This window comes from Lepeophtheirus salmonis, chromosome 4 (genome assembly GCF_016086655.4).
Source record: "Lepeophtheirus salmonis chromosome 4, UVic_Lsal_1.4, whole genome shotgun sequence".
NCBI classification, from domain to species: Eukaryota; Metazoa; Arthropoda; class Copepoda; order Siphonostomatoida; family Caligidae; genus Lepeophtheirus; species Lepeophtheirus salmonis.
In genome coordinates this window covers 32,237,458-32,309,546 of record NC_052134.2, presented here as the reverse complement: position 1 = coordinate 32,309,546, position 72,089 = coordinate 32,237,458, and the positions used below count along the sequence as shown (strand labels likewise).

Sequence of the window (72,089 nt, the reverse complement as noted above, 5' to 3'; positions counted from 1 at the left end):
GACCTTTTATTTGACCTTGACCTTTTATTTGACCTTAAAATTGTACTTTATAAATTTGAAAATGTTTTATAACCTTTGCTTTAAACATAAAAAGGATTGAATGATGACGGCATTTGTCAGTTTCTTCTTATTCCTTTGAAAATAGATTTAAAAAATTCGGATAGATGGGTGAAAAGTTATTTCGTGGGTAGTGGGCAGGATTTTTGTATCTAAATCCCCCCTCCCCTAAACAAAACAATTTGCTCGTTTTCATGAATTAAAATACTGGTAGTTCATAAATATTATAAACATAAGTACCTCCGCCAATGAAGTTCAACGAAGGTTATTGTTTTGCCTCTATTTGTTTGTTAGTCACCAGGATTATGCCAATAGTTATTAATCAATTTTGATCAAACTAGGTGCACAGATTATATATGGTCACAGTAAGAGGCCATTAAGTTTTGAGAGATCAAGTCAAGGTAACATAAAACTTAAAAATGCATAATCGACCATAACTTGGGAAAAAATTATGAATCACAACTCAATTTGATTTTTTGAAGAGGTTTGTTTTGCACTCTACCAAGCGCCATTTCTAGTTTATAGTGCTTTCAAACTATTGACTTGGCAGTAGGCATGTGTAGCTACTTCCACTTTTAGATTTATTTATGAGTTTTATAATTTTTTGACAGAAGTTTCATGTCAACAAATCACTAATCCATAATATTAAGTTGGAAGAAAAGTATATCCTAGAAAGAAAATTAGGTTGGAAATGAACCTAAATAACTAATTTACAATTATTCTTGAAATAGTCTCATTTTCCATTATTCATTAAAATTATATTCCAATTACCAATACATTTCATTTTAAATTGTGAAAACGATTAAATTGAAAGATAAAGATAAAAAGGATTGTTTAGGGGGGCTTGAATAAAAGTATTAAATCTTTGTTTTTTCCTTGTAGGTATTTTTTATAGGCAAGTATGCATACCTAAGCCTGTATCTAGTTTACATTTAGTATGATATTTAAAGAATGAATAAAATACATATGTCTTTCTGTACACAAATTAAATTACAAAACCTATCTTTAACATCTTTTGTGAACATTTACATAATTTCCTACTTTTTTGGATACATAGAAGCATCTGGATAAACTATTCACTTTTAAAATCACAAAATCTCTGTATAATATCCATGACTGTTTTGATTTAATATGATGTATTATTTTATCGTCAATTATTTAAAAATAAATATAGGTAGTACAATTTGCATTGAAAGTGATTATTCTTCCTAGACGTAAAATATGCTTTCAACTTGTGAGGTTTCTTTATTGCCATACAAGTAAAACATCTGGTTAAAAGCTCAAATATAATGAAATAGGATCTTCTTTGCATAAATTTATAACATCAGACATGGAATTCATAATAAATGGAAATCAGCGATACCCATTTATTAGATACTTCGTAAAAATACTATATATTTATTCTAGTAATGCCTGCTGAGTGCTTATATACATACAATTACTAGTAAAAGGATACCCGTCGTTGTTTGGGTCAAGGACGGAGCGGGAAATCACATTGACAAAGGTCAATATTATTTCTCCTAAATGTTTAAAAACATTTATTGACATAGGGAAAAAGAAACACAAATCTACCAATATTTTTTTGTACTTGCAAAAACAAAACAAAATTATGGAGAATAATGTTCTCAACACGTGATAACTGTTTCATTTTTGAAAAAAAAAAGAAAAAAGATACACTAAATTATTCAGGAAATTAAAAATTACATCTTCTACGTTTTTTTGTACACAATGCAGTGGTTTGTGGCATTTATTTTTACAAATTGAAAATTGATGTTTGATGAATAAAAGATAAAAAATTGAAAAGTTATTCTGAAAATGACAAATATTTCAGTTAAAAATCAATTTTTATATGTCAAATCTCTACAAACTTTATTTGATCTACGAATCCAATATTCTATTAAAAATTCATTTTCTTTTGCACCTGAAAAAAGCAAAAGTGCAATTTTTACCGATTTCTTGTTTTGTCCATAACTTTTTTGATTTTGAATAAATTTAGAAATATGTTGTTATTCTTACAGTTCCTTTTTTGGGACTTCTTGATTTTTTTACAAGTCTCCTTTAGCTCCAAAAAATAACTCTTGTGTTTTGTATTAATAAAATAAAAAACATGTTTATGTTAAAGAACATGCAAAATTTCAATTATTACAATTTGGGCATAAGAAAATAATTAAACATTTATATACATAGATTACTCAACACTGATGTTTGAAACTTGAAAAAGTACTCCAAAAACAATTAACAAGTATAAGTAAATTCTGTCGAAGAAAGAGCTAATTTTTATAAATCGGAAGAGTGACCCTTATGCCCCTACTTGTTGCGTGCCCTGCTGAATTCATCATCAAGATAAAAACAAAAATTTATTATTTTATTCGGCAAAGTTTCAATCTGTTAAAACTGTTTTGTTACTATTTTTTTAAATTTTAACATTCAAGTCAATATATTTGACTGATACGATACTCGCTATTTCGATTTAAAAATAATCTTGATAAGAGAGTTATAAGTCAATAAATAATTTCGAATAACTCCTAGATTTCTCGAGAAAATGTAAAGAGAGACAAGATATTAAATAGTTGAGATAAGTTTGGAATTTATCTTATTTTAGTGTTTCAATTCTAAGTCTTGAAGCTTTCCTATGTTCCATATCGTATTTTAAGTTTTTGAAACATATTAGAGTATTAAGTCTAATGTTACCAAATTAACAACTTGATCCCAATGTGTAAGACTCGTGATGACAAAATCATCTATAAATTGTGTCTGAGTTATTGAGTTAATGAGAGTTGCCTTTTACAATGATTTTCTTTAAATATTCTCTAGTCAACAACTTCTCTAAATCTTATTTCAAGTATAATTACTATTTCAGGGAAATTTTGCATTTTGAGATAGTACTAAAATTTGGCCTCTTGTATAAGTTGTATTGTTTAATACTAATATTTCAATATTTCATTTGTTTATTCATATTGTAAGCTACAAAATCACATTTAAAAAGATTTTTAAAGAAATTATGTATTATTTTGTATTTCAAAGATGTTTCTAACAAATTTACCTTACGTTTATGACAATTTTTTTTTCTACTCAGAGTCCAACAACGGCTTTCACTTATAATTCTCCAACATTTTTTAAATTCGTATAGGTGTTTTTTTTTCATGACAATTATGACGACAAGAATAACTAATACTGCACTAATGTATAAGATTTAGAAAAGGTTCTAGGACATGAGAAAATATTTGCCAAAAGCCACTTTGCCGAAAGATATTTTGCCGAACGGACACTTTGCCGAATAAAATAATAAATTTGTTTGATGATGATTCATGCTCCAACACTATTTAATTATGATTCCCATTCATGTTACTTCAAAATTAAATGATAAAATGTTTAATTATTCGTCCCAAATTGTAATAATTAAGTGTTCATTAATTAATAACTAATTGATTTATTCATCTATAAAGATGCTTCAAAATTTAATATTCATTATATGGCCACAACACAGTAGCATGTAGTTCGAATCTTTTACCGTTCTAGTACTTAAATAAATTAAATAATGGACAAACACAACGGTGACTCGATCATCTCTGGATTTGATCGTAAAATATCGGGTTGTAGAAGAGCACGAGGAAATGAGTGACGTAAGCGAGGAAAACTGTTAAACTCAGTACAGCTGGAGTAATCTGGAATCTTAATAGAAAGATGAGAACGACGGTGCTTTGTCTCTTCTCTGTCTTTGCAAAACACATTACGTTCTCTAGGTAAATCCTCGGAATTGTGTATCTAGGACTGTGACTGTATACCTCCATTGGATATCAAGCAAGTTATGAGAACCCTACCAAGTGGCTTATAAGTTCTAAGGCCTTTCAACAAATTTATGTGCGTATTTTTTTAATATTGGCATTTGAATATATAATTTTATTTCTAATAATTGTCCTTTGTGAGTGTCAAATTCCATCAGTTCACTAATTTATTGAATAATTGTACATATATACATATTTAATTACTATAGAAACGTCTTTAAAAAAATATATTATACACTTCTTGTAAATATCTAATATGGTAAATTTCAACAGATTCCATCCAAATAATTATTCCTTCACATTGCCCATTGAATCTCAATAGAAACTCATTCAATCATTGATTAATCTTAATCTACACTTGACTCCCTCTCTTCTTTAAACATGTTTTTTCCTTCGAATTCATTTATTTATTTCATAGGAAGTTGTCATAATTTTTGATAAAACGGTTCTAAGTGAAGTTCAAACCAACTTTTGAAGCATCCTCATAATTAAGGGAATCAAATAATGAACACTTAATTATTTCAATTTGTGACAAATATTTTAATATTGTATCTTTTAATTTTGGAGTAATATAAAGTATTGGAGCATGAATCATTATCAAACATATTTATTCGGCAAGCTTTCGGCAAAGTGTCTGTTCAGCAAAATAGTTTTCGATAATGTGTCCGAGAACGCACTAATCAGTAATAAATAAATATATATTTTGTTTATACTTTCCAATAAATATTTAATGTTATTATCAATTTATCATGAGCAGAAACATGACTACTTTATGTTCAGATGTATTCTCCTCGAGAATGAAAAAAATGAGCTCATCCTCTTAGCAGTAACTAAAAATACTGATAAGATTGTAAAAAATTCACGTGCAGGTAAGATAATATTGTTTCCTATCTAAAGATGAATATCTAGAGTACCAAAACCATGCCCTTTTCTTTATGTAAAAATAGGTATTCAAAAATGTACATGATTTTTTATTACTTTGATTCAAATATTAAACTGATTTAATTCTAATGTTTTATTATTTTATGAAATACAATTGTCAATGATTAAATAACTTATTAAAAGTAATCATTTACATACATTTTTATGAAATATACGTAAAAGGAAGAAGAAATACGTGATAACTCTAACAATTTGAAGAATGTTTGGATGATGATAAATTTAAGGGTATGACGTACCTAGATATAGATTACTTACATGCAGCTCCGTATCCAGCAAAGAAATGATCCGATCTCGATCTTCAATTCTACTCTGACTCCAACAATGACTTACTCTTATAAGCAAAGATGCTAATTTAGAGAATTTTGGGCATTATAAAAAAAAGAAATCAAAAATCAACATCGTAACCTTTTCAATTACTTTGAAGGCGATCCTCAATTCTACTCAAAGTCCAACAAGGACTTACAATTAAAGCTCCATAACCAATCCTTAGGGTTACTTTTTCCCATTATGAGCACATGCAAAAATGTTTAATCCGGTTTGGCTAATATAATAAATATGTTGTATGGAATTGAAAATAAAGTTCACTCTATGGGTATTAAATAATAATGAAAACAGCTTAAGAAAAGAAAATTCACTCCTTTGTTTGACAATTACAAAAAGACGGACGGACGAGCTAAAAAATGTACCCAATTCATAACTCTACAACACAAATCCTTAGTATTTCATGGACACATGCACTGTATACTTAGATGTTCATTCTTCAAGTATTAAAAAAAATCATAGCAGATTTGTATAATAATTAAGAACACTCCTTAATATGACAACTTCCAAAAGACTCCCTAGCTAGAATATGCTTAGAATTTACAAGTATGTGAATCACTGTTTGAGTTTTGTAAATGCAATTTCAAACCATTATTAATTTTTGTTCATATGTTTGAGCATTAAATAAATAAACACCACCCAATGGGTGAATTTTTAGTGAAATGTACGAGTACACAGTTATATTTCTCTAATGAAAATATGAATAGAAAATTGTGACATAAAGTGTAGAATATAATGTAAATATAATTGAACAATGTACATTAAGGTGTCCATTGTTTCCTTTTTTGTGAAAAATAAAGATAGTAAAGTTTTATACAAAAATATGAGTAATAAATATTCAAGGGATGCTCCATAGCCCTAAAGTTAACTTTAAATCATTAAATCTAATGCAATCTCCTACATATTACTGATTTATTATTAGGTAAAATATTTATTTGTATTAAAATCGTAGTATTTGGTTTATTTTCAATTTTTTAAGTTTATTTTTGAGGTATTTTTCTCAAAAATAAAATTTAACGTTTTTACTAAAAAAAAATAGAAATCCCAAACGTTGTTAGGAGTATTTAAAAAAAAAAGAACTTATTCTTTCTCGATATTGTCTTTTCATACAAGTATTGTGGTTGATATTTATGATTTCAAAATGGATGGAATAGTAAAAAGATGAATTACAGTTTAAAAGACGTAATTATATAAATCGTTCACCTGTGCATCATGTAATAAAATACGTCTTATTTTTGGGGTTTCTTTTTACCCAGTTCACTAACCAAGTTTTTTTTTTTTTTTTTTGTATACATTTATCAGTCAAATTAGGCGAAAGGGTAAATTTCATTTAAATACTTTTATCGATCTTTGACACAAATAAATACTGATTTTTCATAATGTTTATAAATAATTTTTGATAGAAATTTAGCAAGTTTTTTTTCTCTTTAAAAAAGTAGAATTTCAAAAATTTGGACGTTTCTTTAAATACTTATATCAATGATTCAAACTTTGACGACCGTATTTTTTTATCAAAAAGAACCCTTTGAAACCCCCATATCCTTAATTCTCCCAAAAAATAAAATAATTGACACCCTAATGTGGATTTACTTTTCTTTTTTTTACAAATTGATAGCATTAAAGTAAGTATGCATAAGCATACATTCTGCATGTAGGTATAATTCTTATATATAGATGTGGCATACGACATTGACAAATGATGTATTGTGGGAAGGAGAAGGGGATGAGATGGAAGTATTGTTAATATGGAATAGGGTATACTGGTTCTATGTATAATGGTAACGGGGTACTGCCACTTTGTAAACGGAACTATACGAAATTGGAAATTGGCCTTACAGCGCCATTAAATCATAAAAAAAAATGGACCGGCCAAATATTTAATCCTTCAATTTCTTAGCTGAAGATTTGTACTTAATAAAATAAAGGAAGAATGGTAATTTTCTTCAAATTTGAGTTGCATCTCACTAACCAAAGCAAAAACCCTGTGGACCCCCTTGTAATTGCAGGTTCATTTTATTTAACAAAATTTCTTTTGTTTGATGGTTTTAGTCGAATAAGTATCAATACCAATATACTTTGGTACTTGTACAAAATTATTGATATCGTGACAAAAACTCCAAAATAAACCTTGAGCCCATGGGTTGATTAAGACTATGGCAGGACCATCAAGCAGGTTAAGAACTACCTCTGTCACTTCACCAAGCATTAAGGGAACTCTGTAAATTCAAAATAAATCCCAAGCTCATGGATTGTTAAAGACTACGGTAGGAAAACCATTCCCTTTAAAAAACCCCGCCACCTCTTCACAAAGCATACTTCCAAATGAACCTATGGGGTGATAAAGGCTACGGCAAAGATATAAAGCAGGTTAAAACCTACACCCAACACTTCAGAAATCATTTAAGCTCCCTTCAAATACCCTAGTACCATGGGTTTAACCTGCTTGGTGACTTTGCCGTATCTTTTATCAATCCAAGGTCCATGGCAAGTACATTGAAGTACTTGAGGGAGCCCTAAATGCTCTATGATTTTTTGGAATGGGGTTTTTAACCTGCTATGTGTCTTTGCCATAGTCTTTATTAATCCATGGGCCTGGGGTCTATTTTGAAGTATTTTTAGGGGGCTTAAATGCTTTATGAAGTGGTGTTTTTTAACCTTCTTGATGTCCCTGTAGTAGTCCTAAACAACGTTTATTTCGCTATAGAAGTAAGGATATAACTTTAGCAAAAAATTACATATCGTGCAATATATCTTTTTTATAAATATCCTTAAAAAAAGTTTATTTCGTAATATTTTTGTTTACTTCATACAGAAACCTTTCCGGACAAAAAGGGGGGAGGAGGTACATTTTTTTCCCTCAGATTTTTTTAATTAGTAAAATGGATTTTTATTTACCATTCGCAACTTTTGAGGGGTCAGAATGCGTGATAGCTTAATTTTTGGTTCCAGTGATACCCCCTACTGCATAGGTAAAGTGCTAAAAAGTGCAATTTATAGACCAACATGGCCTTAAAGACTAATTTTTTTTTTTTTTGCAGAACTGATTCTGGAGCCATAAGAAGCTACATAATAAAATAAAGCAAAATCCATCCATAGCTTTGGCCATGATTTAGATAGAAACACACACACATACATTCATATTTAATATATAGATAATATTTGTGTTTGTAATATTAATGAAACAAACTACTCTTTGAGGAGCCAGAAAAAAAAAAAAAAAAAAGATTTTCAATATAATTAGAACTTAAACTTTGTTCAAAACGCTTAAAATTTTTTTTTTTTTATATCATATAAGTTTTTTAATCTTTTTATCATTATTTAATTTGTTAAAAAATAAACCATTTATTAGAAACATAAACAAGATTGGAAATAATAAAAAGATATTGAAATACATTGTGTCGATGACATATGATCAATTAAGATTTAATTACAAATTAATACTAATGATTTCTTATACTAATGGCTTCTTATTGGATACTCTTAATTGATATAACTACTTAAAAGTTATAAGGAATGGGTGAATAAATATACATATGAAACATAAATACAAAGATTGTAAAGTTTATTTCCCGGGATTTGAGATTTAATCTGGTGTGTCCAGCATCAAAATATGAGGCCTAATAAAGTAAGTGAAATATTTAATAAATGAATATTTAATTTTATTGTATGTATGAGTATAGGTAACTTTTTTGTAAAGTGCGAGGAGAAGATGGAGCGAGACATATGGTATTATCCTTGTAACATCAGTTGCCCGTTATATGATTTTGGGTAAGAAAATAAATTACTGCTATGGAGAGGAGAACCTTTTACATTTAAAGTAGTATTCGTGCAGGGAAAATATTATAATCGTTTAATTTAATACACATAAAAAAAAATTGTTTTGCATTTTAAAAAATTTCACGAAAGAAAAACAAAACGAGAATAGATAACTTTCCTTATAGACACCCCTAAAGATTGAAAAAACAACAAAAACAAAAATCACGCACCTTTCTTCTTTTCTGATTGCTAAACTATTTTGTTCCTCTACACAAATTTGATCTATACATAAGATTAGCTGGAAATGTATATTTTCTACTTTTCACTACTATTCCCTTTATTGTTATTTGCTATATGTTTGAGGAATTTCCTGAAATTTAAAAATTGATTGTGTGGGAAATGAGATACTCTCACTCAAGTTTCAGAGTATTGTAGATTACCCAATACAAAAAATTGGAAAGGTTTTTTTTTTCCTGACTTTGATTTCAATGGTTATTCGAAAACCTATGTGTAACGAGGTACACGTCATTTCTGACATCTGTGATATTAAATATAATAAAAAATCCTTAATTAAAAGATACTTGGAGCTGTTTAAAGATTATTTTTTTTAGAGACCGACCTTACAAATGAACCCACCAATGTAGTAAAAAGTAGTATTGAGATCGGTATTTTCATTGGTAAATCCGATTTTGGTGTTACATATGTTAAGCACCAAATCTGAGTCTCTTTCACATTCCAATTCATTGGTGTCTTCAAATATTCCAGACAACTTGTTTATTGAAACTTTGGCATACTTTCAAAAAGCTCTAAAGCAAAGTTTTTTTTCTGCCTGAAGAAGCTGTCTAATTGAGATGAAATAGTTACACATGGTTACCATCTCTGTTTTTTGCTTAAAAATCCCTTCATGATACAAGAACGGTCTAGTTAAAGGCCACGGTTTATTTTTCTTCATTTCAGAAGGGAACAAATCTCTACCCAGTGGATTTCAAGTTCTTCAAATGAAACCCAAAAATATAGATATTCTCCAATTTTGTCAGAGTGAAAATTGACTCCCTGTGGTAGAAAGATAAATCATAATAAAAGAAAATTGGTGTGCTATTATTTTTTATTAGGCTTTATATCAATTTTTAAAGGGCGAAAAAACCTGCGAACATTTTCTGACTTTGAGAGCCAAATTCCATTGTACCTAGTCATCGTCTTCAGCACCTAGTGAAGAAAGATGGAATACTTAGAGAGGCTTAGCAAATTCCAAATATTTTGTCTCTTTTGAAAAACATTGAACTACAAAAAGAAGAATTTCTTATTAAAGATGCATTGAATAACTTAGAAGAAAAAGTCAAAGTGGGCGTTTTTTCTGATGATAAAAATGTGAAGTTGGAATTTGCGATGGAACAATACAATTTGGCTCTCAAAGTCAGAAAATGTTCGCCAGGTTCATTAGGTTTATCGGCAGTTCTAAAAACAACCTATTTTGCGTACTACATAGCTCTAATTAATGAGCTATTTTTGAGTTTCCCATCTCCCAGAAAGGACACTTGAACGATGGATGCAACCTTTAAAGGTTATAGCTAGATTTCATCCATATACGAAGGCTTACTTGTAGCTTAGAGGGTAATACCTTAATCGTCAAGAGTCTGTAGTGATCCTGCTTCTGCATGAAGTTTATTGCGCTCAAAGAGTAAAGTTTTTTTGGAGGAAAAGTTACCAGTTTGAGCTAAAATAAAGTGACATATACAGTTTTCTGTGGTATGATAAGCTCTCTTGGTGGTTCCTTTAATAATATTTACAATATTCAAGAGAGTAATACTTTGAACAGTGAAAAAAAATCAAAGGAATAGTTGATACACTGTCCTGTGAATTTGAAGCAATTGGATTTCATGTCGTGGCGTCTGGAATGGATAATCATTCGATAATTCGTAGTTATGTCAAAAAAGAGTATTCTTCTAAGGGAGTTTTCTCCCATGTGATCAATTTCAGAACCTGAATTATTTAGAACTTTTGACCCTACTCATGTCTTCAAATCCATCTATAACTATTGGATGCCCAACAGAAGTTTTCTTTTGCCGCAGTTTTGCTCGAAGGACATGGAAACACCGAATTTTTCTCAGATCTGAGAACTCAACAATATTGGAATTAGAAAAGGGACCAAAATTGTTCGACTACTAACACAACAATCTATCACACATACATTTTGGAGAAAACGTCTGTGCAATTGACAAATCCCGTATTCCATGAAAGTACATTTGCTGAGCTAGAATGGTATGCAAATAACGGCTACTCTCATTTTCAACAGACAACCCCTTTTCTGCACCTTATTAAGGAATGGTGGAACCGTTTGAATGTGAAAGATTTAAGTGCTACCAGAATACTTCAAGATCCTACAAGAGAAGCAATATATGGAAATATTTCTTCAACATCAATTTTTCTTAAAGATTGTTCCTGATTTCCAATTTAAGTGATTAGGAAGAATTAGCCCAGAAACAGGAGAACAAGAAGGATTAATATAAATTTTCTTTGACTTATTAAACTTTCTTCTCAGTGCACCATGCAAGCAAAGAAATTCCTTCCTTGGCGCTTTATTTGATTAATACCTGGGATTTGAGTTTTTTCTGACTGGGAAATTCCAATTTGGTCATATTGGTTGATGACATGTGTAACTATTTCATCTAAATTAGACAACTTCTTCAGACAGAAAAAACACTGGAGAGCTTTTTGAAAATATACCAAAGTTTCAATAACAACTGAGTTGTCTGGAATATTTGAAGACACCAATGAATTGGAATGTGAAGAAGACTTAGATTTGGTGTTTAACATATGTAACAAAGAAAATTCTTCCAAAAAAACTGTCTTGATAACCCCTTTCAAATCTTACAAAATACATTCCACATTTTGATTAAGATTGATATTTGTTATTCATTTTTTTATTATTGATAATGCAGAAGTATACTTTACGTTGTATTAAAAGGTCTCAATTTAAGGAAAAATACTCCTCAAATATATCCTATTTGTTCATCCATAAATTTTTGATGATATTTCAGCACTGTAGACTTTATTAATCTTTTTATTTTTGGTACTATACTTGATCAGGTAAAAAGTTGGTTCCTACCCCAGTCTATAGCTACCCTTGATTACTACATATTATTTTATCTATAAATATGGAAGATGTTTCTAACATCGAAACAAGAAAAATTCTGATACAATCAAGAAGGATTCAATACAACCCCCAAGCGTTATGAATCGAGAACGAGAGGGCCCGACTAATGAAACCCCTCTTTCAAAGAGTACTCATGTTCCTCAAATACCTACTGAGGACAACAGAGAATATAAAAAGAAACCAAGCACAAAAAGAAGTTTCCTTACTCCAACATTGCTAAGGAAGCAAACGAAATTGTAATTATAAGAAAGAACGGTGACCATATTTCAATCATTAAATGAAACAAAATTATTAAAATACTTAACATATATTACTTACGTCGTCTGTTTGCACCTCTCGGCAACCTAATTCCTAACTACGATGGGCGTCGCTATACGAATAAAAGAGCGGCCATTTACGTAAATGATTCCAAAAAAACCATAATGTCAAATACACCTCTCCTGCGACCTCATGGGATGAAGCAGAGCAAATAAGTAACTCAAAAAAGAGGAAAAATAACTCATGGGGCTCGTTCGTGGGTAGACTGGTAACATTGGAGACGAGGTTCTTGCTTGCATTACCATATAGTACACCAATGCAATACTCTTCATATTACAGGTAAGGGGGAACTTGCAAAATTGGAAATTACTAACTACATTTGTGTAGACCCACTGGTATTTGAAGGCCTACAATTGATAGATTTCACTATCAGAATAGCTTCAAAAGGAAAAGTACGTTTCCGAGACTCAAGGAAAGCACCCATTATCCAATAAGAGGAAGAAGAAGTAGAGGGGGACACCACAAAACCAAATCAAGGAGATGATAATAAATCAAAAACAACTTGTGACACAAACATAAAATATAATACTGAAGCTAGTAACAAACCGAGGTTGATAGTTGTGGCAACTACTATCAATGGATATTGATGGTGCCACTGATGCCAATTGTGGAGGGACTCAAGCTCTCAATGAAGATGACAGACCAAGAGAACAAGGAACGGTCCAGCCAAGTACGGAAAAAGTCAATCTAAGGAGACCATTAACATAAATTAAAAACCCAACTGAGAAGAGTCCAGAAAAGCAATCCAAAATAGACAAGTTCTTTAATATTATTCAACAGTAGAATGAATAAAGCTACAAAAACTACACAAAAAATAGTATTGAGTAGTTGCTCGTATATTAACACATAACATTCTAAAGCAACAAACTCGGAGCTCAAATTGAGAACATCACAAATATCCCTAATAATAACTTGTCCATATATCAGTAATGGCACAAAGAGGATGCTCTTAGAGGATCTGCAATTCACGACTCACGTAGGTCAAATCCAAGGGCTTGTATACAATCTGCTAACTATTTGCAAGCATGGTCAGTTAGTTATAGAATTTTTAGATATGTGCATATTCACGATATAAATAAAAATAGATGGGCTAGTTACTCTGTTGCTTACCTTGACCAATTATTACCTATTATTTTTTTCTTACTCATTGCTTTGATGATGGTTTGTTTACATTTCAAATCTTCTTTACTAGTAGTAAGTGGATTAAAGATTGTAGCAATGACTGATTGGGAGTTTAATCTGATTATTACATTGTTAGGGGTTTTTCGTACTTGAGAAGAGTTTCTACACCTTGTATTATGGCAAAAATCTCTGCTTGAAAATACATTCTGACATTACAAGAAATGAATTTCCAGACCATCTTGCGAAGAGGATTCCTGAGAGGCAAAACCCAGTATACAATTGTTTCAGTCTGGAGAAATGTGTGGTAAATGATCTCTCACGAATGGCTGTTCATGGACTTAGTGTCAACATTAACTTCACTTGCAACAACACATGGCACTGGTTTTCAGGATAGCATAATAAGAAAGCATTTTTTTTTTCGAGCACTCCATTCTTCAGGAGTTTTACTTTTTTCTCATCATTTAATAAAATGTCAATAGGACGGTGCCGTTTCCTCTCATCCTATGCCATAAAAGATGTAGGGTATATTTTTAGGTGAGAGTGTAAGATTTTATTAGCTTTAATGAAAAAGTACATAGCCCTTGGACGTCTGGCTAGTGACTTTGTGAGCCCTGAATCCATGCCTATATTTCACATAAATGAAAGCATGCAACATGGTATGGTTACCTCGGTATTTAGCTCTCAGCTACCATTTTGTTTGTACAAGTATCGACGAAATAATAAATCAAGCTTTACTTATTCATGTTATCAGCTCATTTATTAGAAATTAACTCAGCTTACGTTTTGTAAAGAAAGTTTCTCCCTAGATACTTTTACAGTCTAGCAATGCATAATATTTTCCAAGCATAAATATACAACACATACATCTGTAGCAATAGGTATAAATTAAATACAATAAAATGCATTTACATGGGTATAAATATAACTCTTTCGCTTTCATTTATATCAATAAATTCATTTCTTTGTGTAATTTAAATACAAAACTTATATTGGTTAATCTTATCCACATTATATATGTATATGTATACGGTATAGTGAGTTGACTTTTAGCCGCTGTTCTATCAGTGGGCAAGGTCAGACTAAGTTTTTTTCAACCCAAAATTCCAACAAAGATAAACTCGGTCATCCTTTAATTGGATTTTTTTTACACTTTTAATGTCAAATTTCTTACAGCAAAAATTGTCCCTATTCCACGCCTTTCAAGTCTTGCACAATAGGCTAAAATACCAAGCAATTACATTATTTGCCACATATTTTTTTGCGCAAAAGTAACCTTGAATTTGATATAAATACATAATTTTTCACATAACTAATATTGAAGGTAAGGATATTTTTATTTCTTTCTTCAGAGTTGAGATGCTGGTTTGCTTAATTTATCGAAAATAAAAATTGTTCGATCTGGGTTTGGTGTGAGGGAATCTTTTATATGAAGGAAAGTAGGACCATCGCCATTTAAAACCATTATAACAAGTCTTTTAAGCTCCACTGATGGATTTTTTGAATGTATAGTCTAAAAAGTGTAGAAGCAGTAATAATCCAATCTCGCATCTTACACTTTTCCAGGATGATTTAAAAAAAAAAGGTATATAATGTGGCCCCTTTTGGACAGTCTAACAAAATCTGGACAAAATACTATTGATCTCTGCTTAAACATTAACATAAATATTCATCTATGTCTGGTACACTTCCTTTGACTCCACAAATGTTATAGTGTACGTTTTACATGAACAGTTTGAAATTTGAGAGCTGTATAAAATTTTGGCCCTCTTGTATTCGTTTCATTTTTTCAAATATACTTTTAAAGTCAGTACATTCATTTGAAGTAAACAAATAAACAATATCAAAAACAAACGAATCCCAGAAAAAAAATGATCAAGAGAAAAGACACAAAAAAATTAATTGCTATAAATCACTCAAGATCAACATTGAATAAAAACTTTTCAAAAGTCTGATTTCATGAAGTAATTTTCTGATTATTCAAAGATTTAAAAACTATATATGTTTATGGACATTTGTATCTTGTTCATGAAAAATTTAATGATATAAATAGCTCAATACATAAAAAATCCAAGTTATTTATTTATATTTACATAGTTATTTCATGAGTTTTTACTTACAAAACTGACTACATTATAAAGTTAAAAAAATTGCTGCCAATTTCAAAAAAATAATTAAAAAAGTTTTTCCTTTTTTATGCCTTAATAAGATTTATTATTCTTGTTTTTTATTTGAATTACTTTTAAATCACTTCTGGAACGCTGAAACTTTTACCGGATGGAGGGCAACGGTTTTTGATGGCACAGGGAAAAAAAATTAGGAGGTAATTACCAACAACTAAACACATATCATGATCCATGATAATTTTGAATTTGGTCAACTTTAAAAATGTACACTATTAATGAAAGACATACTCTTTTTTCCACTTCTTAATAAATATTCTTGAAATATTTATTTTTTATTTGTACAATAGTTATGAAATGAGAGAGGAAAATTAATTTAAAATGATCGTTTAATGAATGTCTTAATTACATAAAAGAATTATTTTGTAAATTCTAATTCTTATAGTATAAAATAAATAGATCAACCAAAAAAAGGATATTATATCTCTTTCATTTTATAATATCCATATATTAAAATGTGTATGCTCTTCAATCACGCCATACCCAATGGATGGATTTTGCTGAAATTTTTTATGTAGGTTCATATAGCTCCAGAAACGGATCTATTGACAAGTTTTTGCCCTTCGGGCCATGACTGTTTCTAAATAGTATTTTCAGCTCTTCCCATGTACAACTTTAGGGCTGGCTGTATTTTGGATATTATTAGGGTTATTTGATGCTAAGGGAAGTGACAATGGAAGAATTAAACTTGATTAAAAATGACCTTAATCGGTAATTGTTATTCTTCTGAATGTGAATATGTACCTATACATGTATAATGGCAAATCAAGCCTTTGTTTGAAAAATCAAGCATTTTTATATTAATTTTTGACACTTTGAGAGGTCAAGTTTCCACTTTGGCACTTTGATCAATTTAAAATGATGTCATCTGCTTATTTCAAAACGAAGCGTGCGATATTTGTTTACTTAATCCAAGCACTTAATTATTTAAACGAATCTCTCCGCGTAAGGACCGTTTCATACTTTTCAATCAATTAAAAATCTCTATAACACCTACTCAATTAATGGATGGTCAAAGTAATCCAATTTTTTGAAGTTAGAATCTTTCTCCATTTTCATAATAACGGTAGTTATTATGAAATTAAGATTTAAAAAAAAATTGATACATTGATTATACTCATATATATTTTTAATTGTATCTATGAAGTTTTTGATATAAAAATATTCAAATACTTGTGACATTATTTGATTAAGTACTAATTTTTATATTCCTAACAAAACTCGCAGAGAACCTTGTTCATGTAGTCCAAAATATATATATATATATATTTTTTTTTTTTTTTTTTTGGGGGGGGGTCATGTATCAGTTTTCTATCAGTATCTATGAGTTTTGTTGAAGTGAATGAGATCAAATTCCTCTATTTATTCTATCAGCTACTTGATAATTAACAATAAAAAAATATACAATGCTGTTTTATTTTATTTTAAATAAACAAGGATCAAATGTATTTTTCTTTCTATTATTTTCATCAGTTGACTCTTATACGATTAGAAGCAGACAATTTAAAAGTATTCTGGAGTCAAAACGAATATTACATGTGCTTTTTACATAAATTTATAATTAATGTATTTTGATTCTCAGTCCTTGATTTTTATAAAGATCAAATTATCTATTCAATGGTAATTAATTTCTGAATAATAACTAACATTTGGCAACAAGAAAAATACAGAGGGATATAGCTAATATATATTATTTTTCGTTTCCTTCTGAGAGTCGAAGTTGAAAGTGGAGAATAATTTTTTGACATGGATAGAACTGATCAAAGTAGTCAAACATATCATTTGTCCTTTTTCGTGCTTTTTAAAATTCAATAACTAAATAACTCTCATTTATTATTATAAATTAGTGTATTTATTTTTTATAACCAGATTAAACATACAATAGCGAAAAGTAACTGTGAAAGGAAAATTATGAAAAATAGTATTTTATGTATATATTGATGTTCATTAGAGAGCTGTCATTAAAATCCCTTCTCCATCAACATGAGTATTTTGAGTCTGTTGAGTACCTGCCAATGTCTCTTCTTGTCGCCTTCGAGGAAGAAGGGCTGATATGAAATGAATTAGAGTATTCAGCTTGCTTCCAATATTACAGTGTGACGATAAAACATCTCTAAAGGAGCTGGACATACAACAATAGAGAAAGAAGTTCATTGAAGAGTTAAAGGTAAGAAAAATATGAGAGAAGGAACCAGTGAAGAGGATCCAAAGAGGAAGGCTCTGACAACCATTCAGGTAGTCCTCTTTGAATTGTTTCACACTAAAGGTTTCTTTCAGGGTCAAGAAGATACGTGGAGTATTACAAATGAGGAATAGAAAGATGATGAGAACAAGGAGTAGGGCTTGTCGATTCTCACTTTCATTCTCGGATCCAATATTTGAGTTTTCTATTCAAAAGGAAAAAATGAAAATATCTATAAGATTACTGAAATAAAAACAATTTAGAACATGAGAAATATAATAAAATCAGAAAATAATTTAGTGAACCCATAATGACTATTAATTAATTTTAATAGGGTTAATTTATGAATATTTTAAGGGTGATTATTCCATGTCTTTTAAAACGAATATTGTAGTATACACTTGAGTATAGAGAAAGTCATAGGATTCATATAATAAAACTTGTAATATTATCATCATTAGTCGATCCAGTAGAGATAGTTCTTTCGAGTCTATGATATATTTTTCTCGATTCACAAAATTTTGTTAACGTTGTAATAGTGCCAAAATTATTGATATGATATCTTATAGATTGTTTGAATACAATCAGATACTGATGTCAGACGTTTATATGGAATTCAATAAATGGAGCTAAAGACTGATCCAACAATAAATGTATAGAAATCACATGTGAGGCTCATTTTCGTTCCCACTTATTAAAAACACAATTTCGAGCATTTATTTTAGCTTTCGAGTAGTTACCGTCAAATTTCTAAAACAATGTAGCGAAAAGGACTGTTTGTTAGCTTGAAAATATTTCCTTAACTACGCAAAAACGTTTCCCTACAAGATGTCATTTTTGAGGTACCATAGATAACGTTACTTTATCATTGTCTCTCCTGACAATTTTAGCTTTGTAATTTTTCCCTTGGCAGAATATACAATGTTTATTCAATTAAAAGGGGAATTCATAGTTAGTTAGTGAGTAATATTAATGCATGGGATACACTAAAAACGAATGGAACAGGAATAATAAGCAAATACATTAGTCATGATAAAAAAGCCACGCCCACAAAATAAAAATATTTTTTTTTTTTCCGAAATTTGGATATTTTGATTTTTTCTAAAAATGAAAAGAATACTAAGTACTGATGGGACAATTAAAAAAATCCTAATGCCGAATCCGATTCTTTAATATTCTAAATAATATTAAAAAATATCATTTTGCTATCAGGGGTGTTCACTTGGTATTTGAAATTTTTCTGAAAATATCCAAAAATATAATTTTTTTGAAAACAATTTCAAATATACAATTTGATGGTTAAATTTTTTTCAAAAATCTACAATTATACACAAAAAAGTTAAATTTTTGGAAAAAAGTTTCGAAAATCCATAGTTGTTTAGAAAAAAAAATTTAGGAGAAAAATATCCAAAATCTACAGCTGTTAACAAAAAATAAAATATTTTGAAAAAAAAAAAATGTAAGGAAATTTCAAATATTAAATTTTCTAGTTAAAAGCAAAAGTGCATTAATTTTGGAGGGGCTAACTTTTTTATAACCTGGAAAAGTAATAAAAAGTTGAATACCGGTAATAAATAAGAATCGTAATTGCAAATTAAATATTATTTTCCGATGCCGATCCCTATTCCAGAAAAAAGACCCAATTCTTCGATTCCGAATAATCGTCCCATTACAAATAATAAGGTTGATAATGATTCGTAACAATTAAAATAATATAAATTAGTGAATAAATTGGAGAAAACAACATTAATTTAATATATTGTATCAAATAATAATATTGTACTTATTGTTAATAAACTAAAAAATATTTATAGTGCCAATTTTGAAATGTTTCTTAGATCATTAGTCAAATCTTCCTTGTTAAAGTTTTTTCGCATATAACATTGTTAAACATTACTTTTCTTTAACAAAATTTCTCATAAACCCCCATATATTACAGAAACTATTATATTTATTAAGTCTTCCACCTTCATTAACTAAGTAGTGTCATCAGCAAACAAAGATGAATTTTTTCCTGAATTTATAAATGAATTTCGGTGGATATGGTATTGAGAAATGTCTTCATTGATTTTTTTTACAAATAAAACTACTATAGATGTATAACATTTTTGATGGTGTAGAATGTACACCAACAATTATTATATATTCTCAGAAATCCAGAATGAAAGATTTTTTGGTATTTTAAGTTAAATATAATCGGTTCTGATTTTTTGATGGCGTTTAACTATTTCCTTCCTTTGGATTCTATGGTAACTTATGTGAACATAGTATATTTTCCTTTTTTCATAACTTAGAGGACTTTTTTTACATCCCAGTATTCTCAAATAAATTTAAAAAAATAAAGTTTAATAAATTTTACGAGTGAAACAGCTCTTAAAAATAATATATTAGCATACTCATGAATACTCTATTCAAGGAAGTAAGTATATTAAGTCATGTGTATTTTTTAACTGTCCCGTTATGTTTTTTTAGAATTGGTAATCCGAAGAAGGATTTTTTTATTCCTCAGCTGTTGTCCTTATTATTTAACTCCTCATTAGTGAACTTAACTTTTTACTACATTCAATTATGTTCACTACCTGATTGAACGTTCGAGTGTGCTCATAATAGAGGGTGTGTAACCTTGAGAATATGTTCCGGAGTTATAATTGTAAGTTTTTGTTAGGCTTTGAATACAACTGGGGATCGACATCAGAGTCATTCTTGCCAATTATGCTGTTAATTTCTTTCTCCCTTGTCCCAGCAGATTGGAGTTCATCCAATGAAATGTCATGACAGCTAAACAGCTCTCCTCCAAAGCATTCTTCAAATTGTCCTTGTGAATTTTGTGGGTTTTTTTTCACATGACCGAAATACACAGAATTTTCATCACTCGACATATTTTTTTAAATGGGAGACTGCAATTTTAAAAACCGAAAACAATATATCTAGCAATGTAGCAAAGTACCCCTTCTTTCTGATATAATCCCTATGATAATCGCATTGGAAAGTATTTTATAAAGATAATCCACATATTAGTTTTGTGATTATTTTTGTTTGTTTTTTTACGTTTCCCGTCTTGACTTTCCTAATCCAGAGTATTAAATGCATTTTGTATCATGCTCATTTTGTAAACCATATATTTGTGTCGTTGCATGATACACTTTTAATTCTACTGATGTTGTACCAGTACACATTTGAGTACATAATTACATTCGAATATATAAATAAAGAAAAATGAAATTATTCACAGCTTAACATCAACTAACATGAGCTCCACCAATAAACAATTAAAATACAATTAAGATAAAGATCAGTTGACCAAATATATAATAAATATTAATTTTAATGAAATAAACCGAGAATATCTTTTTGGGAACAGTACAATTTTTCCTGGGGTTAAGATGTCACTCATAGGATATTAGCTAACATGGAGGATGTCGCTGTGTTATATTCCCTCATCCAATATTGTCTTCCCTTCTTAGTTAACAAAATAAATTTATGGAATTTGTGTAGTTAGTGGTAATAGAGTAGTTAAGGTAGTCCAGATAACTCTTAACAGAATAAAAAGTTATCTTTTAGAGAGCAAAGTTGATACACAAATCATGAGGTAGACATTTATCAAATTCCTTGGTTTGAACAAACTTGCTAAATGTATCTCTTCATTTGTTTCCCTTTAAATGTTCGTACATAATCCTTCATATGTCGTCTACCATCGTCTAATCTCTATTTAAATTCATTAAAAATATGAACTACCCCTTATTTTGAAGATATTTAATCTGTTGAATAGGAATGATTCAATTTAGGGAAATAGTTTCTCTACTAGGTACTCCTGAGGATTATGGACTTCAAGCAACAACTATTTCTTAAACATATATTATCTTGCTTTATACTGTAAATTTTGTTTCAAGTTCATTTATAGTTAATTCTAAAAAGAATTTTGAAGAAAGATATCTCAGTCAACATGTTGGATGAAATTTTACGTTTGGAAAGAAAATATAAAATAAATATATTTTACACCAATTTATGGTTTTTAATGCCTTTCTGTATGTATTCTTCGTTCATTTTACTAAATTAATATTCTGTCGTCTATAAATATCAATGAAAATCAATATAATATTAATTTATTAAAATGAATTGGGTAAACATGCTCAGCTTATTAGCTAATTGATATTAAAAAAGACGACTAACTTTCAATCTCGACTTTCAAAAAGAAATATAAATTTTTGAAAAAAACAACCGGTGGTGCGTATTAGTGTTGAGACTCGTTACTAGACTGTATTTTATTATCCAACAATCATATTAATGGTCTTCAGAGTCACTAGCTATAGCGGAGGTAATTCTGCAGAGATATTCTCCAGTGTATGAATCGAGTTTCAGAGTAGACATCATCCACTTAAATTATAAAAAGAAGCACTTCTTCAAGTAACAGAAAGATTTAACGCTCTTGGAGTGGGAAGCAGTGGAGAAAAATATTTTATCTACATTAGACGAACCAATTAAGGTGGCTCAAGAATTTATGAGAGTAATAAAACTTCAAGAAATTTGGATCAAACGAATACTGAGATTCACATATAGAATCTTGGATACTTGTAATTTTACGACTTAGTTACAGATTTCAGAAGGATATATTTCCTTTTATAAACCGCGGGAAAATGAATAATTCGGTCATCCACGTATTTGTTTAGTTCCCCCACCTGGAAATACTCAGAGTATTTATATCTCTCAATATGAATGGTCCATAAATACAAAGTTAAGTTACTTATAGGCCATTATTCTTTGTGGATTACCTATGAGAAGGAATTCGCAAAAAAAAAAAAAAAAAAAATCAAGGCAATTTATTTTAGACTTTTAAAATCTAAGCCATGTATTGCCAAAAAAACTCACTTTGAGAGAGCCAATCAGGGTAGCCATTTTAATAGATGCTGCAGCTAGATAATGTTGCTTTTAGTATCAAAAAACGTAGAGTTTATAGACATTTATGAGACTTTGCCTCTGACATATTGGGGTTCATACCCTCTGAATCAGAACGATATCTGAAAAAAATAAAACATATTGTTATTATTTTTCGAAATCATCATCGTCCTTCAGAAAAGGCATTGCTGTAGAGGTTTTTGTTACTGTTTTTTTCATAACTTTTGATGGTTTCTGAGTATTTGTCTCAATTTGTAAAAGAAAAATATTTTTGTTAATGTTCTTTTTTTACAAATATATTGTCTTTTCTTTTTCATTTTTCTTTTTTCTTAAATGAATATTTCATACTTTTATAGAATTTCTGAAACAGAGATATAAAGAAAGAACGAAAAAATTTGTTGAGCTTTGGAGGTCTAATTTTAAACTAAAATATTTATTTATATTTTGATAACGTAATTTCGCCAGGTTTCTGATAGTGGACCAATTTCTTCGATATAAATTTTTAATTTTGTTTTCATCTTAATCTATTTTTCCCCAATCCTGATTTATGTGCTGTAAAAATGTTATTTATGCAACACATTTAACATCATATGACATTATTGTACTGATTTTTACAATTTGTATATAAACTTGAGGTCATAAACAATTCATTTATGAAATTGGTCTGGATCGAATTTTGAATGAGCACAATCTACATCATATTTTTCTTTGAGAGGTCGGTCCTAACCAAACGTTATTAAAGGTACATTAAAAATCATTTTGATTTTTAGATCGATCTAAACTTTTCAAATCAAAACTAAAAAAAAAAGTAGTTTGCATAGTTTTGACATGCCAAAGTACCTTTGAACATACAAAGAAGTATTAATGTTCTTTTGATAATATAATATAGAGTCAGCTTCTTTGATTAAAAGAGGAGTCAACTGATGAAAACAGCTAATTATAAAATACTGTGTATGTTTGTTTTCCACAAAAAGATTAAATATATAATTATATATAAAATTTCACAATGTCACAATTTAAAAAAAATTCCAAATCCATGGCTATTTACTGAAGATTAAATTTTATGGTTTTTAAAAAAAAATTAAATCACATTTTTAATAATCAATTTTTTAGAAAGAAATTTTGAGAATTAAAATGTTTTGGAAAAAAAAATTGACAAACCCATACTTATTCACAGAAAATTAAATTATTCATAATTTTTTTCAAAATCTATAGCTATTCAGAGAAAATTTAATTTTTTGGAAAATAATTAAAAAATTAAATACGCATATTACACTATTTAACATCATTTTGGCCCGCTAGCTGAAACCCAAATTTATTATTGTTATTTAAGCCATATAAAACGAATATTACCATTAAAACTTTCAATTTTAAAAGATTTACCCTTTAAAGCCTTTTTTTAAAATTCATGTTTTTAGGGTATAACTACGATTCAGGCCCATTTTTTGACATGAAAGTACAATATAGATGAAAATCAAAATAAATAAAAAAATGATACTAACGTTTGACGAATTGAATAATAACTAATTTTTTACTTTATCTTGATTACAATTAATAAAAAATGTATATAACCACTAAAAAATTGAATAAAATGAAAGACCTAACGTAGAAGCTAATATCTTTTTTATTTTTACTTTATATCCTAGCTGAAGTTAAATAATATTGCCTATACTTCAATTTCAAATAAAATCTTTTAAGAAATGTTTTTTTTTTTATTGATTTTTGATTAACTTAAATTTCATATCTATTAAGAAATTTAAATATAATATTCTGGTTAGGTTGCGTAAATATAGATTACAATAATATTTCGGATGAAAAAATTGAATCATTTATCAGTTTATAACTATCAATTAATAAATTATTTTATATATATGAAACATCTATGTTTTAATCCCCTTATATCTAAATTATAAATTATTTTAGTCTAAATTCTTAGAATAAATTCCTGGATCAATATTAAAAACTAAATTGACCAAAAATCAATCAAATTGTAATATTAAGTCTATAACTTCATCTAGGATATAAAGTACTCGAAGAAAAAAAAAAGAAGATAGTTTATCTCTTTTGTAAGGTCATTCATTTTAATCAATTTTTTGGTTGGTTATATAATTTTTATTATTATTTATAATCAAGATAAAGTATTAAATAAATAACTTTTTAAATGCTGAAATGTTAGTATTTACTTTGATTTTCATCTATATAGTTCTTTCATGTCGAAATATGTCACTGAATTGTAGTTATACCCTAAAAACGTGAATTTAAAAAAAAATGGAGTTAAAGGCCAAAACTTTTGAGTTATAAAGTTTTAATGGGTTAATTCGTGCTCTACAGGTTAAAGAACAATAATAAATGTTGGTTTCAGCCTGCGGGCTCTCCATGACCTTCATTTTGTTGCATAGTGTTAAATATATATTATAAGGCAGTGGTTCTTAACCTTATTGGAGGTACTGAATCCTGCATGCTTCATCAGTGCATTCACCAAACCCCTTCGTGATTGGAAAAATAAAATATGATTTCTTAAGAACATTATTATACTAATTAATGCGCAAAATGAACCATACATCTGTTGCAACCAAAAATCATTGTGCTCAAAAAACAAAAGCAATAAAACATGCATTTCACACAAATGCATAACTCAATGAATATTTGCTGCAAGTCAATGAGTCTTTTGCTGTTGCTTTTCAGACACAAGCTCAGAAATGCGTGGGTTTACCTTGGCAAGTGCCACTCTCATATCGTTTTTGCAACAGAGTCTGTTCCTTTTTTGCGTTTTTATGTCGACCATCCTCAAAAAGGATTTCTCAAAAACATCTGTTGTTACAAACGGTATGTCTGCTAAGGATGTCTGCAATAAGACGGTATTGTAAGATTTCCTGACACCAAAATGTTGACAGTGTTATTGTTCGGAAGAGTGGCTATTGAAGCTGTATCTATAGAAGTTCAATGTTTTTAACAAGATATTCCTCGTTCACGTCTGCTGTCGCAACACTAAACGTGAAATCATGTCTCACCCATGGTGGATATGATCCTGTGGCGTGGGTGTAACCTTTGAGCTACGTTGCAAGCTCTTTTAAGTGCAGGACCTTGTTTCAGCTCTCCAGGTACAGAAACGTCTCCGATTCCAGCCACGTCTTCGATCTTTCTAAAACTCTCTTCCTGCAGGGGAAAGTTTGCGAAGTTATACTTCTCTGTTCGTCGTTTCCATAAAGGTAGTTTTTTTAAAATGCCTCCAGATTTTCTTCTGCTACGATGATGTTGTCTCCACCGCCCTGCACTGTCGATTGAGATCATCGAAAATATCTGCCATGTACGCTAAAGTGAGAATGGACTCAGAATTTTCAAAGTAAACTACGTAGCAATGTTCTTACTCTCGCAATCACAGATCTTATTCCACACATGGTAAAAACACGATTCAGCACCTTTGGATAACCCTGGATGATCACTGAGCATTTGAATGGTACAGAAGTACATCGAATTCCGAACCCATGTCATTACACAACTTTTGAAGATGATGATTCATAGCACTATTTCTCACGTAGTTCACACATTTAACAACAGCTTTAATACGTGTGCCACTTTTGAAGTCAAGGTTTTTGTTGCCAACGAATGCTTGTGCAGAACCCAGTGCGTAACAGTGATGTGTGGTGCATCGGATTTCCCCAGGACTCCAAAACCAGAGCATTGTTCCAGCATTGATGTAGCTCCATCCGAAAAACTGCAAAAACCATATTCTATGAAAGATTGTCGTCTCTGAAGAAGTAATCAACGAGTATCTTGACATCGTCTACCTGGGTTGTTGTTGTAAAAGGCTTTAAAAAATAAGATATCTTCTTTATCACGTCTTCTTTCATATAGCGCACAAATCCAACAAGTTGGCTTAGATTGGAAATGTCAGTGGTCTCATCGAGTTGGAGGCTGAATTTTGCAGGGCTTCAAATCAGATCTGTAACTACTTTAGGCTGTATGTCATCGGCCATGTTGTTTATTCTGCTGCTGATAGTGTCATTTGAAAGAGGAATTTGTGATACGTTATCTTCAGCAGCTTTTCCCAGCATAATATTCTCCATCTTCAATGCAGTGTTTGGCCAACGGTGTGTAGTTTGCCATGTTTTGCAATGAGGTAGGCAACTCGTACGATGCTGTGATGTTTGCCTGTCGATGGTTATAATGCCGATAACTGACAGAGTAGCCTTTCCATCAAATCTGACTTTCTTCACCTTGAATTCAGCAAGTGTTGTGTTCTTGTTTTTCTCATCTCCATATAGCTTTAGGAAGTGTTCCTTCAGGTCACACGTGCTAGACTAGAATTGTTCAACTTCACAGTGCAAATCATGCATTGAGGACGCTGATTCCCATCACGTTCCTTTATACAAGTGAATCAATATTGTGCGTATTCGTCAAACTACATTGTTTTTTTGCTCGACATAGTCAGTAAGAAGGGATGGAAAGATTAAAAGAAAATAACAAATGACGTACATACACTACAGACAGAAGTTGACTACTGAGCGCACCAAATTCCCTGCAGCACAGATATCAAAGCTTAGCGATATTGCCTGATCCCTTGCAGCCAATGGTGTGGAAAGCGGATCATAGCGTCACAAATAATATAAATGGGTTGTATTTATTTTGTGTGTAGCATTTTTACTAAGCAACTAAATATTTGTTATCTAACAAGGAGAAAAAACTTTGTTGAATCTCAAAGCTGGTCCCCCCCGTTGTTTTTTCATGTTGGTGTTGGTAATTAAATGATTTATCACTAGTATCAGTAGCATTTATATTTAAGAATGTATATATGATTTGGAGACAAATTTGTTATTAAATTATTGGATTAAATCTCTAAAAAATAAAAATAACATACTTAAATATGATCATTTTTTTTTCAATTAACAAAATTTCAAGAAATAATATAAAAATTACAGGTATAAGTCTTATTATTTATGATAATTATAGATGTGAATGTTACCCAATATTACATCTGGAACACACAAATTTTGTGTTTTCCTTAGACGTTGGACCTTTGCAACGTCTTAACTGATGAGTACTGTTATATTTAGAAACGCTATCTCATGAACTTGTTTTCAACTTTACATATTCTACCAGAGGCCTTGAAAAACGGAATATCTTTGAAATTGCCTTGAAAAATTCATGAACAGTAATTAAAACAATTTATTCAAATAAATCACTATGCATACTCAAATAGTAAGATTTTAATTTGCCAACTACCTCATTTCAAAGTAAGATAAGAATGTAAAAAATAAATGGATATGAAAAAAAATCAATATTGAGAAATATCAAGGACCACAAAAATATTTCTAATTGAATTTTAATATGAAGACCTTTATTTTTTAAGAAATATTCACCATTTTCTGGAAGGCATAACTTTGAATTGAGCAGCATTCTCAATTACAGCTACTTAGTCTCTTGAGTATTGCAGCACCCCCTTAAATAATTTTTTTACTATCCTTTTTGTATAATATTAAGTAATTACGACATACATACGAGAATATATTCATAAATGTTGCATGTAGACTAAAAAATCATACTAACATGTGGTGGTAAATTAATTAACCTATCGCCTATAGTATATTAAATCAGCTGATTTTACGCATTTATGAATTCATAAGGGCTCACTTGTTCGAAGCTATTCCAAACATACCTAGGGTTACATAGTTACTCTAAGTTTGCCTTAATTTTTTCACTTTCTTTCGAAAGTTGAGTTTGCAAGTGCCCAAAAAATATAATATTGTAGGCTGGTGGAATTATTTAAATAATAAGGCTAGAAAATATTTCTCTTTTCCATGAATTAGAAACTTACTGAAGTTATTGAAAATAAATATCTATAAATAATCAATACTTTGTCTTACTACATCAGGGATTATAGATCATTTGAACAGGGAGGACCCTCATTTACAAGGCCAATAAAAAAGTTTATTATTATTTATTTGAAACTCCACTCATCATCGTTTTGACTTTTAACAATATTTTTACAATTTTATCCTTTTATTTCTTAATGTTAAGAAAGACATCTATAAAAGAAGAAAAAATTACCTAAAATCATTTACTATAAATATACTGAACTTTTTAAAAAAGAAGGCAAAATTGACCTTGTGAATGAGTAAATTTAAATTTAAACAAATTTTTTCTTTTTTTCTGGTTGTTGTAATGTAATATTTTTTAACTTGTCAAGAAGATAATATAGGTTTTCAAGTGTATTACTTCATTGTAAAAGATATGCACATCACTATGTAGATAAATTGTGAAAAATATCTAAGCATACAAATTCAAACAGAGGTACAATGCGCTGAGGACATGCACTCGGCATAAATTATTCCCTTGTACTCAATTTGTGGAGGTTTGAATCAGAGTCACTCCTAAGAAAAGGAATATACATTAAGTATATGAACTTCAAAGACAGTTACAAGATAAAATGGAATGGAGTATTTGTAATACTTACCTATACATAATCAATGCAACTCCATCTGATAATTAAAGTATGATTTAAAAACTAATATATAATTTAAGCAAAATAAAAACATATGATCCGCAACTCAAATACTGCTACTAAAATCCCGTATCGAACTTCATACTTTTTTTCCAGTTAATTAATATTATTTAATGATCCAATAAATTAGTTTAAAAAAGTAAAAATAATTAGGTTTTTTCTGTGCTTTCTTATTTCACGAATATAACTACAATTTTCATATAATTATAACTTATTTTCTTTTCTTCTTTTGCATTTATTTAAAATAAAACACAACTACATAAAGCATTATTAAAATAAAAGAAAACTTCTTTTTTTCATATATATGACAAAACTTTTCAATTTAATAATAAATAAAAAATGATATTGTACATTAAGTAATGAGTGAGTCACAGTAAGCAAAGAAAGGAAAAACAAAGATTTTTCTTTTTAGTATTGATCATGTTGGGAACTGGATTTTTTAATGCCTATTCACAGAATACTATTAAAGATATATAATTCAGTGAGCTCCATCGATAACGTTTGTTTAAATTTGTTTAAAAAAGTATTTTATAGGACTCCAGAGGAGTCTTGAAATAGGGGTTATTTACAAAAAAAAAATTAATAATCCACGATCTTGAGTCTCATCCTTTTTTTGTACCTGCTAAATGTCGAAATGTTTTGTCTTTCTCTTGTCAAAGCATATTTTTTAGCTCATTGTTGTCATCTATCTTGATATCTCAAAGTGAGCTGCTCTTAGCCTAGTTTTGTAGAGGCATCTAGCAATCTTACATTACTACGAACGCTCAGTTTTGAATATACTGTTAAAAATAAAATTCATTACTCAACTTGGAATTTTATACAACTTTTGTGGAAACTATGATACATTGTTTAGTACAATAATTATTCTCTGCTTCTAATTTTTCAGAAAATTTATTGACATCACTGTAATTTCAGTACAATGAAGGAAGTTATTACTGTTACAAGGATAACTTTGTTTCATAATCATCCCTATATATGTAGGTTTTAAAAGTTATTCATGTTTTTCCTTACATGTTGTGGTTCATTGTGTCTTCATTTTAATACTTCTGTATTGTGCTTCCATGAATTTATTTTAGTATTTATGCCATAAAGTAGTTTACCTCTAAGCTCAAATACACATTTATGTTTTTATATAGGAATTTTTATGGATATTGATAGCATGTTACAAATTATTACTTTATATAAAAGGTGTGTTCATTTGAATTTTTGAAACGAATGGTAAAGAAGAACAAAGAACTTACTTCCAACTTTCCTTCGATGTTTCACGGATTTGTAAATGTTAAAGTTGCAAAAAGCAAGAGAAGAGAAGGGAATGAGTCCTGTTACAAGAAGACGGGTATAGTGATGATAATAAATAATGTAGTTGGCGTCTAATCTAAGTTTAGTGGGTTTCAGAGCAACCTGTAAATACGATGAGTGTGTTTATATAATAATGAACACACACAAAAAAAGAAAAAAAACTTACGCCCTCAACATTGGGAAAAGCCTCGATTTCCAATTCCATAAACTTGGGAATGTTGATAATAATGCAAAATAATAATACAGGGATCATGTAATAAATTAGTGCTCGAAACCAAGAAGAATGTCCGTTTCTCATCATGTGATTATGGTAAACGACTGGTTTGCAAACGGCCATATATCTGTTTAGCAAAAAATAAAATAATTTTGTAATATTCCAACGTAACAATGAATTTCTGTTTTATAAAATTTTTTTCTACAAACAATTGTTAATTATCTTTATATTTTATGTTTAATGAAAACATAGATTAAAGCACTTCTTTTTTCTAATTCAAAAAAATCTTCAAGAAAATAAAGTGTAATGAAAATACATTAATTTCTGTTTAATAATTCTTTAACTAGGAATATTTAATATATTTCAGTATTTTATATTTCTTCAAAGGGTTTGATATTTGCTATTTCATCTATTTTTTTTATTTCAACAAGAATAACTTTCTTGTCATGTAAATAAGTTTCAAAACTAGTAACTTTTATGATTGTGTATAAGTAAAACAACTATAATAAAATCATGTTTAAAACAAAAAATGAATGATTTTCTCCATGTAAAAAACAAATTATATTTGTAATTTTTTGAAAAAAGTGAAGTTTTTTTTTTTTACGGGCCATTGGCTATATTTATTTTTAATGCATCGATGAAGTTTTTGCAGCAAAAATTTTTCAGTTTTAGTTACTTTTAAGATGAAAGTATGATGCCTTAAAACAATTTTGCTTATCAGTTAATAATTATTACTTTTAAATCATCCCTAATCTTTTTGCTGGAGTATCCCATGTCAAGTGTGTTATGTATATGTTACTCATCTCTTGGAATTTACCTTGAATATCAGAATAATAAAGTTTCAGATCTATAGGAAAAAATAATAAGAACAAATAAAAAGGAGCAAAAAAGTGGTCAAAAGTCGAAAAGTTTTACCTGTTAGTCATTCAACCTTACATTTTTTAAACTAATATTATAATATTAGTGCTGTAGAGACTTCAAATTAAAATTTTCAGATACTTCGGTACTTTTTCCATATTCTGAATAATAAATACATACCATGTGTCCACAAATATGCGGTACACTGTTTAATACAACTTCGTCAAGATCTATCACGATAATAAGAGGTATTTAGAAAGAAAAAAAAACTATGGTGACGGAAGTACTTGCAAGCGAAATTCAGGCTGCCGACAGAGATGTTGTTCCAGTGGCGGTGACCAGCTTTTTTAGAGACTCCACACTTAGGTGTTTGATAGCATAGGTCTTCTTCTCTACATACATCTACACAAAATTATCAGTGGAAGTTCAGTTTTGGGCTGGACGGCGGGCAGAAGTCCTTTGACCAGAATCACTTGGACCCCATTTTAATCTTCAAATAGCCTTGGATGAGTGAGAGGAACCCTATCTTTGGTACAGATTCATTCTTCCTCCCCAGTTTGCAAAAGGAGGTTCTAAGCATCTTCTCCACTTCAGTTTCGACACTTTCCACCAACATGTAGAGGGTGGTGCGAAGGAACTGAAACCTGTGGGAGGGAAAACAGCTGTTTTTAGAGACACAACACTTGGGTGTTGGATAAAACAGGTTTTCTGCTCCAAATGTATTCATACAAAATTGTCTGGGGGTTCAGGGTTGGGCATGACGGCGACTACAAGTCCTTTGACAAGAATAATTTTGACCCGCAACTTGCTCTTCAAGTAGCTTTGGATGAGTGAAAGATGGTTGTATCTTGAGTGCAGATCCACTCTTCCTCCTAAATTGGCAAAATGAAATTTTTGACTTCTTTTTGACTTTGGTTTTGCCATTTTACACCATCTAAGGACATTGGTGCAGGTGGCCCCAAAACTAAAGTAGACATGCATTTGCTTGCATTTAGCCAAAATCATTGAACTGTTTTTTTGACGAAACTCAGCCATAGTTGTTGATTTTTTCGTTATAAATAATCGTGTTTGTTTTTAATGTCCCTTTCATTGATATTAATATATTACAAAAGAATGAGTATATATAATTATAACTAGGATTAATTTCGCTGTTAATTCATAAATAAGCCTTATAGTTTAATATTAATTTTATCAAGTTAAATAACATCTCCTATAAATATATAAACAAAGCGAATGCATCACAAAATATAAAAGAATTATAATGAAACCATAAAAAAGATACTTTGTTCAGCATTCAATAAAATTCTTCATAATTCTATTTCACCTTAGTCAGACTGCATAATTTTACACTCCTAACAGATGGTATGGGCACAATTGTACTCGCATATATTTTGATTAAAATAATTGTTCTTTTTGTCAATATTTAGTTATATTTTTTGGTAAAAAATTCCTTTGATGTTCGATAGAAGATGAAAAAAAATATGACTCGGAGGAAAGTGTTGAACTTGGCAGAATCAAAGTGAAACTTGGATCCCGAATAATTAAACTGAGGGGCCTAAAAATCCAGTATCTAACGTGCAAACAAGATTACGTAAAATTCTTCGACAAAGAAGTGTGCCCCAGCTGACAGCAAGTTATTTATAGAAAAGAGTTCTTCATGTCTGTCATCAGAACAGATATGAGTGACATCATATTGAGAGAAACAAATCGAAAAGTTAAAACAATTTGTGAAGCTTTTTACAAGATCCTTACCCTAAGATATTCCAATACTTCTGAACGGGCAACACTAATACCATTCCAGCCATTTACAAATGTTGGCTCATTACAGTTTTTGGCTTTCTTATTGCTGCTGGTGTAATAATAATAAAGAGATTCTTGAACATATGTGGAAAATGGATGTTCTACCTCCTATACACGCCGCTATGTCTCATGACGGCTTCAAGATGATGCTCCGAGTGATTAAATTTGACAACGAAAACACCTGTACAGAGCGTGCTCAAAGGGATACAGCTACACCAATATGAGTTCTTTGGCTCCTGATAAACAAAAATTTGGAGAGAGTCTAACAACCACGATAATGTATCAAAATTGTAAAACAATTATTTCAATTTCGAGAGCATAAAAATTTAACTCAATATATACCATCTAAACCGGCTAGGGATGGTATTAAGATTTTCTGGGCTTTTGATCCATCCAATGCTTACCCGATATATCGTAAACTCTATACTGGAAAACCAGTAGATGGCCCCCAACAGGGAAATGTTGGCGGAAAAACAGTTTCGGATCAGTATATATGAATAAAGGCTCTGGAACCAGCAACAATTTATTTACTAGTACGGAGCTGGCTAAAGTATTGAACATGACAATAGTTGGAACAGCCAGAAAAAAAACAAAGATTCCTGCTAAGTAATTTGTAATCAAGAAACGAAAGAGAAGTTTACTCTACCAATTTTGTCCAATATAAAGAGGGAACTTTTTTTTCATAACAACATAGGATGAACAAATAAAAAAAAATAAAAAAATGTAGAGATGTCAAGAAATTTTAGAACTCTCAGATGTCTAGAAAAAAAGTTAGACATAATTTAATATTAGAATGGGTATAATTGTAAATGAATTTATATGTACAGGAATTTCACATATGATGTTCTTCTTTGTATATATGTATTCTATGTACTATGTTCTTGTATAATAAACTGCACTAATTAGTCCTTCCTTAGGAGAAATACAGAGATTACGTCTCCACTTATTGTACTTTACAATAATAGTGCTCGATTTTGGTTTTATTCGCTGCATGTTTCGCTTTGGACCTGTATCGTATTAAAATTTGGCCGACAAGAATATCGATCCAACAAACAAAAAGGTTTTTTTTTGTAGAAGGAACGAAGTTTCCCCAAAACAATGAATAAAATTTCGCACTACGATAAAAATGTATGTCTAGATGTGTATGTATCTTTAAGTCCTAATAACTTGATTTCGGATCAAATGTTCAATAATAGATCATAAATTTTACTTTATAATATTTTGTAGATATTGTAGAATGGAAAAATAATAAGAGTTAATATTAAAGCACATTTTGTGGATATTTACATTCCTTTCTATAAATTTACTGCCTTTAAGGTTCGGGACATATATGTAACCTTGGTAAATGTCATTAAAAATATTATCGATTAAAGGATTATCCAAAAATGTATTTTAAAATGAACTTCCATTAAAATATATAATATGTCAAGGGGATTTATAATGTAGTCTAAAACGGTAGTTGGGATTAAAATATCCACCATAGCGAATAATTATATACTTTTTTAGATGCATACATTTTTTTTAATGGTCAATGTGAATACATCACAAAGATATTAATTTTATTTTTTTCGTGCTTTTTTGTCAAATAGAATTAATTTTTTGCATAAGTACATTAAGAATACATTTACATAAATGCACTTAAAAAGGAATATCTTTTTTATCTTCTCCAATATATACAGTAGTATGTATACGAATGTTGTCTGAAAAGTTTCCGACCTTACAAAGTTCTACGAATTTTGGGGACAGTATTGAACCTCGGTTCAGTACCGATTTTTCCCCCCGTTTTGGTCACAAGTGATTTTTTCTAGAGTTTTTTTCGGTCTAGACCGCGATCTCAGATCGTAAACCGATATTATTCGATCTCACTTTATGGAAAGATTTGTTTAAGTCTCACTTTATTTATTTTTTATTTTTTGTATAGTCTCCGATACCGAATTTCTATTTTTTCTAGATCAAACGCCTCTGATGTTTTCATTCTTTTCAACAAAGATCTTCTAAAGATGATAAATCTTTGGAGAACCTTCAAAATCTAGTTTTAAATGAGAGATCAGTGAATTTATTTTATAATAACAAATAAGTTATTAAAAAAAAATATATAGAGATGTCAAGAAATCTTAGAGCTCTCAGATGTCTAGAAAAAAGTTAGACATACTTTAATGTTAGAAAAGCAATGCTAAATTATTTGTTCAGTGAAATAAATAAGGATAACAAAGGTGCGTTATACATCCTACATATTTATGTAATATTGTTTCTCCTTATAGGCAAAAATTAAATATTATCTTTAAGGCATGGAGTGACCTTCAAATGATCAAAAATATAACATACATAATTGTTTCGAAAGGTATGTAAGCTTTCAAGCTAGGGATTGATTACATCCGTTATATAAAAATTCCTCTCAGAAGCATCGAACAGGACAATTAGATGATATGCTTCACGTCCAAGTAGGCAAAAAACTATAATATTTTCCCCATTGAACAGCAACACTACAACCAAAGCAACAGTTGCTTTTTAAAATTAAAAAAATATGTATAAATAAGTGTCGACGAGGAGTGCTTGTGTCATTGGTGTGAATCGGAGATGGAGGTACCTTTCCATCTTCTCTTTTACTGGCCAAAAATAACTTCATTCATTGAAATGGTTGAGTGTATAACTTTTGGAGTCTATAATGTGGTGCTGAGTCCCTAATTTAAAAAATGCAAGTAATTCTGTATGCAGTGAAGCTTGGTGAAAGAAGAATTCCATCAGACCTGGAGGCTCTCGTGTCCCAGCAGAGATACGTCCTAATAATTTCAAGGATTTGGGGTTACCCTCGGAGAACTAGATGTGCGATATTTATTTCAAGTTTTACAAAAAAAACAAAAATCAAACAACAATAAGATTAAAATTATAAGCAAATGTCAGTCAACTTATAAAATTTGTTAGTATATGATTTGAGTCATGATTAAGATTTTAAAAAGTTATTTAAGATGACGACAATTTATTTGATATGCAATGTATAGTAAATGAGTAAAGCTATTAGATTAATCAAAATATTTATTTATTGTAAAATTATTTTAAATTGAATGTATCAAAAATTATATACTATTGCAAATGCTCCAAATTATTTTTTGGCAAATTTTCGTTCCTCCAAATTTCATATTACAATTTTATTGCTCCAAAATAGCTTACATAACCTTAGATACTGACAAATAAATATATTAATAACTTTTTCAATTAAGAAGATAGAGCAAATATACAATAATCCAAAAAGTTTAAAAAAAACAACAGTTAAACATTATAACTTTTTTTTCTTCAAATAAGTTAAAATATACTTTATATTAAAACTTTATTCAAACTAAAAATTGACTATATAGTATGAAAATATGTATTTAATTTCATACAATACTTTTTTCAATCATACAAATAGTATTAAAAAGAAAGAAAACTTTGTAGGTAATTAACAAAGTCAAAAATGGATGTCTTTATTTTATTATAACATATCATTACATAGGTGTGTACATAGATGTGATATGTTATAATAAAATAAAGACATTTAAAACAAGATAGACTACTTATAATATTTTTTGGATTGGTTGGATCTTAATTCTAAGAAATATTCTGTCAAACTTCATTGTATATACGTAAAACACTCCAGAGCTTGGATTTTTTAAAGTTTTTTTAAATGTTATCGGAATATTTAAGTCTGAAATACTCGCACCAATAATCTCTTATTATTAGTTATAAACTTCTTTCAATGGTTGATTTACCTAGTTTCATGAAATTAAACAAGTCTCTCAAGCATTTTTTTTAAACTTGAAAGAAAAAGTTTTGTATTTTAAAGATAATATGTGGTACGTCAACTTAAAAAAAAATTTGAACAAAAATCAAGAAAAATAGAAAATCTTAGTTGACTACTTTAATTCACAACTCCAATTTTTCACAGAAATGTTTGAGTCAATTATACACCTTGAAGTCAATTTTGTGGGATGGGTTAATATACCAAAGAATTTTAACTACATTTTAAAACCTTTACTTTATTTAAATGACTTATATTGCAATTTGTTATATAAATTGACAATAATTCGTCGTAGTAATTTGTTAAGTCATCCCCAGTTAATTAAAAAAAAAAAAAAAAAAATAATCTAGCTTGATTTTGGTTGACAGGAACATAGATGTATTTAAGTACCTTTTTAGGATTAATAAAATCTTCAAAGGTAGAAAGTTATTGATTGTGAGTATAATTTTTAATTAAATATTATTTTATATTTACCTTTCAAAAGCAATCGCTGCAGTGATATAAATGGAACAGCAAAGAACAATATTGTGAATAGGATAGATAGCATGTACATAAAGGATAGTATGGGTATCTATGTCCCAAGGAACATCCAAATGTGATCGAAACGATTCCAGTAAGGCGCAAATCAAGTATACATTATCAGATAATGCCAAACATACCAAGAGACGATAAAAAACGGAATCCAATTTCTGTAATAGAAAATTATTTATGAAAAATAGTATATGAACAAATATAATTAATTTGGCCCCTCAATAAAACGTTCTCCCTGCGTCATGTCATTTAAATGTTGACTTATATAGTCGAATTGTTGGTACCTCCAATGAATAAATTCTATCTAAGCTCATAACAGAAATATGTTTGAATGATATACTTAAAATTTTGAGCTTAGAAGACTTCCTGAATCGATCTGGCCCTTAGCTCTTCATCTATACAATCAACATTACTGAAAATGCGTTTTACTTTTATTTAAATATTATATAACTACTACTCATTTTTTTATGAATCTTTTAGTCAGTTTCTGGCTTTGTTTTGAATATTTATTTAATGTTGAATTTTTTATAAGGAACATTTTGCTTGAAGTGTATTGATTGATAACATCATATACAGAAATAGTTTTCAAGACTTTTGTTAAGAAATTTAATTTTAAAATATAATGTTTATATATATATATATATGTAATTATGGGTAACTTCTCTATATGAATAAAGTCATACAATATGAAAAAAATAGTATATTGGTTTTTAACCCTTTTAAAACTTTGTTAAACATGCTTCCAAGATGTCCGACTATCAAAATGATGATGTCAAATAAAATGCTGTATACTAATTGACTAATAGAATATATAATCTTTTTTCTCTTTCTTGTTTTGCCTTTGGTTGATCAAAATAAGGTAGATTTTTTAGAACAGAATAGTTATCAAATGAAAAATTGAATTTAAACAATCGTTTAATGAATCTTTTATATAATATAAATATATGTTTTTTGGGTGATATATTTATTATATTTCACCAAAATAATTCTTATATTTCCTTAATGTATTAATTCCACAATTTTGGAAGTCTATTATTTCTTCCATTTTACAACTAATAGAAAAAAGAAAAACAAATTGCCCTAAGCTCTAAAGAAAGATATAAATAAATAAGGTGTAAAAACATTTATAGAGTATTCACCATGTTCTATGTATATATATATAAATATCTATATTGTACCAAATTTTACATACTTTTGAGCAAAGAACCGGTATGGCAATACAATTTCCAATTATTCCGATGACACATAGAATAGCTTGGCCAAATCCATCGATGTAATGACTTGCCTTTTCAAAATAAGCAAATTCTTCTTTTGTGGCTCCAGAACAGACATATACAGAGTTATTGAGCGAACTTTGATTCAATCCAACAAATGAAGAATTATTCATATTAGCAAATTCTTAAAAACCTGGAAACGAGGTCATGGTATTATTTACATCTTTTTTTGTTATTATTTATTTAAAAATTTATTTCATCTATAATAATAATATAAAAAGTTGAATTTTAAAAACAATACAATTTATGTGAAAATGAATAATATTTTGACTTCGAAAAATCCCTATGCATCAGGGTATATCTCCGAAAAATACTTCTAAAAGTCCCGTGTGGTCCAAAAATTTGACATAAAATAAATTTATAGTTAGAAATTTTGCGACAGCGTTTATGTCAGAAAAAAATATTTCCATGCATGAATACCATTTGGAGAAATTTTGGCTTCCCAAATCAACTAATCAGAACCCTCTTGACTTTCAGGGACTTCCTCAGCATGAGGGCTAGAGGGGCTGTACCCCCATCCAATTATTAAGTAGTTTGTACTTTTTATTCAGAAATTTTTGTCCGATTGAAAAAAAAAACTACACGAAAATAAAGGTAAAAATAATTTTTTTTAAAGATTTCATAATTTAAATAGGTAATTCGGACAAATGATGCATCAGAGCAAATTATTGCACATTTGAAATTTTTTTCAAAAAATTTAATTTTTGATTTTTTTTTGTGAATTGCCGTAGATTTTTGTAATCTTGTTTTAAAAAAATTAAATTAAATTTTTGCATTTTTTTGTGAATAGCTATGGATTAATAAAAAAAATTTCTAAAAAATTTAACTTTTGAAATTATTTTGCCAATAATTTAATATTGGAATTTAAAAAAAAAAAAGAAATAACTTTGTAAATAGCTATGGGGGTTTGAAAAAAATGTATAAAAAATTTAATCATTGAAATTTACTCTTTAAAATTGATATTTGCTAAAATATCAAATTTTTTTTTTAATAGCTATTGATTTTAAAAAAAAAGTTCAAAAAATAAATATATATATATATATCTGCGGACGCTTCTTATTTTGCTATGTATGATATGTTCTAGAGGAGGTCAGTGCAGTTTCTCTGTCGGCAGTTGCGAAGACCATTTGAGGAAAAATTCAGAAAGGGGTTTTGCATACTACCTGCAAGTCATTGAGTAGCCCTATCAGTCAAATTATTCAAAACAAGAGCAAGAACATTGAATGAAATATTGGTATATTGTAAGTAATTCAGGAGCTTTCTTTATATTTGTATATATCTGTATAATTAGCTGATTACATTTAAAGTTGGATGTTTTATGGAGATTATATGACATCTTCTATTTTTGTACATGATGTAATTTAAGATGTAGAATAATTTATAATTCTTATTTATAAATCGTTACTAAAGCTAATGAAGTTAGATATATCATGTATATTTTTGTAATATACTTAATTTTATGTATTTTTTTGAGACATGATGGATAATTATATATCATTTTTATATTATGAATAATGATGTTCAAATTTATGAGCAATGAACTTTTGCTTTTCATTTGCTTTTCATTTTTTTCACTCTATATCAAAATTAAAATGTTTTGAATTGGTATATTATAAGAAAGTTATATTTCTAAGAGAAAGTCTGACTTAATTTGTGCAAAAGTGCTCAATCATCGTCATTTTAGGTTATAATTAATTTCCACATGAAAAAAATTGAGGTTCTACAAAGTTAGAGAAGCTTTGGTAAAAATAATTGTTGTTGACTTCAGAAAAACCTTTGATACCATATTACATGAATAACGGATGTATATTGAGAGCAATAAAAAATTATTACATAGAATCAATCACCTGGGGCGGGATAATATTTTTAATTTTTTTTCCCTCGATGAACCTATTTTTAGAAAAAAGTTCTTAAATATTTTTACTTCAGTGACCTTTTTTTCTTTTTAAAGTAATTCGTGCAATTAATGCAACAGAGTAAATAATTTAATATTATAAAATTTTTGTGAATACCTATGGATTTTTGATTTTGATTTTTCAAAAAGTCAAATATTTGAAATTCAATTCTAAAAGTTTTTTCCGAAAAATTACATTTTTATGGCACCTTTGGATTTTTAATTTTTTTTTTTCAAAAAAATATTTGTAATTATTAAAAGATTCCAAAATTCTCTCCCCCCACCAAAAAAAGAAGAAGAAGAAGTTGTTCCTGAAAGACATTAAGATGAGGTGAAGGAAGAGGCCAATATTATGAGGAAAAATAACCAGAAGAATACAATTGGCACATCTCTGACTACAACCGGCCTGGATGATTTTATACATTTAATTTAGAGTTTTAAAAGATTTTGAACCATTAATGCTATAATATTTTCTTTGTTAAAACTATTGAGGTTTTGGTTAACGTTCATTGTGTTTCTCCTTTTTTGTTTAAGTTCTATTTTATAAGCCATCATATTTTTTTTTTTTTTTTTGCTATCTGCGTCAAACTTTATATGCGGAATTTTTTATTATAATGAGAAGGTTAAATAAATGAGGATAAAATAAGGCGACCAAAAATGCTCTTGTTGTGTTAGCAACCTTCTTGTTCTTCGTTTGCAATATGGGCTACAGCTTAAACTGTATTATTTCTTTTGAGAAAACGCTCTAACAACATCTCAAAACACAATAATCCTAATTTAATCACGTGAAAATGAGTGGGACTCATTATTCTGGACCCCCCTATATGCAGGGTATGTGTAGATAATTACGGATGACTTGATTCTCTCATCTAATCAATAGTTCAAGTAATGAGATTAGCCTATTATTATTGTTTAGAAGTTTTATTTGTTATTATATTATTAATAATGAAGCTCACTTGGAGCTTAATGACGAACCAATAAATAAATTAATTAGATTTATTGGATCACATATCATATAATTATATGAGTAAACAAATACTTCCCAAGAAAGAAAAGATATTTACAAAAATACATTAAGGGCTCTGAGTTATATCATACTTACTTAATTATTTATTTGAAAAATTGAAAGAATAAATGAAATTTGACTACCTTTTTAAAAAATCCGATATTTCCCTTAGTAATATTAGGTATGTATTAGACGTGGGCTGAAATGTCAGGTAAAATATGCAAAATCGGCATTGTATCGGTACTCAAGAAAATTAAAAGAAATTCTGATATTTTAAATGATTCAATCAGTCAAAAAGGAGTGCATGGAAAAAAGTTGTCATACATTTTTGTACCCAGGGAATGCTTCCTAAACAGAGCACCCACAATCAATGAATGTATTTCTTATGATTATTACTTGAGTTGAAAGAATTGTACTTGTTAATATTACCTGCCTATTATATTATTTTGAGAGGAGAAAATAAAATACTGCTAAAAAGACTCTTTAAATTTAAAAGATTATTACCGCGCAAAGAATATTATTATTATATTTATTTTATTATGTGTTTTTAAAACAATTGATACCAAAGATAGGCTAGAATCCTTACTTCAGATAGAGAAGTTAAAACCACAACGGGCTCTTAAATAATAATAAAAGAGAAGAAAAATCACAACAACTGTTTTTCCTTTTGTAATTTATAAACGTAGTTTTTTAATACAAAAATGTCAACTCTACTTATAACTTATTTCATAACAAGCGTTATATGTGCGACACAAGTTTGCCTCCCTAGTAATTAGTAGTGTTTTGTTGGCCCTTATTAATTTGGTCTAGTCCAGTCTGAAGACCGGTTCTATGAGATCTTAAGTCATTAAGACCATCAGTACTTGGGACCCGTCCTTAGTACTGCCAGTCCTTAGATCCAGTTCATAATGGTCTGTCCTGGGAATTTTCCCTAAAAATGTTAATGTTTTATTAAGCCAGATAATATAGGTATATGAGATAGTTATTAAGAGCATTGCACATATCTTGCAAAAATATTCATGTTTTCATTATAATACAATATTAGAAAAACATATTTTATTTTTACTTGGTTATATCATTCATTATAATATATAATGGAATATTAAAAAAACACCCTCAATTACACCATGAGTGATCGATTTTACCTTCTTTAAAGACCGAAATATGGAAATTGACTGGACCACCGTCCTCAGTCCGGAATAAGAACCTACACAACTACATGTAACTTTCAGAAAAATTACTTTTTCATAATATACCTTTCAGTAAATATAAACATCACATTCGATACATGCACATTAGTAGTTGGAGCCAAATTTATAAATATGAATAGGTTGCAAAATAGACTAACTCATAAAAAATAATTATTATAGACGAATAAAAAGCGTTTTCCGATGTAAAAAAGTTATTTAATATATCTCTTGGTACAGTTTAAATCAGAGATAGTACTCAAAAAAACCTATAATGCCTCTGTAATATGGCTATATGTATAATGACAAGAAGTACTACAATCCATTTCTTCAAAATATAAACATTTTGAAAAATATGCCTATTTCAACCTTGAAACGCTTCTTGTAAATAAAAAAAAAAATACCCCCTATATTCATTTTTTATCAGAAGGAACATTTTTGGACCATGTTTCCCCACATTTCTAAAAAAATAATAATTATGAACCAGTCTAATATATACACACATGTATACATGGTTTGTCAACATAAAATAATCTTGAGCACAAATCAATAAAAAAATAAAATCCAAATTTATTTATTGACTGTGCAGTGTTATATCTTGAGTACAAGTTACGATTTTGTAAAAATTGAAGCTTGTACAAGTTGCAAAAAAGAAAAAAAAATGAAACGAATAATATTAAATTAAGGATAATGAGTACTTCTGATAAGAATAATGCAATAATTAAATATTCTGCGGATGATCGATAATTTATATTCATGGTGTAATTTTTGACTATTTTAATAAAAGTTACTAAAATATAAGAATTTTGTGGCACATTATAATGTTAAAATACCCACAGTTATACTAGTCACAAATACATAATAACCACGTAATTTTAATGAATCAAAATGAAATGATATTATCAATTAATATATGGTATTTAAAATGACCAAATTTGTAATTAAATAATAGATTTTATGAAAAATAAATTGCAACTTGTACAATGTGCTTATCCAAGTTGCAATTTGTACTGACTTTACAAGTATACAAAATACAGCTCAATATTGCATAGACATATTTGAGTCAATTATAGGCTTTGTATGCTAATTTGTGTTATGATTTATACACTCAAGAACTTAAGGAATAGTTTAGAACCTTTATTTGACTTAAGAGACATTTATTGTCCTCGATATGACTTTATGACAAATACAATCTCTCAATTTCTTATTATTTTACTGTAATAATAATTAATTTTGGCTACTTCAAAAACAATTTTTAGTGCCTCCAAAAGATTCGTAAAAATAATTTGTTGATAGAAATGTAATAGAAAATAGTTCGTCAAAGAATACAAATGTAATCCACACTAAATTTTTAGAAAAATCATTCTATGTTGTTTTTGTGTTGAGGGGCCACATATATAGTATACATCCTACTTACCTTAAGTTATGAGTTTATGTATACCTGGATGAGGTCTTACCTCCACATTATTCTCTACCTGTTGTTTCGATGCAGCGCTCAACAGAAGGAAGGTAATGTTTTTGACTATATTTCAAAACATAGTTTTTGTAATTGTATCATTAAAAATCAACGGAAATGTTTTAAGTACAACATCATGATATTCCGTGATTTTATCCATTTCTTGTCGCCTCTACTACTATCTTTACCAGGTAAGCCTCGAATTATGTTTATTTCATTTATACATAATTACTATTCACACAAATCCTAGTACTTGGATTCAAAACGGGATTGGAAAGTGGACAAATCTGCTATCAGTGCGTAGGAACCCAACCTGGCTGTGGACTCTACGACTTTGATGCCAAATGGCAATGGGGTAAAATTTGTAATCGCTATGATGACCGCTGTGTTAAAATTATTGAACGTCGAGGAGCAGATTTTATGGTCATAAGAGACTGTTTAAGTAATATAGAAGGACTTAGATTGGATATTCCTGCTGATAAATATGAGGGTTGTCGCTCAGCTTCAAGGGATGTGAAACTGGGGCAATATACGTTTAACCGCATCAAACAGTTGGATGTAAAGAGGTGACTTATATAATGTGGCTTTATCTATAGATTCACGTATTTATATAATTTTTCCTTTGTCAATAGGGATTATTATCAAAATGTCACCTGGTGCTTTTGTGACTTTGATCATTGGTGTAATAGTGCACTGCCCTCCTGTCAGAGCTTCTTTGGCCTTGTTTTCCTACCTCTCATTCTGGTAAAAATTGTGGGATTTTTATGATGCTATCGATAAAAATTCTTCAAATAATATTCTATAGCTATTATTATTATTTTGAAAAGAATGGAACATATATATATTTATATATGTATATTTTTATACAATACTATAAAGCTTTTAATGTTATTCAATTAATTAGACAATGAAAAATAAATATGATTTTAATATCTTAGATTGAATTGCCCATTGTTAGGTCTCTAGAAGAACTTTTTCAATTAAAGAGGCTTCTATGTATATGTTATTTGATAGAAAGTTTTATTTTTATAATTTTAGCACTAATTAATATTAGCGTACATAATTAATTAATTTTCAATTATGGATGACTTTTGTTTACTAATTTGTAATTTATAACGTAATAGAACAACAACATCCTGACAACCACCTCTTAAATATCTTCCACAACACGCCGCCCACTCTCTTTATATTATACTACAAAATAGACACATAAATTAGGAATATAAGCCTCTCTCATAGCATTATATCACGTTTTTGAAAAGATGCTAAAGAAAGAGACTCCATACGATTCTAGACTGAAGTTAGAATCTGGGGAAAGGAATACACTGGGAATGATATATTGAACAAATCCATATAACTGATATCAGATCAACACCTTGGATGCATTATATTCTTATCTTGGGCGGGGCTAGAAGTATGGCTAACAGATAATAATTTCGAAATTTGTGTTACCAGCTTATAAGGGAGATTTATTACTAACTGTTAGGATATTATTTTTTTTTAGTTACCTCAAGATCTATTGGACTTACTGAAAGAAATACGAGAGTAAACTAACAACACATTCATTTTTGCAAGATGGCGCTAAGGTCCTGAGTTATGGATAAAAAAGAAGTAAACTCATAAATATTATGTTTAAACTTCTCAATGACTCTTATATTTTGATTTATAGTAAAAAAACTCTTGTCAAGTTAACACGCGTCAAGTTCTGATGTTTATTTAGCCATTACTGATAGTAGTTGAACCATTCTATTGTTCGTAGGAAAGCATTTTACTCAAATCCATAGGAAAATATGAGGATTCATAGCTTTTAGCAATATTCATATTATTTGTAAACCCTATTTTTTTCTTCTTTGTTTGAGAATACCAAAATCTCTGAGCCCTTCCTTTTTAACCCATATTAATCTATAGTACCTCAGTGTACTAATTGAATTAGTTTGCCTTTATTCCTAATTCATTAAATATATCGTGAAAATATGAACATAGCAATTATCATAACACTTAAATCCTAACAGTTAATTTTTTTAACTGTAAGGACTTTGTCAAAATGTACAACACAGTTATTCATACGTTTGCAAGTTGCCTGACACTCCAAATTTTGATATATTTTATCAGACTGAACACTACCACTTCTTGTCAGATGAAAATTAAATTTTTTTGTAATTTTGTATACATAATTATAAGAAATTTAAAATTTTGTTTATGTATTTATTGTCAAATTTTATAGAAGGAACGTTTTTTTTGAAAATTGATTAATTACAAAAATAATATATAGCAATTTTTCAAAATGTTTGACCATGCCTTAGGAATTTTTATACTTTTATCGGAATAAATAAAGTAATTAAAAAAACAAAAAATAAATATGTATACAAAGTATTAATAAACAAAAGAAGGCACCACTATCCTCGGGTATGTCAAAACTATAAATAAGTAAGCAACCCTCCCTCATGGTCCATTTGACTATCCTAAAAAAAAACTTCAAAATAAACACCTTTAAAACTTTAAATAATAAATCATATTGTTATGTACTAGATATTTAAAAAAAAAAGTTTTTTATTCTGGTTCCTCTTACCCGTTTAGGTTCAACAATCTTTTCACTTTTGTTCTACAACCATTAGAAGTGATTTAGGTAAAATTCAGATATATAATATTTTACTTACAAATAAATACATTGGGAAGTATTTTTTTGCATCTATTACAAGTCAACAAAACAATGAGCTTATTTTACATATAAATTTCACGTCAGTTCTTGACTGATACTATAATGATTCAGCTATATTTTCTAGCTTGAACTGAATCATTTTCAAAAATGATCTTTAACAAAATAATAAAAAGTTATATATATGAAAGTTGAAGACTATTAATATTTGCTAGACAGGCATATTACAGAACTACCATAAAATCAGATACCATCAAATGGGGATGACTTGAGACGATATTTCTACATCATTTCACAGAAGATAGTGAGTACCAGGTATGAACTGCTTGCTCCCCAGTTAAAAGAGTTCTAGTCAACTAAATGTCATCTTTAAGATAAACGATGTGAAGAAAAATAATACTTTTCAAACGAAATTGTTACAACTTGTCGTATGGCGGGATTTACAGATATTAATAGTTATTATGAAAGGAAAGGGTATAAAAAAATAAAGTAATAAGTTTGCAGTCGAAGTGGATCAAACAACAAAAGTCACTAAAAGTTTAAATTTGAAACATTGATCATAAAAAAAACAAAAAACTTTTGGGTTTGATCTTCAAAAGCAATCCTTCAAAGTTAAGAATATTTTATTCAAATGTCTAACAAATAGTTTGAATTAGATGAGACTGCAATTCAACTCCAAGCACCATAAAAAAGATTATTAAATTCTATGAACACCTACGTTCAACAAGAAAAAATGTATATAGATAGACAAATTGATAAAATATATGAACATAGAATTCAAAGAATGGCAAAATTAGAACAAAAACTTTGAGACAAAGTTAAGGAGGATACATTAATGAAAAATGAATAGCATCAATATATTATATCCTATCTGACTTTAATTCTGTTATTTCCTCAGATGGATTTAATACTCAGAAATATGCATTTAATGAAGAAAAATTATGTAAAAACCCGGGATTTCCAATTTTATCTAAAGCACTTCAATCTTATAATTTTTCCAAAATCTCACAAAGAAATTACTTTAATTTTTATCGATGTAAATAATTTTATTTTTAAAAGTAGGGGAACTAATATCTTTCTTTTATTCTATTGAAAGAGGCATATTAATATTCTAATATGCAACCCCAAAAATAATTAAAAAAAACAATTTAATATGTATTTGCCGCCAAGGAACAAATTGCACTATTTTATTCTTGTATTGTTAGTAGATTTTTTTATGAAGCTCCTTAGATACAGTAAATTGTACATAACAAGTAACAGTTTACATTAACATTGGTGAACCAATTTTTACCATTGCATTGATACGGATGGATTTTACCTATATACGTGTCATGTATTTTATTTATTTGGCCTTACTTTACCAGTTTTATCCATCACAGTATTTTATATCTTAAAAAGAACTCTTTATTTTAGTAGCACGCGCGCCTTTCTTTTAACTAGACGTATAATTAATAAATGGCAACAAGTCTGCGATATTAATTAATGTTTACTAATAGGTAATTATACACAGCAATATACCTTTAGATTCCAAAATTTATGGGTTTGCTGCCTACATTGAGCAGCATTTAATTTAATATTTATCACCAGGAACGTTGCTGGCTTTCATCATTTCGAGGTTCTTTAGACCAAAAATTATCAACACCGTCATGTAAGTACTAATATAAATAATGCATATATATAAATACTAGCATAGGCTCACCATGTTGCAGAGTTGAATAGAGCGGAATATGAGAATGAAGTTATAAGAAAAGTGACAGAGAGAGGGATGTAGAAAGATATAGAGAAAGAAGAGAAGGGGAAAGATACAGAGAAAATGAGATATATATTTAAAGACAGAAGGAGATAGATACATATAGAAAGATAAAAGGGAGGTTTTATTTCGGTCAAAAACAGCGCTTAATGACCTTGTAGGCCCCAAAATAGATAATAGCAACATGCTTTGGCTATTTGATACGACTACTTGCTAAATTTCAGACTGATCTATTCAACCATTTTTGATAACACCAAAAACAGACTTACACATAAGAGTTAAGTGTAAGATATGATAATTTTTTATGCTCAAGGGTCTCAAGCCCCCCAAAAAAAAAAAGTAGGAGACTAGCGATGCTACTGTTTATTACTAAGCCTTGATAGATTAATAATTGTACTAAAATATTTAGTCAAACAACCTATCATAAATAACATCTAAAATATTGTTTTTTAATATACTCTTTCTTTTATTATAAATTTATATGTCTTCACTTTACCACAAACTGTGAATTATATCATTACGATCAAAATTGAGGAATACATAAGAATTTTGAAGCAAAGGTCCATTTTTCTTCATTTTAAACCAAAAAAAAAAAAAAAACTTTTCTGTTTGTTAGACGTAAAAGCAATCATTAACAAAACTATCTTAATTCAAGAGCCAAAAAGAAAAAAAATGGTTTGCTATTGTACATATAATCATGTATGTACTTGCCTATAGCCATTAAATAAATTGTAGGGAGTTCAAAATAAGAATTGAACCTGTAAGTTCATTATCATTTGCTAATATACATGTAACACTTGTCAACAAACAAATATGATATTTGAAGTACCATATAAAATAATAGACGTACTTGACACGCTGATTACAAAGCTATAATTAGGTTGTTTTGTCTTTTGTTATCCAATCTGCCTTTCAATCATTTTCAATATTTTTTCCACATTTTATAGGGTTGACGTAGCTTTTAAGTAAGAAATAAAGTAATTAAATGCAAAATTGCATTTTGCTTACAAATAAGAACTTACATTTAAAGTGTATTCTTCCACTTCTAAGAAAATATTATATAATAGTAAAAAACCTTTCAGTTTTTCATTAGTGAAATCAAAGGACTTCATATAAAGGGTAAGTTATTAATATTTCACTTACAAAAGAGCTATTGCTTGTATAATAGAAATTGAATGATGTTCAGTAATGATTTTCTATAGGAAAGATATATATATATATATAAGAATAAATAGGTAATACGTGAAGTGTTTAAACAAATTAAAATCAAATCGATATTGCTTCTAAAGTAGATCTTCTAGAATTAAATGTTATTTTTTAGCTAAAGCTCTAATGAAAAATGGTTGACGTCATACTTTTAAAGAAATTAACTATAATAATACTGAAAATTAAAAGTTGTATCTAACCATAATAGAATTTGATGACCTTTCGTAGAAAAAGCTATCATTTACAACGAAAGAAAGTGTATCATTTTTATCTAATGCAAATCAGCTATTTATCAAAATATTTTAATGCTTCTGCGGGATTTGTGTAAAGAAAGAACTATATTTATGAATTAGAAAAGAAAAAACGGTTGATGCTTGGTCTCTTTCTTCTTTTTGTTCATTATTGAATAAGTAGTGGCCGTGAGTGTGTCAACATCACCCTCTAAAAGAATAATTATTTCCTCTCTTTGGTGTAAAGGGATTTTAAATTAGGGTATCTTGTCTAAGTTGGCCAACACGTCAAACTTTATCTTTCTATCTCGAAATTGGAGACAACGACAGAGGATAGCTGAACTGCAACTTTCCCAACCTTTTAATAATAAGGAAATAGATTTGGTACGCGAAGTGAAGGGAAGAGTATAATTGGCTGAGGAAGAGAAGACGCGAAGTGAAGCGGAAGGATCTCGACTTTTCCGAGTTATTCGGTTAATTAGCACTTCGAAGGATCACGAAAGTAGATGGAAGGTCTCATTATGTGGAAGAAGTTGTGAATTTGGCTCTTATGAAATATTAGGAGGAGGAGGGGGGGGGGGTGAGTTCTCTTGGAGTCCATCCGTTGACTGAGAGAGGAGTCTGGAGGAGATCATATCTAATTATGTAAGGCATTACGACTTTTTCTTATATCTACCATGATCATGACTGTACAATTAATTTCAGGAATACATTGCAAGGGAGTCGTAGTGTGTAAATTCGTACCCGCATTTTTCTTCTTGGACATCGATGAACTCGGATAGGAGAGAATTCAAGGCATAATTGAATTCGTTAATAAAAAAAATAAAGGTCCTTATTCAAACTTAATTATTTGTTACCACCTAATAATAAGTCTTAATATTATATTGCATTAACTATTATTTGATCTTATGATGATTTTATCTATCGTAATTGTTGGAATAAGTTTAAGTTTAAGTTTATTATACAATCATGGTAGTTTGTACTGAAATGTTACAATAATAGTAAATAATCAATAACTAAAAAATAAACATATCTATTATTAATAATGTAATTTGAATTAACCGAATAACTCGGAAAAGTTGAAATCCTTCCGCTTCAATTCGCGTCTTCTCTTCGTCGACCAATTATAATCTTCCCTTCACCTTACGTAACAAATTATTTCCTTATTATTAAAAGGTTGCGAGAGTTGCATTTCAACTATCCTCTGTCGTTGTCTCCAATTTCGAGATAGAAAGATAAAGTTTGACGTGTTGGCCAACTTATGAAGGATACCCTTAAATTAGACAATAAAATTTAAATATGAGTATAATATTTTCCTTGTACTAATACTATTTTAAATGTAGAAAGTTATCGTCTTTATAGCAGTAATTCATTTTCCCCACATATAATCAAATAACAAAGCTCTTAGTTCAATAATCTCTTTTGCTTTCTCGTTGCACTCTTACACAAATCCCATCTCTAGTCATAATGAACTTTTACGTTACTTTTTTTCTATAACTTTAAAACCATTGATTCCAACAGCCCATGAACAAGATGGCTAATAAATATCTACACGGATTAATTCAACACCTTCAATATATAGTTTGAGTTAGTCCTTAATCGAGACTATCCCGTACGTCTAGAGTAGTGCCTCTAATTAAAATTAAAATATGTTTAAAATTATATTAAATTGTTGGATTCAACATAAAAGATTAACATTTTTTATGATAAACGGTCAGGCAACGTCATTTGTTAATTCGAATTGAAATGACCTTAATATTTAAAAAAATTTATAAGCTCCTTCTAAAATAACTAAATTAATTAGCTGTGCATAATAGAAATTATATATTTGTACAAAATGGTCCACCCTTCGTTCCTAAAGTGAGATTTTCTGTATGAAATTGCTTGAAATCTGTTTAAACTTGATTTTATTTTTTATATCCTTATAAAACATCCTTAAGAATAAATGCTACTTTATGTACTTTGTTTTTGTAGAGAATACATTTTGTTGAAGTTATTCGTGATTTTGTTTTTTGAATTTGATTAATTAGTTCGCTTTTAAGTTATTTTTTAGATTTTCTTATTTTCTTTTTTTTACTTTCAAGTATACCACCTATTGGCATCAATTTAATATCAACTGTTATTCTATATACCACATTGAATCTCATCAATATTAATTATTATATTTTTGGTAGATAAAAGTCATTATAAGTAAGTCATATTTCATAGAAACTTTTATCAAAAATGAAATTATAATGTTTCAACTATAATAATCACAAATTATATCTTGTTGATACCTAAAGCTATATAGTAAAGATTAATAAATTTTCTTTTGTATTTTTTCTCCTTTTCTTGAGCTCCAGTACACTAACTATAAAAAAATGCTCATTAAATTAGATTTAAAGTGTTCATTAAGCAATTGAAACTTGTGATCATTGAAATTTAAGGGACTATTACTTACTTTATTTTCAATTTATATTGCAGTAAAGTGGAAATTGAAGCTCATTCATCATTTATGTATATGATCAATTAATATTAGCTTATGTAAAATATATGTATGTTTGAAATATACAGTAGCAAAATTGGGTATTCTGTAATACAAAACTCTTCAATCAAAAACATCGTAAGTACCGTAGGTTATACTTAAGTATCAAGTTTGGGATAGTTGCAACATACTCTTTTTCTCAAACATCACAAATGCTAAAGTATAGTTAGACATTGAATATAGATTGATTTTGAGGCGTGAAAGATTTTTTTTCAAGGATCTTGCCAAAGATACTAACAAGTAGCTCATTGACTTTAAAATAGCTAGCGCACACGTATTGAATTGAAATAAAATTCTCAAAATGTACAATATAAGTCTAATTAAATATTCATATCTTCACGCTATAACAAAAGTTAATAATTTAGCACCTTCAAAAGTCTAGTTATTTATTCATAGAGAAGTAAAAAAGAGTGCAATTTTAAGTATGCTAAGATACCTCAAAACACATGTTAACTGACCCTTTCCATAATTAATATAAAATATTTATCATTCAAACAGTTCCTTTTTCGTTCTAATAAAGTCTTATATCGATAGCAAATAAACTCACATCTATGTATCGTTTTGATGTGATCAAGAAGATGAGTTTTATTTTTAAAGACCGAATCTTCTTATTTCCTCTTTAATATTTATTCCTCAAAAAAATATGAGTAAGTGTATTTTTCTTAACTTCTACTCAAACTAGATTTTTTTTATACCGTTGCAACCGTCCGTGACTATAAGAACAGTTTTAAAATATTAAGGGTTCATTTTAAATTCAATTTGAGGAAAAGTTAAGTATGCTATACAATTTTGCCCAGAGGTCATATTTTCTCTTTTTTTTCTCAAAACTATTCTGGAGTTATTTGGACAAGTCTGCACTTTAATGGATCTTACAAAAGATGGAACGTCTCACTATATGGATGAAATTGTGAATTCGTACTTTATTGAGTATCCGGGGGCAAGGGGACTCAGAGTTTATCCGTAAGCTGAGGAATGACTTCAAAGGGGGCATAAACTGTTTCTTATTGGCTTGTACTCATTATGTAACTAATGTATATCGGCTCTTTCTTGCATCCATGACGAGCCAGAACTATAAATATTACTTTTAAGAATACCTAGAAAATGAATCGTAGCAAACAAATCCGTATTTTTCAGTCTCCAATCATATATAATTCGTTTCCTTCCACTTAACAAAGTTTTTTCCTCATTATTAAGGGATTTAAAACATTAAATTTCAACTTTACACCATTTTGAAATACAAAGAGTAGGTATGACATGCGGAAAAAACTGTAAACTATAAATGTAAAGTTTCTGAATAATAATTTCATTAGATTCAAACAATTGTTTATCTGTACAGAAAATGTATATTTATGAGATACAAAGTTCCTATCATTTTAAACAAAACTTAAAAAAAGGATGGAAAAAATAATTAAATTTAAAAAAAAAAAACAAGAAAAAAACAAATACAAAACCTTCAAGCAGCGAATTATTTTATGCAAATGGATGACATCACTTAAGTCAGCAAATTCTACTTTTGTAGGTATTTACAGCACCTTGTTGTATTTTTTAAAATAATTTAAATATTATATGGAGGCAGTTATTTTTCGAGGAAAATTAGTTTGTTTGTCTTTCATTTAATGCTTAAAATTTCAAAGATACATTGGTCCTTAATAAAAAATTTAATCATAATCAAATATGTAATGGTCCAATTTAGAGTATAAGTAGTTTATTATAAGAAAAGTTTCATTTTTTAATGTCCGATAATCCTTCTTTTCAAGCACAAAAAAATATCATTTGATGCATGAATGACTTATTTTTCCATTAAGATAAACAAAAAATCGATTTAAATACAAAGGACAAATGCAACAGAATACAGTTGCAACAGATCCTTTTTGTAACGGCAAAAAAGTTATAATCACAAATTTACAAAATAGTTGCATATTATGATAATAGCTCTTGGAAAAAAGACATTTCTTTCAGGCATTGGATAAAGATGATTTTGAAGCGTAAGGGTAATTTTTTGATGAAAAAATATTTTTTAAATAATATAACTACATTGTTTATGTATCAATAAATATTTTATTTTTTGGCTAATAAACTGTCGAAATCATTTGCTATGTTCATTGTTTCTATAGAGGGTTCAAATAAGGACCCAATGGAATTGCAATCCCTCCCAACAAAAACAGTCATACAAAAGAGTGTAATAAAGGCAAATACTACATATTTGTAGTAATTTATTATCTATATATATTCGAATCAAAGTTTCCACTTTACATAATCATGGATATACCACATGAACATAATACAGAATGATTCCTTCAGAATGTAGTTGTGTAGGGGCTTAATATTGTATGTACTTAAAACTTATCCCGTCCCTTTCTTAGGTACTTGAAAGAGTCATAAATTTTACTTGTTCAAAATATCCTTTGTCGCTGCTTTGGTATAATAGGTAGTTTATTAATTGAATTTATTCATTAAAAGTTTTAATGTCTTTCATATCATTTATATCAGTTATAATCACAAAATAGTTGTACATTATGATAATAACTCTTGGAAAAAAGAGCAATTATAATGAACAATAATCTTTTGTTATTATTTTGCATTAGAGTTTTGTTTATTTATTTACTATCGACAGTACACATCATTGCACGGAGTTATTATGCGTCGATGAACAGAAACACTTAGCTTAATTAACATAGTAGATAACTTTCAGGCAAATCCTCATTGTTACTCTACTTTTTTTCATGAATACTTCCACACGTAGTTACTCAATACTTAGATGTGCTCTCCTCAAGAATGAAAATATATTGATGATAGCTTCAAAAAAATAAAATATTATTTAAGTTGCCAACAACAAAATAACACGTACGCTAAAAAATGCTTTGGATTTACACCCCTAGGTACATGTACTCCCCTTTTCTCTTCTTTTTTTTTAATGTGATGTGCTGAGCTTTAGCTTCCCATGCTTGTGTCTAAACTTCATAAGAAGTCTCATCCATTGTTTTTTATCTCATCTACGTACTAAACTTTCCTTCTTTAATATCAAGGGCTGAGCTAAAGCTACACTCGCTCTTTGCTACATTGTTACATCTTAGATCAAATAATCATGCAGTTCTAAACATGGGTTCCTTAATGTGCTGACGCACGTATTTCGAACGTATATCTTTTTTCTTTTTCTTATAAAGTTCACAAACAAAAACAAAAAAAATCCAAGAAATGAGGTTTAATAATATAAACAAAAAATAATAAGTTATGCCTACCCAATAAACCCAGTGAACCCACCATTATAAATTCAGCGCACAATCAAAAATGTAGTTACACCAGACAAACAAACAAACTTTTCTTTATCAATAAATATTTTTTTTATATAAATTGTAATCCTGTTGTACCTGGAAGATGTTGACTTCAAAATACAATAAATATGTTAATGTTTGCTCGTTGGACAAAGTTTCTCACATGGAACGGTTTTAACCTCCAACTCAGACGTATTTTTATGACTTAAGCTGGGAGGTCATAATTTTGGAACAAATACATTCTTAATTGCAATAGAACGAATCTCAAATATTTTTTTTTTTTTGTGTTTGTTTTAATGAAAACAATGAGAGCAAATTCTTTATAAAAAAAAATAGCCTATTGCAAAGTGATGCACTAACAAAATATAATCATTTTCCAAAAAAAAAAAAAAAAGTTTTTTCCTTTTTGTGTGGAATGAATTATAACTTTTTTCTAAAAAAATAATGGGATTTCCAGAAGAGTCTTAACGTTGAGTTATTAAGCTCCTTACTATACCTTTGATTCCTCTGTCTTTTTCTGCTTATTTCAGGATGACAAACTCATCTTCTACGTTAGCAAATACATTTTATATTTTATCTTAATACTTAAGATATACCTTTTCTTATACAGGATTTTATTTCGGTATGATGAACTTCTTTTCAAAATGTGCAAATTCGTAGAAAATTCAATATTTTTTCCTTTTTAAAAAAGAATTAAAAAATGCTATAGAATTATTATTTCTACTTCAACAATACTTTCCACTTATCTTTGCAGTAAATTGTTGCAAAAATTATAATAAAATAAACATTATGTATTTGAATATAATAAAAATATTTTCCCTGCACTAATGTTATTTTAAATGTAGAAGGTTTTAATCTTTATATCAGTAATTAATTTTTACTCCTAAAATCGTATAACAGGCAGCTGATATTGATAAGTGTCTTTATTTATTAATACCATATGTCCCTCTCCCGTATTCACCTCGGGTTCTTCTAAAATCATACCCCTATTTATATGCATTTACAATATACATAAAGGGACTCCAAATTATGATTTCTAACTAAAGACTGAATATATTTCCTATCTGAAAGTACATAATATAAGAATAATAAAACTTGTTCATTAGCATGAACTAGTCTGAAGATACAGGCTGCTCCAATGCTCCCACCAGACGCTGTGTCTAATTAGATATTAATTAACATAAAATGCAAAGACACATTCTAAAATAATGTTTAAAACATTAATTTACATCAATGTTGAAGTTTGGGAGAATATTCTTTATACCATATGCCGGTTTAAGTCTATCAATGGAAATATAATTGACACAATGACCAAGATATAATTCAAAAGAGCAAGGAGACCTGGACTTTTTTCACCAAAAACATATGTGGCACTTTTAAGTTTATTGATAGCAGACCGGATCCTAAAAGGAAGTTCTAGAATGACTCTCGGTGTAGCATGTTTAATATTTTGGAGCCTCTGGAACAGACTTTTATCTTTAAAAGTCTCTGACTCCTCTATCATGGAGAGTGGAAGCCTAGGGGCTTCTCCTTATAAGTAATGAAGGGGAGAAAAGACATTCCCCGGAACACCTGGTACAGAAGAATGGAGACGAAGCAGGATAATCGGAAGGGCCTCGATCCAAGATTATCCCTCCTCATACATTCTGGAAAATAGTGCACTCTTCAGAGTATGGTGAAATCTTTCAAGGATATCGTTTGACTCGGGATGATAAGATGTTGTGAGTAGGTTTTTGACCCTAGGAGCTGTTCCAACCTTGTCCACAGAGATCCAATAAATTGGGCTCCTCGATCCGAATGAATTGAGGTAGGTACTCCAAATCTAGCGATCCATCTGGAGAAGAATGCTTTGAGCATATTCTCTGCCTTTATGTCCTGAAGGCGAAGGGCTTTAATCTATCGAGTTGATCTATCCAGACCGTCAGAAGGTACGAGGGATCAATTGCCTCTTGATCTTGAACCTCGTCTTTAAAAGGAGGTAAGGTCTCTGTTCTCAGTGGAGCCACTAAGTGTGACTTTCTGGGTATGTGCACAATAATGCAATGAAACTCGGCAATATAGGAGAAGGCCCTGTGTTATCTTACAGTCCAAAACGTTATTCCAGTGCAGTCGTTAACAGCTTAAGATCAGAAAAAAAATGTGAAATCTACACTTTCTAGCAACCATCTATAGTGTGATATTGCCTCTTGAACTGCAAGGAGGTTGTGTAACACAAGTGGGTGTGATGTTAGTTTGTGTTTGTTTCTTAAAAAATGTGTACAAAGAATTGGGATGGTGTTGTCAAAAATATAAGTATCTTATGCCCTCTAAAACAAAATCCACTGACATAGCACCGATGGGGATGACATCTGATAATTAGCCCTCGCTATAATGATTTTGAGGTCTGGTACAAACTCAGAGTCGAGGAGACGATCCACTGTGGCCATAATTTCCTTAGCTGATAATTATTCTTGCTTCAAAAGATCAAGGGCCCTTATCATGCGTTCTTGAGGGAACATACCATAGAGATCTAAAACTTTTTTCTTTAGGGATCTAAAAGAACCCCTTAACTCCTCCTTTGGAACATTTCTCATGATTTGAGGAGGTAGCTATTACAGTATAGAGCTTATCGATATCATTTGTGATGCATTGTCCTTTGAACATGAAATCTATTTTCAAAAACAATGTTTTAGGGTCTTCTTCTTCAAACTTTGGAAGGCGAAATTCAACACCCGATTCGGTCACAAGAAGCGTCGTGCCTTGCTCAATTTACTCCAGAGAAGGTATTTGACTCCTGGAGTGCGTTCGTCTTAAGATAAGTATTTTGGGATCTTGGGAACGGCTGGTAGGAGGCATATTATTGGTTGTCGGGGTCACCAATAAAGGAACTACACAATATGATTTCTAACGACAGACTGAATATATATTTCCTATATAAAAGAATAATAAACTTATTCATTTGCATACCCTCGTCAGAAGATACGGGTTACTACATAGATTGTGTACAAGCTGTAACCTAAAAAAATGAATAGAAGTATTTTAAATCTGGATTTTGTAAAATTCTTGTAATGAGGAATATGCCTCAGACAAAGTATATGTAAGCACCGCTCAAAATCCTTGAGGGAGAGCGCGCTCGCCATTTTAGAAGAGCGAAAAAATCTCTCATTTATATAAATTTATATTACTTTTTCAGTTTTCTGCATCTTATGAGATAACACCAAGAAATTTGAGAGTTAAAAAATAGTTATAAAGATTATAAGAAAAGAGAGTTAAAGTTATGTCTCAAGAAAAGCTAGAATATTTTTTGTATGCTGTATCTGTGGCTCTCTGCTGTTTCTCAGGTGACGAGTGTGTCTCTCATGTTCTCTCAGAGACACACTGACATCTCTTTCGTTTGTGGAAATTACGTTGGAAGATATTTCTTTCTTTTTTGTAAAACAATTTTCCCGAATAAAATACGATTTTCTAATTTTTTTTTATGTTGTAAATTGACATAAGATCTCAAAATCTCATGCAAGCCTAAGATAAAAAACTTGAGAACCCTGTGTTTAATATCAAACTAATGATCAGGCTTAATTATCAGGAAATTGCACGAAACTTTTTAATTACATGTCCCCTAAGACAGTGATTCCCAAACTTTTTGTGCCCAATGCACACCGAAAGTCATGAATTACAGAATACAGTACTCTGCAAAAGATGATGTAATACTATATAATTTCATTCAATTCTCTTTATATTTAAGAAAGTTGGCTTGTTTTATTGAAACATCATATTTATTATTTCACAGATTTTGGTGTAGGTTAAAACATTAACACTACAGAAAAATGGCGTGAAATTCTGATGATAAATTGGGCATAACTTCCTTAATATTGTAGCTATAGACATGATTTTGGTATTAAAATGTATTTTTACCATTATCTATTAGATAAAACAGGTTGAACAGGGAAAAATTGAATTGGAGTTTTTATGTAACATACATACATAAAAAGTTGTCAAATTCAAATAGGAACAAAAAAGGAGCGCAGCTCATTTTTCATTGAGCGGGAGCACGCTTATTGCTCTACAAAATGAGCGGAAGCGCGCTCAGGATTTCTTGAGCGGACTAGTTTTTTGGCCTCAGAAAATTTATAGTCATTTTAATGTCCGTAGGAGGTGGTCTTGAGGGGATGGAGTCCTTCTCAAATTAGGAAATTTAAAAAGTTAATTTTAGAAATTTTCTTCCAAATAATTTTATTTTATTTTATTCAAAAAATTTAATTTTTGATTTTTTTTGAAAAAAAAAATAAAATCAAAAAACAAAGCCCCGTAATACATATATATAAATAATTTTGTGGACGCCCTTGCAATTTATGATTGATATCTATTTTGTGCCATATAAACGAGTTGAGATACTATATTACATGTAAATACCTACCATAATAAATACGTAATTTTAATATATCAAAATTAATGGATTACATTAATTAGTAGTTGGTAAAAAGAAAATTTGATTATGTAACAACAAAATGATTAATGAGGCGTATAAATTGTAATTTTTACAATCTGTTTATAAAAGTTAAAACTTGTACAGAAATCGCTATTTGTACATACCACTCAAATCCATATAAGTCTTGCCCTTTTTTCTTTTTTTTGTTGAAAATTTATCCTATCCGGATGTTTCCCTTATCTAAAGTTATGCAGTAAATGGTTTAAGAACAAGTTGTAAGTAAATCATTTTTTTTATTATGCAGATTTTACTGTAGTAAACCTACATCAATCTACAGTGATTTTACACTTCAAACAAATCCCATGAATATTAATACTCATACCGAACCAGACACGACTCATAAAATTATTTGAAATTTTATAGTTATCTCTACCAACATTCAACTTTATTATTTGTAATAAACTTTTATATAAATTTATATATTACTACTAAAGAGTTACCCGTCGTTACTAGGCTAAGGAGGAAGCGGGACATCACATTGACAATGGTCAAAATAATTGAAAAATTATTCATAAAATAATACAGAATTATTTATTATACTAATAATTATAATATGAATGTTTCTTTGTTCCTGAAAATTCTAATTCTCTTGTTATAATAAGAACAATGGAGCGTAAAATGGACTATATTTTATACTATATACAAATCACATTATATCAATCCGGTTGAGTAAGGTAATCCACAAAGTCTCATTAAAGCACTCCCCCCCCCCATCCCATTATTCTTAATATTGTAACCTAAGTAGTTAGTATAATGTATAATAGGAGAGTAGATAAGAACAGAGTTGGGGTTTTCCGAGATATATTTCAAAAAGTATATGAAAAGGCATTTAAGAGAAGATAGGTCATCGGGTCTTTGTGGGATTACGGCGTCTTTTAAAAATGTTGGTTGACCAAACAGCACAGTTGGCCTACCTAATAGCAGAGGAATTTAGGAAAACATGAATTATGCCCTTTATCTTAAATCACAGAATTATTACGCATACCAAAACCTGATAGCTCCACTTCTGATCCAACAAGTTTGTGTCCAATAACTCTTCTTGAAGTTGTACACAAAATAATAACTGCTACAGTTTCACAAAAAAAAAAAAAAAAAAAAAAACCTACTCTAACCAGCATCATTCCTACAAATTGGATTCATGCCCAAAATGCATATATATGACATAACGTTGAATACAGCAGGAATGATTAAAAATTCCATGAATGGGAATACTTTAGTGCAATAATCGCAGTAAATTCTGTAAAGGCATTGATACCATAAGTCATCGACTTGTTCAAAAACAAATTGAAGCAAATTTTGACAGTGACATTTTTAACATGGTCAGAGGTTGCATTTCAAAGGCAGTCTCTTTCTTAAATATGAATGGAGTCTTCTCCAAAGCAATAAATTCCTAAAGAGGTGCTCGTCAAAGTGACCCTTTATCTCCATATCTTTTCAATTTGGTACTTTTACCTTTGATGAATAAAGTAAATAATAATAAACTACTAGGAACTGAATTTGGGTGCAAAAAAGTTTGTAGTACATTCTATGTTGACGACAACTATATCTTCATAGAGGGTGACTCAGAAGAAGAAATAAAGAAGGAGGCTAAAATTACTTGCGACTCTACAAGCGGTTGAGGAAGAAATCCGCCCTAGAAATCAATAAGGAGAAGACAACAAATTTAAATATTGGTGCAAAGGTGTTTTTTTTTTCGAAATCACTGACAGGATGTACAGTAGTGGACTCTATCAAAAAGTTGGGAATATCATTCACGAACACGACATATTTGGATGAAAGAATGACCAAAATTGAGATATATGCAAGAATGATTACAGCTTCAAACATTAACAACACCAAAAGGATATGTGGGTGGAATTTCTATGTGTGCTCAAAGTTCATTTATTACTTGACGGGTGACTGGAAGGGATTTTCACGAATTATTTGAGCTCACTGGAGAATATTATTTCCAAAAATTTGGGAAAAATGCTTTTCAGAATTTTTAAAGAAGATATGGATGATCGATCCTTTTTAGAAATACACCTGATTTTAAGTTGCTTTAATTGGGTTGGGAAAACTTACTCCGTTCATCTTAATTGAAGGACTTGGATATTGGATATTTTGAAAGGAATCTATTTATGGGTAGAGTATTTGAGGATCAAGATATTCGTAAAGTTGGAAGCACTGCTACAAGTAGAAGAGGAATAAAGAGCGTGAGAGACGAAGAAAAGGCTGCTGTAGAGAAGAAGGCAATAATGAAAATATTGTGAACGATTATCACCTGATGCCGGGATCAAAGGGTGATGGCCCTATTTCATACCAATTGGCTAAAGTACTGAATAAGCTAAAGATCCTCATAGATAAACGAACACAAACAACTTTTAATCTAAGCCTACCACCAGCAGTACTAAGAGCTGCTTTTCAAGTCAACATTAGAAGGACTTCTTCTAAATTTAGCACTGAGATATGTCCTATTTTTAAAATGCATTGACCGGTTTATAAAGAGGGAAAGGAAAAGATTTTAAACATTTACAGGTCTTTAAAAAATGTTAGAGATGGAGTTTGTAGAAATGTGGAAACTCATATCAACAACAAGTCTTTATTCTGTAACTATTTTTTTAGAAAAAACAACGGAAGGAAAGTTGTGCTCCTTGAAATGGAGAAAACTAGACCGACCATTGCATATTTTTACGGACTATGTGGAAACAGAGAATTTTAGAATACTTGGAACGAATATTTAAGGGTTTTTGAATTTGATAGAAAAGTCCTGGGTTTTTCTTTTTAGGACCGTCGAAGGGGGTAGAAAATCGACTAACGGAAGAAATCTGCTGAGTCAAATTAATAAAAAATTACCATGATTAGTAAAATGGATGGGCAGACAAAGCTCATCGATTTACTGAGGAGTTGTCGTATGTTTTATCCGTTATGTATCAATTATTTTAATAATAGTGAGAGATCACCCATACTAGGAAGAGCAAACGCCTCTATGAATATTTCCGCCCTTTGAATAATTTATATCTGGATGTCTATATTTATATTATTTTTTTATTGTCTTGTTTTAAGAGCATTTACATTGGGATGAAAAGAAAATAATAATAAAAATCATAAGAACATATACACATACAAAAACTGTGTAGATAAGAAGTTTATTTTTATTTTTGTAAAATATAAATTCGTGAAGAAAATCTCAAAAAACTAATTTTCACTAATTTTGCAAAAAAAATAGTTGATAGCATTGATATTATTTTAGAAGTATGTAATAACAATCAATTTGATTATTCTCTATAGATAGAGAAACACAAAAAGAGTTCATAATTAGAAATTCGAATCACAGATAACTGGTGTTTATTTTAAATAATTCTAACTTAATCCTATACATCGACTTAAAAAAAGGCAATTTTTGATTCTACCCCTAAGAATTGGATAAGATTTTATATACATGATAGTTTTTACCTGCAAACTCCGAATCTAATTTTATTTGCCAATGATGGATTCCCACTTGTTATTGTTTTTTTCTATTTTAGCAAAAAAAAAAAAAGAGTTGTCTAATTCGAGATCAAAAATCATAATATAAGGGCATGGCCCAAAAACTAACTAATATCATAAGACAATAATGCATCAAATTCTTAGGTTATATCAGGCTTATAAATATGTAGAGCTTCAATGATTGTTAAAAAAGTATAATTTTTTAAATCTGGTTTTTAAGGGTCTGAAGTTAGTGATTTTTTATGTAAAAAATATTCTTAAACTATTAAACGACTAAGAAGAGAATGGGAGAGAAAAGATGGGTGCACACAAAAGCCTAGAATATGAAATGTATGTAGTCTCAAAAAACGTCATTAATATTTCATATGAGTTACGTGATAGTTTAAACTAATTGTAAGATTTAAAAAAAAAGATTTGTTTGTCTTTCATTCTCTCTTTGATTAATGCAATAAATTAAAATCTCTCCATATGTCTATATATATATTTATATTCCCATTTGAATTTGATTACATATTACGTGAATGTAATAATTATATGAAACGATGAGAAGTACAATTATTCACAAAAAAGCTTTAGCTAATTGCTATTATGTGGGCTAATGCTTTAGGACGTCCAGTAGTTGGAAGGGGGGGGGGCGATTTAAAAATTTGTTCGGATGGGGGAAGGGTATGGAATATTTTGGAGTCCACTACATTGAGAACTTATCACTATTTTAGTGATGCACGAAAATTTTCAATATGATGTAAATCAGTGGTCTTCAAGATAATCAAGAGGAAGATTTGGAATGCCAAGGTGAGCAGAGCAAATAAGTTTTTCCAAATCAAAAATGTCCTGTGATGAATATTAACTACGTATATTTTGAAAAATAATAGATTCAATAGTTCTATTGCATAGTTTTAAGGTTTTAAAAATGTTTAATGACAAATAAGTTGAATTTTTATAGTCACCTAAATGTATTTTTTTTTAAATTAGGAAGTAGTTGGGAGGGGTTAAAAATTTGGAACGTCCAATCCGAAAAAGGTATAAAGTTTTGGACAAATTTAGAGAGGGGGGGGGGAAGTAAAAAATTTACGGACCTTATAAATGGCCTCTCATGTTGATTTTTATACATTTATTTACATTATTCTAGAAGGTAAATAGTGAAATTATCAATGAGAGACCAGCAAAAGCTGCTGTATGTACGGAGTTGCAACAGGATATTTTCCTCCCATATCAAAAAATAAATATTTTTTGGATGTTATAATTAGTGATGGGCGATTCCTAAAAAAAAATCGATGCGATTCTCCTAAAAATTTCCGATGCCAATTCTTAAACATTAGTTAAAAAATACCTTTGGCTTTCAGGGGTGTCCACAGGATTATATTTATACTAAATTTACAAAAAATTATACTGTATTTTTCAAAAAAATAAATTCAAATATTTAATTACTAGTAAAAAGCAAACATTCCATAAATTGGGTTATTTTTTTGTTCATAACATAGAAAACTATTTAATAGTTACTACCAGTAATAATATGAGTAATTTTATTTTTTGTGAACAGCTGCAGATTTTTCATTTTTTTTATTTGAATGTTAAATTTTCTAATTGAAAGCAAAAATTTCTTAATCTGGGGAAGGGCTACAGACATACTTGAATGCTAGGGCAAGGCCTTTGAAAGAGTGCTGTGTGAGAGTAAACTGCCATTGAATATTTTCAATTGATAATACTGATCAGAGATATATAATTAATACTAGATTAGACTTGCTATGCGTTACCCAGGACATTTAGAAATTAAAATCAATTAAGAACTCTATTGTTAAATATAAAACAAGAAATAAAGATTGTAAAATTTTAATAATTATTCTCATTTAGATAGTTTGAGTCTGAGTATGCAAACTATCTAAATAGCAACTACTTCCTCTAAGTAGTTGCTATTTCTGGCTCAGACACCACAATGCAGTCTCGCAGCCGCTTCCCTGAACATCAATGAAACATCCTAACATTCCAAAATACACATCATCCCACAGGTTGTAAACTGCCGGTCTTCTATGCACCAAGGAACCATTCTAATATGCTATAATACACCCCAGCAAACTGGTGGTGCAGTGTGAGCTTCTGTGCCCGAGTCAAGTTAAGCTTATCCACCGCCCCTCCCCTGAGCATCAAGGAACCTTGTTAATATCTGAAAATACATTCCGGCCCTCAAGTCAGTTTAAACTGCACCGCCATCCCATTTCTTAGAATCAAGAACCCATACAAACATGCCAGAAAATACCCCCACCCATGAGCTGTGAGCTACTAGTCACTGAACATCAAAGAACCCGCCTAATATCCAAAATACATCCCGGTCCTCAAGTCGGTTTAAACTGCACCACCATCCCATTTCTAAGAATTAAGAACCCATACAAACAAGCTAGAAAACACGCCTAATATCCAGAATACACCCGAGCCCCCAGGTTGTACAAGCAAAGTGAATAAAATACTATTTATAGGCCGCCATAGGCCCGAGGACCCAAAAAAATGTTACCATAACCGTTTTTAGAGCCATTAAAACATACATGAAAAATTTCAGCAAAATCTAACAATTTGTTCTGCCGTTATTGAAGACAAACATACACAGACATACATATTAAATAAAGAGAAAAATCTTGATGTACAACAATACATTAAAAGCGTTGAAAAGTGTTGCAACTGTGACAGGTCTCTCCTTTATATATACTTCAAATTTGATAAAGGAATTATTCAAATCCGTAAAGTAAATAATTCTGATTTAAAATGCAGAAAATTAAATGAATTATTTTTTTCTTTGTGCAACAAAAATATAAGAAAATGTCATTTGATTTATACAATATTCATGTTTCCATTAACATGAAAACTTGTTTTTTTTTATGAGCTCTTTTTTTGCACGTATGTACGTATATCAAAATAAATTACTTATTTTTCGCACTTTTTTGGTCGAGATTTTATTATAAGAATATTAAATGGTCAAAGTTTATATAAATTTGAAAGTATTTTTGTTAGTCAAATAGGATTTTTTTGTAGCTCATAATTTTATAGTTTTCAATTTTCGGGGCAATGATAATAGTTATAACTTAAATTATAAAACATTTTTTACAATTTTTATTTAACATTTTATAAGTCATAATTATTACAAAATAGGTTAATCAACAAAGGAAAAAATGTTATAGGAAATATAAAAAAATGCATAGTGTTGGAATAAATAATTAAAGTAATCATATTTCTTTATTATACTGGAGATATAACTAAATAGAAAAAAACTTACAAGTCAAAATTTAAACGAAATTAAATATATTTGAAATATTAATGTATGAATAAAGATTGATTTGAATTTAAATATTTAGCCAATTATGTTTGTAAAATAACATTTTCTTAGTACTGGAGTTGACAAATCCCCATTATATTTTTCATGGTAGGATATGAAGTTATACTAGCTGACTCTTGAAAAGTTTATAAAACACTTATATATTTACCTATAAAAACTTAATTTTTTAGAATTACTTAACTTTGATGTAACTATGTTGATTCATTGATTAATTTTGAGAATTCGTTTCCAATACTTAGCATTTATATACTTTTTTACGTAATAGAAAATTTTATATGGTTTAATATTTAGCTACTCTTCATTAACTTTTTCTCATTAATTAATCTATCATTATATGTATGTATAACATACAGGGTACCGCATAAAGAATTTGTTTTAAACGCAATTTCCTCTCCAACCAGTAATCATATTAATAATAAATAGAACCAGATTATGAAACCTTGATGAATTCTGATTTATTTTATTTAATAGAATAATCTCAAACCTCAATTACAGTCTCTATACGAGGCAGAAACCATGAGCAGGCATTCGCCACTTAGTCCCTTGGCAAATTATAGAAATCCTTCTTGATCCAACTGTTAAGATCGTTCTTTCTTTCAAATCTTTAAAAGAACGAATCATCAAAAGAACTGAACCATCAAAAGAACTGATTTACTGAAAGGACATCTTGTAATATCCAAAAATACACTTCGGCCCACAGGTTGTGCAAGTGAAGTGCTGAGCCCCAGGGTAGTTCATACTCTATTGCTGCCGTGTTTCTAAGCATCAAGGACCTCTTCTAATATGCTATAATAAACCCTGGCCCACGGGTTGTCCAGGTGAAGTGCTGGCTACCAAGTTAGGTTATATTTCCCCGCTGCCACTACCTTTAGCATCAAGAATCTCTTGTAATATCTTAAAATATACGACGGGCTGTGCAGGTGATCTTAACTAATAATCATTTATTAACTAAATGAACGCTTACCTTAATTATTGGTTAACTGGAAGACAAGCTAAAGATGTTATATCATTGTGCGATATGGAGTTTTTAAGATATAAGAAATGTTGAACTGACATGTTAACTTTTAGGATATAAGGAATGTTGAACTCAAATGTGATCTTTTGCATCAAGTTATCTAGTGAACGGACCTGTATTATGGGATACTACAAGGGGTCTTTGATGCTCAGAGAAGTGTATGTGCAAGAGTTCAACCTCAACATTTCGAATTCGTAAAAACTAGACTTTTGAAACATGCAATTTTAGAAGTTTGAACTTTTGTAGTATAATTTTTTTTCAAGAACTTCAGACCTTCTAGTCTGGTGGCAAAGTCAACGGATTATTTATCCTAGAATTGATGAATTAATGAAAAAAAGACTATGCATTATTGCTATATCTGTCCCATCGGAACGTGTCTTCAGCCAGATAGGACAAATAATCTCTAAACGCAGAAATGGTTTATTTCCAACTTAAGTCAACCAGTTTGAATTATTTACTACTAATTTGGATTATTGGACTGCAATACTAATGCAGTTCGATCCGAATGAATATCGTAATGTAGAAATATTATTCCACAATATTTTTAAATGTAAATTTTATATATAGTAAATAAACTTATATATAATAGTTTACAATTTTTGCGTTACAATTTACTTTTTCAAAATTTTGCTATATTGGTTCAATACCAGTTTTTAAACATTAGTTTGAATCATTCCGAAAAATCGTAGAAAATTATTTTTATTGAAGGGGTATCTTAGAACTGATTCAGTGAACGAATCTTTTTAGTGAACCGATTCGAGTGATTCTGTTCACTAATAAGAGTAACAATTCCCAGCCCTACAACTGATGCAAATTTGAACAAGCTATCCAAAAAAACAAAATCAGCTGCCTAAGTGCCCTTGTTTCCCCCAGAGAGAGAAAGAGCGGAAAAGTGGTAGCATAGATAACTTGCACACCCTGTATATATATGTAGACTTCCATTCATCTATCTGAGACGTATAAAATCCTAAGCTGACTTAACCCGATAAAGCAATACGTATTTTGGAATCTTAATTTGAGCAGATTGAGCATTATTTGGCTCAAAAACTCCATGGATGCAATTTTAAATATACATTTAATCAATGGATCATTAAAAAAATACAAATTTCATCAAACCTATTTATGATATGTTATTATTAACGTAGCACATGGGAGAGAGATCATTGTAGTGTGCTTGTTATATTTTGTTTTTTTCACATCTCCTAGATCACCTATATTTGAAATAATAGAAAGAAATACTTAAAAAAACATAATATTTTACCGAAACGAATGCGAGTTAACAGTTTTATTAGATTTTGTTCCCCTCTCAGAGCCTCTGTGTATAAAAAGTATCATACTTGTCATTTAGGGATAGACTATAGTCTGAACATTAAGGTGTCCAGCTTGAAAAAAAAAGTAATTACAAAATCAATCTTTATTTTTTGGTGCAGGATTGACATCCAAAAAGAGCAAGGTTGAGGTTAACACCATAAAATAAAATTTGCCTTGCATCATGGACTACTTGTCCCCCCCCCCAAGCCAAGATTTTTGGAAATATTTTTACCAAAACGCCAAGAGTATGACACAACATTGTACAGAAAGGGAATTTATAGGGGCGTCAAAGATAACTTGACAAAAAAATAGTCATCTATTTTCTGTGAGACGTGATAGAGGGATTCATAAATAAATTTTGTTTACAATAGAAATCTTATCGACCTGTAGAAGTGAGAATTTGTTCAATTTTAAGAAATTTTTCAAAATGAATAGAAACTACTTCTCAGGGGGGTCTACAGGGAGTGTGCAAGCGGGCCAATAGCCCCCCCAATTAAGGAAATTTTGGTTTCTACTAGAAAATTTAATATTTGAAAGTTTTTTTCAGAAAATTTAATTTAATTTTCCAATTTATTTTTCCAAAAATTTAATTTTCTATAAACCGCTGTTATATTTTTTTAATTATTCTCCAAAAAATTCAATATTTTAAATTTTTCACAATAAATTTAATTATTTTTTAAAAAAATTTATTTAAAAAAAAAAAGTTATGTTTGAGAATGGATTTTTAAAATTATGTACCAATAAATTTAATATTTGAAATTTTTTTTAAACAGCAGTGGATTTTGAAATCTAAAAAAATATATATATTTGTGAAACTTTTTTCCAAAAAACATAATTTTGGGATTTTTTTTCAAAAAATTTCAATTCCAAGTCCCTCTTTTTGGTCTATATTTTTATATTATGGTTCTTTTTTTTACTGATTCAATTAACAATAATATGATATGATACTAAAATATAATCATTTCCATAGGAATAGCAATAAAAACAAATCAAATACTAAAGTGTTTTAATATACTCTTAGTGGGTTATATAAACACAACGAAAAAAATATCATACATTTATTGTAGAAGTTATATTTTTGCAAATATTTACTATGTAATAATTTCAAAAATCTTACGTTAATTGAAGATTTAAAAATGATTCGTATGAATGAAGTTGCGTCCAAACTTTCTATCAAAAATTAACTAAGTAGGATAATTATGTTTGATAAGCTAATGATGATTCTTCAACAAGAGGAGAAAGGGTATTAAAGCCAACGAGAAAAGACTTTACTAAATATCATTTTCAGAAAGGAATAGGCATTTGCAATATTTAGTAAACTCTAAAAGAACTTCTCTCACATTATGAATAGCGCTATATACACATTTTTAAGGAGAGCTTATGTATGTATGGCTATAATCCCAACGACGTTAAGGGAAATTATGATGTATAAGAATTATTTTTAAAAAAAGCAACCATTTTTACGAAAATAAAACACATAATTGGCTAATTCATAGTTCCGTATAAGGTAACTTTATTTATCTTATATTATAATGTTTTAATAATTAATATTAATACTTGTCATATTTTAGAGTGAATAATTACGTAGATAGGTCATTATTCTATGTCTAAAAATTCAAAAAAAAAAATCTTATTGGACTTCGAACATTTCAACTACTTAAGTGAAGATTTACTTTTAAGACACGGGTCAGGCCATGTTGTTTATTTTCAGGCCACAGTGTCAACACAAACCAGTTGGTTTACCACTTATATATTTTTATACTTTTAAATGTACATGTAATATATCTTACTAAACAAAAGAAATTATTGTCTCCATTGAAGAATACTCCAGTCTCATGTAATAGAGAAGAAACTCATGCCGATCCACCCTTGTGGTTTCTACATCACATATTTTTTAAACATAAAATAGCTAATATTGTTTTGACGTCAAAACCTTTTTTTTATGTAAGGGCTCAAAGGAAAAGGGTTCATTCATTTCTGTAACAAGTAATATAATGAATTGCGTGGGAATAAAAGTTTATATTCAAACGCGTTAAAATGTGAATTAAAAGGTTTATGAGCAATTACTCATGAATAAACTTCTAAATTTGAATTAGATGTAGGTATTAAATTAAAAGGTATACTGGAATGAAGTAGTTCAATGTACAATGCACGCCCTTGAGAGAAGCTATTCTATTGAAATCAATGTGCGTAGGTTCGGTTTTAATCGTTCCTAGAGAAGGAACTATACATTATGTATATGGACTTCAAAGAAGATTCCTCGGTCAGATGGAGTTAATGTCATAAATACCATATTTACTTATACTTAATCAGAACACCTCCATCTGACCAATAAGAACATTTAAAAAAAATGAATATATGTATTCT

General features: G+C 29.4%; 2 protein-coding genes and 1 long non-coding RNA gene across 3 annotated transcripts; 2 read left to right on the top strand and 1 right to left on the bottom strand.

Moving 5' to 3' along the window:
- Positions 1-17,464: 17,464 nt before the first annotated feature.
- LOC121115723 (FMRFamide receptor) lies at positions 17,465-70,995 on the bottom strand. The gene is made up of 6 exons (XM_040709837.2): positions 70,840-70,995; positions 38,882-39,096; positions 37,633-37,847; positions 30,678-30,852; positions 30,454-30,613; positions 17,465-18,022 (listed from the first exon to the last, which is right to left on the bottom strand). Exons 2-6 carry the CDS (start codon positions 39,074-39,076, stop codon positions 17,583-17,585), a joined length of 1,185 nt encoding a protein of 394 aa, XP_040565771.1. The 5' UTR covers positions 39,077-39,096; positions 70,840-70,995; the 3' UTR covers positions 17,465-17,582.
- crim (QVR superfamily protein crim) lies at positions 44,529-45,443 on the top strand. The gene is made up of 3 exons (XM_040709836.2): positions 44,529-44,697; positions 44,757-45,072; positions 45,139-45,443. Exons 1-3 carry the CDS (start codon positions 44,643-44,645, stop codon positions 45,272-45,274), a joined length of 507 nt encoding a protein of 168 aa, XP_040565770.1. The 5' UTR covers positions 44,529-44,642; the 3' UTR covers positions 45,275-45,443.
- Positions 48,576-49,471, top strand: LOC121115722 (uncharacterized). Its single transcript, XR_005863652.2, has 3 exons — positions 48,576-48,658; positions 48,725-48,810; positions 48,872-49,471. It is a non-coding gene; the product is annotated as an uncharacterized lncRNA (long non-coding RNA).
- Positions 70,996-72,089: the final 1,094 nt, after the last annotated feature.

Excerpts from the sequence above, each read along its gene's own strand:
- LOC121115723 (XM_040709837.2), bottom strand. The coding sequence starts at position 39,076 with ATGAATAATTCTTCATTTGTTGGATTGAATCAAAGTTCGCTCAATAAC. Across the intron at positions 30,853-37,632 it reads GCAGCGATTGCTTTTGAAAG|ATATATGGCCGTTTGCAAAC; the intron begins GTAAATATAAAA and ends TTTGCTAAACAG. Across the intron at positions 18,023-30,453 it reads ACATCGAAGGAAAGTTGGAA|AAAACTCAAATATTGGATCC; the intron begins GTAAGTTCTTTG and ends CCTTTTGAATAG.
- crim (XM_040709836.2), top strand. The coding sequence starts at position 44,643 with ATGATATTCCGTGATTTTATCCATTTCTTGTCGCCTCTACTACTATCT. Across the intron at positions 44,698-44,756 it reads TCTACTACTATCTTTACCAG|TACTTGGATTCAAAACGGGA; the intron begins GTAAGCCTCGAA and ends CACAAATCCTAG. Across the intron at positions 45,073-45,138 it reads AAACAGTTGGATGTAAAGAG|GGATTATTATCAAAATGTCA; the intron begins GTGACTTATATA and ends CTTTGTCAATAG.